Source organism: Rana temporaria, chromosome 9 (assembly GCF_905171775.1).
Source record: "Rana temporaria chromosome 9, aRanTem1.1, whole genome shotgun sequence".
In the NCBI taxonomy this organism is placed as follows: domain Eukaryota; kingdom Metazoa; phylum Chordata; class Amphibia; order Anura; family Ranidae; genus Rana; species Rana temporaria.
Genome location: NC_053497.1, coordinates 66,472,207 through 66,544,295, shown reverse-complemented (window position 1 = coordinate 66,544,295; position 72,089 = coordinate 66,472,207). Strand labels below are relative to the sequence as shown.

Below are 72,089 nucleotides of genomic sequence, written 5' to 3'. Positions count from 1 at the left end.
TACTTCATTATCTGTACTCAGAGAGTTATCACTGTTTTATCTGTGGTCAGCCCTGTCGTATTTCAAGGTAACAGTTTAGGGCCACATATGGGGTATCTCCGTACACAGGAGAAAGTGTTACAAACTTTGGGGGCATTTTCTCCTTTTACCCCTTATGAAAAGGTAAAGTTGGGGAAACATTTTTGCAAGGGAGGTGGGTGGCCGTTGGGGGGGGGGCGCCAAAATGGAGCTTCGCTTGTGTAGGCAGAAATCCTTGCACCGGCCCTGCTCCTATGGCAACATCAAATGCTCCAACAACCTACAAGGCTGATGGGTTTCTTGGGCGCACCCCTTCCTCAGAGCTGCTTAGAATTTTAACTTTGCACCATATGGCATCTTCTGGATTACATGTTGTTTTACACTGCACTTTTGTGACTATGCATACTATTGGTTTTACAAAATAAGTGTACTGAAGGCCTACAGAACACCTCCCAGCGCCAAAACCGGATATAAGCTGATTGCAATAAGCTGATAACTGAAAGAACGTAGATGACAGAAAATCTGTATACTACGATAATGGGAGCAGCCGTTTAAAACAATAAAGACATGATAAAAAATGATCACAATCAAAAGAGCATAAATGCACAATTAAAACAATCACAAACAGCGCTAAAAGTGATAATTCTGGTGTAAATGCTCAAGGCACCACTATTACACTATAAAACAATATTGTATGAAGGAAAACAGTCAGTAAAAGTAAAGTCCCATATAAAGGTGTGGTTCACTTTAAGAAAGGACAGACAGCGTAGCACCTTCCACCCGAACTCCTTAAAAGACACCGCGTGGGACAAAACGAGCCCCCTCTGGGGTACACACTTACCAAAAAGTAAGTTAAAACTGGCGTTGTATATAAAGCTCCAGACTGGTATAAATCCTTCAAACAGGGTAATCAAATGAATCTGTATGGAGGCTCCCAATTAATCCAAAAAAAGACAAAAACAGTGCCATAGCATAATTCCGTTTTTAATGGGTTAAAAATAAAGATAGCCCACAGATAAGATAAACCCTTCAAACATTACACGTACAATATAAAAGATAAACAAGCGCATAGTCACCAACTCCTGTAAGCAAGGTAGAGCGTCGTGCTGGTCCTATTACAGTCTCAAAGAGCCTAGCAAACATTGGTTCCAGCCGAGGCCCTGGTGGAGCGCAAGCGTCACTTCCTGAGCGTCGTGAGTAGCCACGCCCTGACGCGTTTCGTCATAGGACTTCGACAGAGGGCGTGGCCTCACGACGCAATCCACCAAGTTAAATACATATTGCTCTCACAGGCACACCTATCGCCGCAGAGCTGAGGGCGGGCAAAGGTGCTGAACCCGCCCCCTAACTCATAGACCCACGGCGTACAGGGGCAAATGAGAGATATCACAAAACTACAACATCCGTCATGCACTGCCACACACAGGAGCCATAATAAATAATGACACCGGAAATATAAGTGATAGACAGCCACGGAGGTAAACATGTAATTTGTACATAATAGTGACCTCATAACGCTATTACGAGCACTGAGATGTCATATAGTGATATATAATCAACAACATAAAACGAATATCATATAATCATGAAATGTGAGAGCTTCACTGAATAAATAATCAGTTGAAATTCATTACGTTTTAGCTATAACAATATCTATATATATTACATATTAAAAATGTGCATTAATACCATTAAAAAATACATTAATAACTGTAAAAATTTAATAAATATATTTAAAATTTAAAAATACCTCATTGGTAAAAAAAAAAAAAAAAAAAAAATCTCAATAATAAAGAGTGATCCCATTTCATATAATATAGAGCATATTGTGCAATGATAGATAGACTACAAAGTGTAGCACCATCTTGTGGTAAGAAGATATATGGTCAAAATTTCAACCTTACACTCAAAGCTCAGCGAAAAGTAACCATCATTTGCTATTTAACCTGTGTCAAAAGAATTCGGTGTCCTTTCAAGAAAAACACAACTAAAACAAGAAAGAGAGAGCCGAACTGAAAAAGACCAGGCAAATGATAAAACAAAAATGACACTTAACCACTTAATATAAGAACATAAAAGGGAATGAAATAAGTCAACAGCCTCAACTCAAAATTGCCCAATTAAGACATACTATCAGAAATCACTAATAAAACAATTAATGTCTAGCTCGACATTCAAGCCCCTAGGGGCAAGAGTGTCGGCCGAAAAGATCCATTGGGTTTCTCTCTTTGATAGATCCCTGACCAGATTGCTTCCTCTCCATGTCGGTTTCAAATGGTCCACACCCCAGAACTTTAGACCACTCGGATCTTGATTATGGAACAACTTAAAATGAAGCGAAACATTATGGTCTTTAAAACCCAATAAAATATTAGCGATATGCTCTCCAATGCGCACCTTAAGTTGGCGTTTTGTCCGCCCTATATAGAGGAGCCCACAGGGGCACTGGAGAGCGTACACCACATGTGTGGTGTTGCATGTAATAAATTCGCCAATAATGAATTCTTTGTTATTGGCACTTGAGGTAAATTTCTTTACTGCTTCCTTAGGCCGATTGGCCTCCCGGCAGGCTCTGCATTTGCGACATGCAAAAAAACCATCGCAATCCCAAAAACTCGATGGCCTGATAGGGGGATCGAGTACCTTACGAACCAGCTTATCAGCAAAACTCTGGGCTTTTCTATAAATGAAGCCGGGTTTCTCTGGTAGGACAGCCATTAACACCTTATCCATAAGCAATACATGCCAATGTTTAGAGAAAATTGCCTCAACTTCTCTATATTGAGCATGAAACCCCGATATAAAATTCCACTCATGGTTATTCAGTGGCCTACTCAAAGTTCTATCTGCGAGGAACACCTCTCTAGGTTGTGCTGCTAATTCACATATAGTAGTATCAAGCCCATTTTTCTTATACCCCTTCTCTAGGAACTTTCCCTTTATAATTTCTGCCTGATCTAAAAAATCTGTGGTGTCAGTGCAGTTCCTCCTTATACGGGTTAGTTGTCCTTTTGGAATATTTTTGAGCCACATCGGGTGATGTCCACTGCACATAGGGAGGTAGCTATTTGAATCTGTAGCTTTAAAATAGGCCTTTGTAGATAATCCTGAGCCGGTCCTAGTAATTTCCAAATCCAAAAAATTCACTCTATCCTTACTGATAGTGCTAGTAAGCACAATATTATTGGTGTTAGAGTTTAGCTCATCCAAAAAAGCATGCAGCGTAATAAGAGGGCCATCCCAGATAAGCAGAAGATCGTCAATATATCTCCTGTAGAATAGGAGAGAGGGACGTACAACTGAAAAGATAACTTTATCCTCCCATTCACTCATGAACATATTAGCTATGCTCGGGGCAAATCGAGCCCCCATAGCTACTCCCCGGCATTGGGAATAAAACTTGCCTCCAAACCAAAAAAAGTTATGTCCTAAACAAAAGTCCAGTGCATTTCTCAAAAACACCTTTTTATTATGGGAGATATCTTCACGTTGGCTCAAGCTCCAATTAAGTGCCAGGAGGGCATCATCGTGCTGAATCACGGTATAAAGTGATGTGACATCTGATGTAACAAGGTATACTTCCTCCCTGTTGGTCAAATTAATTCCCTGGAGTAATTGTAGAAGACTTTTAGTATCCTTCAGATAAGCTCTCGTATGTATAACACTTGTCTGCAGATAGAGGTCCAGGTATTGCCCTAACCGGGATGTAAGCGAACCTATCCCATTGACGATAGGTCGACCTGGGGGGCATTGGGTACTTTTATGAATCTTTGGGAGAGTATAGATCGTGGGAATTCTGTTAGAACTTGGTAACAGATATTTTTTCTCACGATTATTCAACACTCCAGATTTAAAACCCATATTAATGAGTTTATTCAAATCAGTCTCATATTGAGATGATGGATCTTTATCAAGTAAAACATAAGTACCTGTATCGCTCAGCATTTCAGCCAGCTGGTTATCATAAAATGCTTTATCTAAGATGACAACTCCACCTCCTTTGTCTGCAGGACGTATTATCAAATCCTTTTTTTCTTCCAATGATTTGATACCATCTAGAATATACTGAGGATTGACATTTTTTTGGGGTGCCAGTTGACGTAAGTCCCTCAAAACTAATCCTTTAAAAACTTCTATCTGATGGTTACCTTTATTTAAAGGATTAAAGAGGGACTTATTCCGTAAGCCACTATCAAGTGCTATTGAGGAAGTCCCGGATAGAGAATTAGAGTTTTTATTAATAAAATACTTTTTCATGTTTATTCTGCGTACGTATTTATGCAAATCTATAAATACGTCGAATTTATTGATAGGTCTTTTAAGTCCACACTTTAGGCCTAAATGCAAAATATTTGTCTCTTTGGAGGTTAATTCGGTATTACTTAAATTGAAAATACCACCTCTACTTAAACCCTCCTTCTTTTTTTGGACTTTCTGTCCCGATCTACACCCTCTTGTTCTTCTGACCTTGTATTGGGGTAATACACATGGTCCTGTTCCCGATGTGGGGGCGGTTCCCTCCATTGCTGTTCTGCATAGCCCATTGCTTGTTGCTGGTATGCCGGGGGACGCCCCCTCCAATAAGGGGCACCCCGGCCTCGTCCATGTCCTCCCCTCCCTCTCCCTAAAAAAGGTTTCGGGGATTGCGGACGGCTTCTTTCATCCCATAAGGGTTCAAATCGATTCTGAACTGGGATGTGATATTGTCTATCACTAGATGTACTTGGGTATACAGGGTTCTGTGACACCCTTGTAGTATTATTTTTTGCCTGATTCCCATTAGGCTGAGTAGGGATAGATTGATTTCTAGATGGTTTAGGTGCAAGGGCAGCTTTTTGAATGGAGTTGCGGATGGGTGTGACCCCAACCGTATTTTCTGTAGAAACTTCCATAAGAGCTGCATCCTCAATTTCATTCTGTCCCACTTGTTGCCAAGTATAAACTTTACTAGACTGAAAGTCACCCAAATCCCTATGGAACTTTTTAGTTTTTTTCCTTTGTGTTTCCTTGTCAACTTTTTCAAGTTTCTTCACAATACGGGTATTAAAATCTATAAGTTGTTGAGTGTCATTAATTGGTTCAAGTTGTGTTTTTAATTCATTGATTTTTGCTACCAAAATAGCCATTTTCCTTCTCTTCCGTTTGAGAACCAATTCCTGTAATTTAGCACCCATACCATCAAAAAAGTTATACCATTCGTTTACAGAATCAATGTCATCAAGACCATCTTGTGGTGCGACATCCCAACGTAAACTTCTGGTAATAATCTTTTCTTTTGTATATTTTTCAAAAGTGCATATGTCCCACCACGTACGGACCTGCTTTTCCAGCACATGGCCTAAGGTGGTCAGCATAGCATTGAAATTAACTTGTGTGAGGGTGTAGATCGGGACAGAAAGTCCAAAAAAAGAAGGAGGGTTTAAGTAGAGGTGGTATTTTCAATTTAAGTAATACCGAATTAACCTCCAAAGAGACAAATATTTTGCATTTAGGCCTAAAGTGTGGACTTAAAAGACCTATCAATAAATTCGACGTATTTATAGATTTGCATAAATACGTACGCAGAATAAACATGAAAAAGTATTTTATTAATAAAAACTCTAATTCTCTATCCGGGACTTCCTCAATAGCACTTGATAGTGGCTTACGGAATAAGTCCCTCTTTAATCCTTTAAATAAAGGTAACCATCAGATAGAAGTTTTTAAAGGATTAGTTTTGAGGGACTTACGTCAACTGGCACCCCAAAAAAATGTCAATCCTCAGTATATTCTAGATGGTATCAAATCATTGGAAGAAAAAAAGGATTTGATAATACGTCCTGCAGACAAAGGAGGTGGAGTTGTCATCTTAGATAAAGCATTTTATGATAACCAGCTGGCTGAAATGCTGAGCGATACAGGTACTTATGTTTTACTTGATAAAGATCCATCATCTCAATATGAGACTGATTTGAATAAACTCATTAATATGGGTTTTAAATCTGGAGTGTTGAATAATCGTGAGAAAAAATATCTGTTACCAAGTTCTAACAGAATTCCCACGATCTATACTCTCCCAAAGATTCATAAAAGTACCCAATGCCCCCCAGGTCGACCTATCGTCAATGGGATAGGTTCGCTTACATCCCGGTTAGGGCAATACCTGGACCTCTATCTGCAGACAAGTGTTATACATACGAGAGCTTATCTGAAGGATACTAAAAGTCTTCTACAATTACTCCAGGGAATTAATTTGACCAACAGGGAGGAAGTATACCTTGTTACATCAGATGTCACATCACTTTATACCGTGATTCAGCACGATGATGCCCTCCTGGCACTTAATTGGAGCTTGAGCCAACGTGAAGATATCTCCCATAATAAAAAGGTGTTTTTGAGAAATGCACTGGACTTTTGTTTAGGACATAACTTTTTTTGGTTTGGAGGCAAGTTTTATTCCCAATGCCGGGGAGTAGCTATGGGGGCTCGATTTGCCCCGAGCATAGCTAATATGTTCATGAGTGAATGGGAGGATAAAGTTATCTTTTCAGTTGTACGTCCCTCTCTCCTATTCTACAGGAGATATATTGACGATCTTCTGCTTATCTGGGATGGCCCTCTTATTACGCTGCATGCTTTTTTGGATGAGCTAAACTCTAACACCAATAATATTGTGCTTACTAGCACTATCAGTAAGGATAGAGTGAATTTTTTGGATTTGGAAATTACTAGGACCGGCTCAGGATTATCTACAAAGGCCTATTTTAAAGCTACAGATTCAAATAGCTACCTCCCTATGTGCAGTGGACATCACCCGATGTGGCTCAAAAATATTCCAAAAGGACAACTAACCCGTATAAGGAGGAACTGCACTGACACCACAGATTTTTTAGATCAGGCAGAAATTATAAAGGGAAAGTTCCTAGAGAAGGGGTATAAGAAAAATGGGCTTGATACTACTATATGTGAATTAGCAGCACAACCTAGAGAGGTGTTCCTCGCAGATAGAACTTTGAGTAGGCCACTGAATAACCATGAGTGGAATTTTATATCGGGGTTTCATGCTCAATATAGAGAAGTTGAGGCAATTTTCTCTAAACATTGGCATGTATTGCTTATGGATAAGGTGTTAATGGCTGTCCTACCAGAGAAACCCGGCTTCATTTATAGAAAAGCCCAGAGTTTTGCTGATAAGCTGGTTCGTAAGGTACTCGATCCCCCTATCAGGCCATCGAGTTTTTGGGATTGCGATGGTTTTTTTTGCATGTCGCAAATGCAGAGCCTGCCGGGAGGCCAATCGGCCTAAGGAAGCAGTAAAGAAATTTACCTCAAGTGCCAATAACAAAGAATTCATTATTGGCGAATTTATTACATGCAACACCACACATGTGGTGTACGCTCTCCAGTGCCCCTGTGGGCTCCTCTATATAGGGCGGACAAAACGCCAACTTAAGGTGCGCATTGGAGAGCATATCGCTAATATTTTATTGGGTTTTAAAGACCATAATGTTTCGCTTCATTTTAAGTTGTTCCATAATCAAGATCCGAGTGGTCTAAAGTTCTGGGGTGTGGACCATTTGAAACCGACATGGAGAGGAAGCAATCTGGTCAGGGATCTATCAAAGAGAGAAACCCAATGGATCTTTTCGGCCGACACTCTTGCCCCTAGGGGCTTGAATGTCGAGCTAGACATTAATTGTTTTATTAGTGATTTCTGATAGTATGTCTTAATTGGGCAATTTTGAGTTGAGGCTGTTGACTTATTTCATTCCCTTTTATGTTCTTATATTAAGTGGTTAAGTGTCATTTTTGTTTTATCATTTGCCTGGTCTTTTTCAGTTCGGCTCTCTCTTTCTTGTTTTAGTTGTGTTTTTCTTGAAAGGACACCGAATTCTTTTGACACAGGTTAAATAGCAAATGATGGTTACTTTTCGCTGAGCTTTGAGTGTAAGGTTGGAATTTTGACCATATATCTTCTTACCACAAGATGGTGCTACACTTTGTAGTCTATCTATCATTGCACAATATGCTCTATATTATATGAAATGGGATCACTCTTTATTATTGAGATTTTTTTTTTTTTTTTTTTTTTTACCAATGAGGTATTTTTAAATTTTAAATATATTTATTAAATTTTTACAGTTATTAATGTATTTTTTAATGGTATTAATGCACATTTTTAATATGTAATATATATAGATATTGTTATAGCTAAAACGTAATGAATTTCAACTGATTATTTATTCAGTGAAGCTCTCACATTTCATGATTATATGATATTCGTTTTATGTTGTTGATTATATATCACTATATGACATCTCAGTGCTCGTAATAGCGTTATGAGGTCACTATTATGTACAAATTACATGTTTACCTCCGTGGCTGTCTATCACTTATATTTCCGGTGTCATTATTTATTATGGCTCCTGTGTGTGGCAGTGCATGACGGATGTTGTAGTTTTGTGATATCTCTCATTTGCCCCTGTACGCCGTGGGTCTATGAGTTAGGGGGCGGGTTCAGCACCTTTGCCCGCCCTCAGCTCTGCGGCGATAGGTGTGCCTGTGAGAGCAATATGTATTTAACTTGGTGGATTGCGTCGTGAGGCCACGCCCTCTGTCGAAGTCCTATGACGAAACGCGTCAGGGCGTGGCTACTCACGACGCTCAGGAAGTGACGCTTGCGCTCCACCAGGGCCTCGGCTGGAACCAATGTTTGCTAGGCTCTTTGAGACTGTAATAGGACCAGCACGACGCTCTACCTTGCTTACAGGAGTTGGTGACTATGCGCTTGTTTATCTTTTATATTGTACGTGTAATGTTTGAAGGGTTTATCTTATCTGTGGGCTATCTTTATTTTTAACCCATTAAAAACGGAATTATGCTATGGCACTGTTTTTGTCTTTTTTTGGATTAATTGGGAGCCTCCATACAGATTCATTTGATTACCCTGTTTGAAGGATTTATACCAGTCTGGAGCTTTATATACAACGCCAGTTTTAACTTACTTTTTGGTAAGTGTGTACCCCAGAGGGGGCTCGTTTTGTCCCACGCGGTGTCTTTTAAGGAGTTCGGGTGGAAGGTGCTACGCTGTCTGTCCTTTCTTAAAGTGAACCACACCTTTATATGGGACTTTACTTTTACTGACTGTTTTCCTTCATACAATATTGTTTTATAGTGTAATAGTGGTGCCTTGAGCATTTACACCAGAATTATCACTTTTAGCGCTGTTTGTGATTGTTTTAATTGTGCATTTATGCTCTTTTGATTGTGATCATTTTTTATCATACTATTGGTTTTATTGTCTCTAAATAAAATATTTGTTGGGTAATACACTAGGCGTTTGCGCCTTTCCTGTTTGTTGTCTTTGTGTGTGGACGTGTCACCTTTGTAACCATTTCTATCTGTGGAGGACCTCTGAACGCTGGGAGTGATTGTTTTTCTTTTCTTACTAATTCTAGTAACTGAAGTTGTTTCTGAAAACTAAAATATTTATTGACACCATATAAATTACGGCTTTGGAAATGTTTTGAAGAAAAATAATTTTCGTAGTATTCCTTCCAGTCAGCCAAAGCCGAGAGATTGTGTGTTACACATCCTACACTGACATCTGCTGACAAGATGTGATGCTGTGAAAGGAGTACTTCATTTCTACGCTACCCTGAAGATCCTGATACTAGAAAGACGAATTAGATGTAATGTTATTTCTACAAATAAAGAACTCTCTTCCTTAATTAAATTTTAGCTCTAGTGGACAATTCCTTGCGTTACTCTCTGCTTCTATTGAGTGATGTACGAGAAGCAGACTTCGGACTACGATCAATATGTTATTTTGCCGCTCATTATTACAGAAAAACCTTCGCCAAAAAAGAAGAATTAACTGAAATTGATTTTGTGCAGTCAATTAGCAGATTAAATATTCATTACCATTAGCAAAGCTACCCTGCATTTAGCACTATAAATCCTTCCATGTAATTCTGCTGGCAGTAAACAGTGAAGCTGACTGGGATTCGTAATACTATTTACAGTTTCAGCTTCAGGTATATAGAAGTACCAGTCTATTTAAAAATAATATATACAGCCAATTACCACTTTTACCTACCTTCTTTGGAATAGGTACAAATATGCCTCCAATAGAATATTGTGAAATACAGTGAAACCTTGGTTTACGAGTACCATATTTTCCAGCGTATAAGACGACTGGGCGTATAAGACGACCCCCTAATTTTCCAGGAAAAATGTGGTTTTGGGATATACTCGCCATATAAGACTACCCCCTTCCTACTAGTCTTTCTGGAAGCTGAGGGATAGCCAGAACCGCTGACAGAAACAGGCTTTTTCAAATCTCACTGTGCCATTACATTACATTACATGCCTCACTGTGCCATTTTCATTACATGCCCCCACTGTGCCATCACTTGCCCCCACTATGCCTTCACTTGCCCCCACTGTGCTATCACTTTCCCCTCACTGTGCCATCACTTGCCCCCACTGTGCCATCACTTGCCCCCACTGTGCCATCACTTGCCCCCACTGTGCCATCACTTGCCCCTCACTGTGCCATCACTTGCCCCCACTGTGCCTGAACTTGCCCCTCACTGTGCCATCACTTGCCCCTCACTGTGCCATCACTTGCCCCTCACTGTGCCATCACTTTCCCCCCACTGTGCCATCACTTGCCCCCCCACTGTGCCTGAACTTGCCCCCCACTGTGCGAACAGTGCAATCACTCCCGTTTTTCTGAATCGAATACCAGACCGTGACAGTCTCCGTGCTGCGAGCGTCAATGATTTGAAAGCCACGCCTTCTCCTCAGACTGTCCTGTGATAGGCGGAACACAAATCTTCCCAGCAGCGCCTCTGTTCTGTGTTCCGGCCTATCACGGACGTCTTCTCATCTCGTCTGAGGATGAGAAGGCATCTGTGATAGGAGGAACACAGAACAGAGGCGCTGCTGGGAAGATTTGTGTTCCGCCTATCACAGGACACTCCGAGGAGAAGGAACGGCTTTTAAATCATTGACGCTCGCAGCACGGAGACTGTCCCCGGCGTATAAGACGACCCCCGACTTTGGATGCATTTTTTTGCACCCAGAAAGTCGTCCTATACGCCGGAAAATACGGTAACATGGTTTATGAGCATTTTGAAAGACGAGCAACTTTTTTTTTGCCTTCATATACGAGCGCTGTCTTGATATACGAGCGTTTTTTTATGTAAAAAAAAAAAGAATTACATTTACTTTGTGAATGAGTCTGCTGCTCATCCATGTAAAGCCACTGTGTATATGTACAGTGAAGCCACTGGTGTACAGTATACAGTACAACTTTGTAAGTGGCCAGAGATTTACGGGCAATGGTGGCTCCCAGCGCTTCCTGGAGACACTCATAGACACTCCCAACAGGGGTGGGCATACCCAGAAGTGATGTGAACAGTTTCCAAGTTGTCTAGGAAGTGCTGTGAGCTGTGGCCACATACAGTGTTGTACTGTACACCAGCGGCTTTACTGAACATACATTACTGTATACAGAGCGGCTTTAAATAGATAAGCATCAACCTCTGGCCACATACAGAGCTGTATACTGTACACCAGCGGCTTTACTTTACACACAGTATACACATCAGTTTTTCTGTACATATACACAGCTGCTTTAAATAGGTGATCACCAGACTCCTTAACATTGTGAGTGTGCACATTCTTTTTCTTTACCTTAAAATGTTTGCAACACAAAGGTACAGTATTTTAAAGTGCAATTTAATTTGTTTTATCTTTACAGTACACTTTTTATACTGTATTTTGTTTTGCCGTAATAATTTTTATATGAATAAATGGTTGTGGAACGAATCATCTGAGTTTCCATTATTTCCTATGGGGAAACTCGCTTTGATATAAGAGTGTTTTGGATTACAAGCATTCTCCTGGAACAGTTTATGCTCGTAATCCAAGGTTCCACTGTAGTTTATTTGCATACAAGCTGAAATTAAACCTGGGATAAACTTGGCCAAGTCAACCTGAGCATATGTGAGAAAAAGTATCAGCAGAGGCTATTTTCAATGTCAAAATGTTTAGTTGATGTTACTGTATATGCAAATCATGACTTTTTCTATGTAAGGCTGGGTTCACACTATTGCGAATTGGGAGCGGGTTTCCCTGCATCCAATTTGCATAGCAGGAGATTGTGACTGGTTCTCTATGGAGCCGGAGCGGCACCGATATGAATTGCACGCGATTCCTTTGCGTCTTTTGCTCTGTTTCAGGTCTGAATTCAGCCAAAAAACTGTAAATTCCTTGGTAGGTTTTCAGCTGTGCAATTTTCGGATGATGGATGGAACAGTGCTCCATGAGATGTTCAAAGCTTGGAGGCAAGAAAGTCCGCACCCGCACATACCGGTTCAGGGCCTTGAGGTCCAGAATCGGCCGTACCGTACCCTCTTTTTTGGGGATTGTAAACAAGTTTGAATAAAAGCCCTGGAAACATTCTAACACTGGAAACCAAGATAATCACCCCAACAGGCCTTGCCCCATGCCCCAGAGGGCTAACAAGTGGTCAGACAGATACAGATTGGACGGAAAAACTCTGCTTGGGGGACAAGTCTGGATCTCGATCTTGTAACCAGACAGATTTACTTTGTGGACCCACTTGTCGTTTATCAGAGAGGTCTACGGGCCCGGAAACCAGCAAAGACGTTCCCCCAACCGGAACTGTGGGTGAGGGCACCTTTTAATGCCGAAGGAGCCTTATCTGGGAGTCTGGAGAAACCCGTTCTCAGTTTGCCCGACCAGAGCCGGTTGGAGCCTCCTGAGGGGGCTTGAAAGACTTTGAGCCTTTGTCAGTGGACCTTGAGGGATGAAAAAACTTCCTGTGTGCCGAGAAGGAAGAGCCACGCTTGCGACTTGGCACCTTCTTTGACTGTGGAAGGAAAGTACTCCTCCCTCCGTGACACTCTTAATGATATCCAGTGTGGCCCCAAACAAATGATCGCCTTGAAACGGCAGATCAACTAAGGCCTTTTTAGAGGCCTGGTCCGCAGTCCAATACTTCAGCCACAATATCTGTCGAAAGCACTACTGCTGAAACAGACAGCTTAGAAAGCAAGGGAGCTGCGTCCAAAGAGGCAGACAAACTGCCAGCCCCTGGACCAGTTGGTCTACTAATTCAGTTAAGGCAGGAGGAAACTGGTCACCCTCCAGGTTATGGCGCAACAGCTTCGCCCACTCTGTCAGCGTTTGCACCACCAGAGCAATAGCCAAAACCGTCCGATAGAGAACATAGTGCGGCTCGGAGACTCTGCCTATTTGTCAGCTGGGTCTTTTGTTCAACCGAGAAACTGGGGAATCCACCACAGGTGGAGTCATCCATTTTTTGAGCAGACTCTCCTTAAAGGGATAACGCATAACGAAACACTTTGGGGCCACAAAGGGGCGTTTTGGATGCTCTCATTCTTTATAGGCAAACTTGTCAAAAAAGGAGGGATAAGTGAACACTTTTGGGGGGCAATATAACCCTATGGTTCTGAATAAAGAAGGCTGTGTCTGTCAATGAATGAATGAGAAATGTTTTTATATAGATCAGTTTTGTCTTACTGCACTGTTCAGTGAACTGAGGTAATTTTTTTAGGAAAATGGTAAAACATAGGCCAAAAAAAATGAACTAAAAATATTTCAATGAGAGCTTTTTTTTATTTCTTTTCTACTTCAGCCACTTTGGCTTAGATTTTTCTGACAATTCACCTCTCTTTACTTATTAGTGAATAACCCCTAATAAAAACGGACACTTGGGCAAACAACAAGAAAAACTAGTGCCAAATATATCAATGGAAGATTGAGGGATTAAATAAGATTGCTGCTACCTAAGTACCGGTGAATCCCCATAGGTATGTGTAGTCTATTGCATTTGGGTGTGCCACCTGAAAGATCAAACACACATGCGTGTGCGTGATATATATATATATATATATATATATATATATATACACAGTACAGACCAAAAGTTTGGACACACCTTCTCATTCAAAGAGTTTTCTTTATTTTCATGACTATGAAAATTGTAGATTCACACTGAAGGCATCAAAACTAAATATAAAAATAAATAAAATATATTTCATATTCTAGGTTCTTCAAAGTAGCCACCTTTAGCTTTGATTACTGCTTGGCACACTCTTGGCATTCTCTTGATGAGCTTCAAGAGGTAGTCACCTAGCGCAGCACCCCATCACTCTGCTTCTTGGTCAAATAGCCCTTACACAGCCTGAAGGTGTGTTTGGGGTCATTGTCCTGTTGAAAAATAAATGATGGTCCAATTAAACGCAAACTGGATGGAATAGCATGCCGCTGCAAGATGCTGTGGTAGCAATGCTGGTTCAGTATGCCTTCAATTTTGATTAAATCCCCAACAGTGTCACCAGCAAAGCACCCCCACACCATCACACCTCCTCCTCCATGCTTCACGGTGGGAACCCGGCATGTAGAGTCCATCCGTTCACCTTTTCTGCGTCGCACAAAGACACGGGGGTTGTAACCAAAGATCTCAAGTTTGGACTCATCAGACCAAAGCACAGATTTCCACTGGTCTAACGTCCATTCCTTGTGTGGGCGGCATCTTTTGATTTCTCCCATGGACTTTTAAAGGGTGTTCCGCGGCTTTCGAATTTGCCGCGAACGCCCCAAATTGTTTGCTATTTGGCGAACGCGCGAACAGCCAAAGTTCGAGTCAAACTCATATTCAGCCCGAACATAAAGCTCATCCCTAGTGTACGGTAAGGGATTAGGTTAATAGCAGTTGGTTCACTATCACCAGATTGTGGGATTATAGATTTGCACTGCTTGCTTCTTTTTTCTTGCCAAAAATGGAGACTTACAAAACTCTGATTATAGACTTGCAGGGCTCTTGCTGTAGACTTGCAGGGCTCATGCTGTAGACTTGCGGGGCTCATGCTGTAGACTTGCGGGGCTAGTGCTGTAGACTTGCAGGGCTCTTGCTATAAACTTGCAGGAATCTTGCTGAGACTTACCACTGCAACTTTGCTCTTGCTAGAGACTTGCCACGCAAATTTGCTACAAATTGGAAAAGTGTCGACCAGAACTTGTGCTTCAAGTGCTCGGCAAGTGTACAACTTGACAGGGAATATGTGCAGCAAGTCCATAAGACTTACAATTCAATACTGCCACAAATGTTAGGCAAGTTATCCTTGCTATATGGGTAACTTCCTCCTCCTCCATGCTTAGTAGTTAGCTCCACCCACTATGGGTAACTTCCTCCTCCTCCATGCTTAGTAGTTAGCTCCACTCACCTCCTCCCTGTATCTTCTCCAGCAGCATGGATGCCGATTTAAACTGTTGCTGCAGCGCTCTGCTCCCTCCCTCTCTCCTCCTCCGCTGTGTGTCATGGAGCTGGGTCTGTGTGTGTTCAGCGGCGCTGTAACAAGGTCCCGCCTCCTACACCTGCTCGTGTTATAGTCTATGGAACACTGATTCGATCACATGAGCCGGTGTAAGAGGCGCGACCTTGTTACAGCGCCGCCGAACACACACAGACCCAGCTCCATGACACACGGCGGGAGATGCCTGCTGTGTGTGTGATCTAGGCAAAGGCGCGCATTCAAAATTTGACGCGGGAATGACGACCATACTTTAACATGGCAAGTCTATCTATACGCCACGAAATAGCAGCTTTAACTATACGGCGGGAAAAGCCAACTAGTGACGACGTAAGAGAATGCGACGGCCTCGTGTACCTTCGTGGATCGCCGGAAAAAGCTAATTAGCATACCCAACGCGGGAAAACGACACAAACTCCACCCAGCGGGCGCCGAAGTATTGCACCTACGTTTCGAAGGCGTACAAAGCCGTACGCCTGTCGGATCGAAGCCAGAAGCCGTTGTATCTTGGTTTGAGGATTCAAACGAAAGATACGACGCGGCAAATTTGAAAGTACGCCGGTGTATCAGTAGATACGCCGGCGTACTCTCACTGTGAATCTGGCCCTTTGGCATTAACTCAACCCTCTAAACAGCCTAACCTCCCAACTTATTGAGATGGGAACAAGGGACACCTATTAGAAAAAATATGTAGGCATAAGACACACACCCCTGCCATGCCTACCTAACCAGTTCAATACCCCTTCCTGCCCAAGCCAATTTTCAGCTTTCAGCGCTGTCGCTGTTTAAATGACAATTGCGCGGTCATGCTACACTATACCGATCGTTTTTTTATCATTTTGTTCCCACAAATAGAGATTATTTTTGGTGGTATTTGATCACCTCTTCGGTTTTAATTTTTTGCTAAACAAATAAAAAAGACTGAAAATTTTGTAAAAACTAAAAAGATTTTCTTTTGTTTCTGTTATAAAATTTTGTAAATAAGCAATTTTGATCCTTCACTGATGGGCACTGATAAGGCGGCACTGACGGGCACCGATGAGGTGGCACTGATGATGGGCACCGCCGTGGTGAGACAGAAACCGGAGGTGACGTGACTGGGATGTGCCTCGATTTATGTATGTTTTGTCTTCACGTCATCAGGATGATGTTGTGAAGACGAAGCGTATGTCGAGACGCATCCTGGTCACGTCACTTCTGGCTTCTGTCTCACCACGGAAGTGGCGTGACTGGGATGCGCCTCGACGAACGTTTCGTCTTTACAACGTCATCAGGATGACTAATTAAAGCAGTCATTTGGCGCATGTTTTATAACTTTTTTTAAATTAAACAGTATTACGTTCTGGTCCTGTTTTTTCATTTTGCAACTGTCATTGCGGTGGAGTATTAGCAAGATCCCAGCCACATCTCCTCTGATATACCAGCAAGACCACAGACCCACACTAACAAGCCTGATCTGACCTTCTTTTTAGTTAAAGAGGTCACCGTGGTCTGGTGAGTAGGAATTTCACTCACATCCACCGGGTGTTTTTTTTTAAGTTTGCCACTGGTGATGGTGTAAGGATTGAAATTGCATCACAAAAGATTTATGGACTTTGATTAAATATTTCAATCACTGTCATTTCAGCACTGGGTTATTAATTAATCATGAATTGTTATAGCATTTAAATTAGCACTATGCACTTTGGTTTGTATATGCACATGCTTTAGTTTAACCTATTAAAGCGGTTGTATACCCGCAATCATTTTTTTATTTTTATTTTTTTACACCTGAAAGGCAAAAGGCATAATGAGCTAGTATGCACGCATACTAGCTAATTATGAAATACTTACCTCGGAACGAGGTGTAGAGAACTTACCTGGTCCACGCCGAGCGTGTCTTCCGGGTATCGCCGCTCCAGCGCTGTGATTGGCCGGAGTGGCGATGTCGTCACTCCCGCGTATGCGTGCAGGAGACTTCATTCCGGCTGCCGGGCCTTTAGCCGAGGATCCCCGCTGCACATGCGCCGCTGCAATCAGCGGCGCATTGCGAGGGGAATATCTCCTAAACCATACAGGTTTAGGAGATATTCTTTATACCTACAGGTAAGCCTTATTATAGACTTACCTGTAGGTAAAAGTGGAAGTAAAGACTTTACTACCACTTTAAGTTACACTATTCACAGCGCCCCCTGGGCCAGATTCAGGTACATTTGCGGCGGTCTAACGTATCCCATTTACGTTACACCGCAGTTTTAAGCGCAAGTGCTTGATTCACAGCGTAAATGCGTCCGGCGAAAGCCCGCCTAATTCAAATGGGGCGTGTATCATTTAAATTAGGCGCCGAACGTACTGCGCAGGCTCCGTTTTTAAATTTCCCGCCGTGCATTGCGCGAAATGACGTTGCACCGACGTAATCTTTTGAATGGCGACGTGCGTTACGTCCTTTCCTATTCACGGATGACTTACGCAAAAAAAAAAAAAAATTTAAAATTCAATGCGGGAACGATGGCCATACTTTAACATGGGCAGTCTAAATATAAGCCATGAAATAGCAGCCGTAACTATACGCCGGGAAAAGCCGACTAGCAACGACGTAAGAGAATGCGACGAATGCGCGTACCTTCGTGGATCACTGTAAACAGCTAATTAGCATACCCGACTCAAAAAAAGGCGCGAACTCCACACAGCGGGCGCCGAAGTATTGCACCTACGATCCGAAGGCGTACAAAGCCGTACGCCTGTCGGATCGAAGCCTAAAGCCGTCGTATCTTGGTTTGAGAATTCAAACTAAAGATACGACGCGGCAAATTTGAAAATACGCCGGCGTATCAGTAGATACGCCGGCGTATTTCTACTGTGAATCTGGCCCCCTATCATTACACATCCCAAAAAAAAGACAACGCTATTGCACTTTGAGGGGAGCAGCTTATATGTTTAAGAACTAGTTCATTTAGCCATCCCATAGCGCAAGGTTCTCTTATTTTTTCAATAGCATTATTTTTACCAAAGAAATATAGCAGAATACATTTTTAACTAAATTTATGAAGAAAGAATATATGCAAAACAAACACTAAAAAAATAAATGTTTTCTTTAAAATTGTCTGTATTTTTTATTTATGTAGCCAAAAATAAAATACCTATAATGCGCAGCATAGGGAGAACATGTCTATTTAACCGGTTCCTGACTGGCGCACGACGATGTACGTCGACAGAATGAAACGGCTGCACAAATGGGCGTACAGATACGTCCCCTTTAATTTGCGAGCTGTGTGGTCGCGCACGCACTGCTGGCGGCACACTCGCGACTCTGCCGTGAGCTCCGTGACCGCGGGACCCGATCGCCGCTGGTGTCCCGCGATCGGGTCACAGAGCTGAAGAACGGGGAGATGTCAGTGTAAACACAACATCTCCCCGTTCTGCCTAGGTGACACTGTCACTGATCGTGTTCCCTGTCATCGGGGACAGCGATCAGTGACGTGTCACGGCAAGCCACGCCCCATAACAGTTACAAGCACTCCCTAGGACACACTTAACCCCTTCAGCGCCCCCTACAGGTTAACCCCTTCACTTCCAGTGTCATTTTCACAGTAAACAGTGTATTTTTATAGCATTGGTGCTATAAAATGGTGTCAAAAGTGTCCGATGTGTCTGCTATAATGTCGCAGTCACGATAAAAATCGCTGATCGCCGCCATTACTAGTAAAAAAAAATTATTAATAAAAATGCCATAAAACTATCCCCTATTTTGTAGCCGCTATAACTTTTGCGCAAACCAATCAATAAATGATTATTGCGATTTTTTTTACCAAAAATATGTAGAAGAATACGTATTGGCCTAAACTGAGGAAAAAAATATATATATATTTTAGTTAAAAATATTGCATTTTTTTCAAAATTGTGGCTCTATTTTTGTTTATAGCGCAAAAAATAAAAACCGCAGAGGTGATCAAATACCACCAAAAGAAAGCTCTATTTGTGGGGAAAAAAGGACGTCAATTTTGTTTGGGAGTCACGTCGCACGACCGCGCAATTGTCAGTTAAAGCAACGCAGTGCCGCATTGAAAAAAGTGGCCTGGTCTTTAACCAGCCAAATGGTCCGGGGCTTAAGTGGTTAAACATCAATTGAGCCTCATATGGTTGGTATGTTGTAAAAGTCAGAGTGACAGTAATAATTCTAGAGCCATAGTTGGTTTTTAAAGTATTGATTTGCGCCAAAAGTAGAACATGCAACACTTTATAAAACGCAGCAACCGCATTGCATGGTACTACTGTACAATGCGATCTGGTGCAGGCAAATGCTCTGCACTTGCGACCTGCATTTAGCTTGCAAACTGACACCCGCTGCAAATCGCAAGGGGCAGTGCATTTTGATAGTGGTTCAAGAAACGCGCATTGGAATGTAGGTTTCCCCACACCACGTTCTGGTGTGAATTGGCCCTTAAGGGCTCATTCAGGGCACGATCACACTGGATCACAGCGTGGGAAACCTGCGTTTTGTGCGTTCCCTGTACCACGTTCCAAACGCATTGGGTGTACTATCTGCTGCAGGAGTCAACAGATTACTAATGACACCCCAAAAGCAGTGTGTTTGCCTACACTGGATCGCATACCACAGCACCATACATTCCGGTTGCAGTGTGATTGCCTACACTGGATCGCATACCACAGCACCATACATTCCGGTTGCAGTGTGATTGCCTACACTGGATCGCATACCACAGCACCATACATTCCGGTTGCAGTGTGTTTGCCTACACTGGATCGCATACACAGCACCATACATTCCGGTTGCAGTGTGTTTACCTACACTGGATCACATACCACAGCACCATACATTCCGGTTGCAGTGTGTTTGCCTACACTGGATCGCATACCACAGCACCATACATTCCGGTTGCAGTGTGTTTGCCTACACTGGATCGCATACCACAGCACCATACATTCCGGTTGCAGTGTGTTTGCCTACACTGGATCGCATACACAGCACCATACATTCCGGTTGCAGTGTGTTTACCAACACTGGATCACATACCACAGCACCATACATTCCGGTTGCAGTGTGTTTGCCTAAACTGGATCACATACCACAGCACCATACATTCCGGTTGCAGCGTGTTTGCCTACACTGGATCGCATACCACAGCACCATACATTCTGGTTGCAGTGTGTTTGCCTACACTGGATCGCATACACAGCACCATACATTCCGGTTGCAGTGTGTTTACCAACACTGGATCACATACCACAGCACCATACATTCCGGTTGCAGCGTGTTTGCCTACACTGGATCGCATACCACAGCACCATACATTCCGGTTGCAGTGTGATTGCCTACACTGGATCGCATACCACAGCACCATACATTCCGGTTGCAGTGTGATTGCCTACACTGGATCGCATACCACAGCACCATACATTCCGGTTGCAGTGTGTTTGCCTACACTGGATCGCATACCACAGCACCATACATTCCGGTTGCAGTGTGTTTGCCTACACTGGATCGCATACACAGCACCATACATTCCGTTTGCAGTGTGTTTACCAACACTGGATCACATACCACAGCACCATACATTCCGGTTGCAGTGTGTTTGCCTAAACTGGATCACATACCACAGCACCATACATTCCGGTTGCAGTGTGTTTGCCTACACTGGATCGCATACCACAGCACCATACATTCCGGTTGCAGTGTGTTTGCCTACACTGGATCGCATACACAGCACCATACATTCCGGTTGCAGTGTGTTTACCAACACTGGATCACATACCACAGCACCATACATTCCGGTTGCAGTGTGTTTGCCTAAACTGGATCACATACCACAGCACCATACATTCCGGTTGCAGCGTGTTTGCCTACACTGGATCGCATACCACAGCACCATACATTCTGGTTGCAGTGTGTTTGCCTACACTGGATCGCATACACAGCACCATACATTCCGGTTGCAGTGTGTTTACCAACACTGGATCACATACCACAGCACCATACATTCCGGTTGCAGCGTGTTTGCCTACACTGGATCGCATACCACAGCACCATACATTCCGGTTGCAGTGTGATTGCCTACACTGGATCGCATACCACAGCACCATACATTCCGGTTGCAGTGTGATTGCCTACACTGGATCGCATACCACAGCACCATACATTCCGGTTGCAGTGTGTTTGCCTACACTGGATCGCATACCACAGCACCATACATTCCGGTTGCAGTGTGTTTGCCTACACTGGATCGCATACACAGCACCATACATTCCGTTTGCAGTGTGTTTACCAACACTGGATCACATACCACAGCACCATACATTCCGGTTGCAGTGTGTTTGCCTAAACTGGATCACATACCACAGCACCATACATTCCGGTTGCAGCGTGTTTGCCTACACTGGATCGCATACCACAGCACCATACATTCTGGTTGCAGTGTGTTTGCCTACACTGGATCGCATACACAGCACCATACATTCCGGTTGCAGTGTGTTTACCAACACTGGATCACATACCACAGCACCATACATTCCGGTTGCAGCGTGTTTGCCTACACTGGATCGCATACCACAGCACCATACATTCCGGTTGCAGTGTGATTGCCTACACTGGATCGCATACCACAGCACCATACATTCCGGTTGCAGTGTGATTGCCTACACTGGATCGCATACCACAGCACCATACATTCTGGTTGCAGTGTGTTTGCCTACACTGGATCGCATACACAGCACCATACATTCTGGTTGCAGTGTGTTTGCCTACACTGGATCGCATACCACAGCACCATACATTCCGGTTGCAGTGTGTTTGCCTACACTGGATCGCATACCACAGCACCATACATTCCGGTTGCAGTGTGATTGCCTACACTGGATCGCATACCACAGCACCATACATTCTGGTTGCAGTGTGTTTGCCTACACTGGATCGCATACACAGCACCATACATTCTGGTTGCAGTGTGTTTGCCTACACTGGATCGCATACCACAGCACCATACATTCCGGTTGCAGTGTGTTTGCCTACACTGGATCGCATACCACAGCACCATACATTCCGGTTGCAGTGTGTTTACCAACACTGGATCACATACCACAGCACCATACATTCCGGTTGCAGCGTGTTTGCCTACACTGGATCGCATACCACAGCACCATACATTCCGGTTGCAGTGTGATTGCCTACACTGGATCGCATACCACAGCACCATACATTCCGGTTGCAGTGTGATTGCCTACACTGGATCGCATACCACAGCACCATACATTCTGGTTGCAGTGTGTTTGCCTACACTGGATCGCATACACAGCACCATACATTCTGGTTGCAGTGTGTTTGCCTACACTGGATCGCATACCACAGCACCATACATTCCGGTTGCAGTGTGTTTGCCTACACTGGATCGCATACCACAGCACCATACATTCCGGTTGCAGTGTGATTGCCTACACTGGATCGCATACACAGCACCATACATTCCGGTTGCAGCGTGTTTGTCTACACTGGATCGCATACACAGCACCATACATTCCGGTTGCAGTGTGTTTACCAACACTGGATCACATACCACAGCACCATACATTCCGGTTGCAGCGTGTTTGCCTACACTGGATCGCATACCACAGCACCATACATTCCGGTTGCAGTGTGTTTGCCTACACTGGATCGCATACCACAGCACCATACATTCTGGTTGCAGTGTGTTTGCCTACACTGGATCGCATACCACAGCACCATACATTCTGGTTGCAGTGTGTTTGCCTACACTGGATCGCATACCACAGCACCATACATTCTGGTTGCAGTGTGTTTGCCTACACTGGATCGCATACCACAGCACCATACATTCTGGTTGCAGTGTGTTTGCCTACACTGGATCGCATACCACAGCACCATACATTCTGGTTGCAGTGTGTTTGCCTACACTGGATCGCATACCACAACACCATACATTCCGGTTGCAGCGTGTTTGCCTACACTGGATCGCATAACACAGCACCATACATTCCGGTTGCAGTGTGTTTGTCTACACTGGATCGCATACACAGCACCATACATTCTGGTTGCAGTGTGTTTGCCTACACTGGATCGCATACCACAGCACCATACATTCCGGTTGCAGTGTGTTTGCCTACACTGGATCGCATAACACAGCACCATACATTCCGGTTGCAGTGTGTTTGTCTACACTGGATCGCATACCACAGCACCATACATTCTGGTTGCAGTGTGTTTGTCTACACTGGATCGCATACCACAGCACCATACATTCTGGTTGCAGCGTGTTTGCCTACACTGGATCGCATACACAGCACCATACATTCCGGTTGCAGTGTGTTTGCCTACACTGGATCGCATACCACAGCACCATACATTCCGGTTGCAGTGTGTTTGCCTACACTGGATCGCATACACAGCACCATACATTCTGGTTGCAGTGTGTTTGCCTACACTGGATCGCATACCACAGCACCATACATTCCGGTTGCAGTGTGTTTGCCTACACTGGATCGCATACACAGCACCATACATTCCGGTTGCAGTGTGTTTTTGAAAGTATTGCATGCACTACTTTTGCTGCGATACAGTGTGGCAAATGCATGGGCTGAAATCGCATCGCACATGGAATGTGGAGCAGGTTCCTGTGTGAACTGGAGCTCACACCATGTTCCAAGCGCAGTGGGTGTGCGATCTAAAGCAGGTGTCAATATATTCCTAATGACAGATTGCAAACAAAGTGAGTTTGTCTGCACCGAATCGCATGGTACCAAAGTTCCAATGCGATTTTTGTGCAATGTTTTTGAAAAGTAGGGCATGCCCATTTTTTTGACGATCTAGTACAATCTCAGCCCATTCAAATGAATTGGCAGAAAATCGCATCGCACTGAGTCGCACAAGAACATACCCTGCATTCTTGTGCGAATTCAGGAGTGAACTGGTACTAAAAGCCAGCACCATATCTATAAATCTTGCAATGGAGATGCGTGTTTCCGGTGACAACTGTCTGATATGGGATTTCCCTCACATTGCAAAGATGTCTTCTCACTTCCTGCTGAGTGTACAGGACAGGAAGTGAAGGGAAATATCCTTAAATGAGACAAAGATAGGAAAAATAAAATACAAATACTTTTGCTCTACTTTATTTAGAGCAAAGAGTTACATCTATTGACACACATTGATGATTGTCTGTAGTCACGTGTATATTACAGCCCCTTCTCCATAAATGTGATCACTTTACTAAATGAATCTTCTGTATAAAGATGTGTGGATCTGGGGGGAAAGTTGTGTGAATCCTTAGTAAAATCACTGCTCAGCATCCCCAATACAATAACACGGACCATTTGTCTCCTGCACAGGGTGTCACACCGCTATGTGGCAGCAGCAGTCACCCACGGCAACCAATCACAGCGCTCCACTCTACCGCACACTGAGGTTGTCATTGGTGATCTCTCCCCCGCCTAGAGAACCCCATGAAGCCTCCCCCTCCCGGCTTCTACACCCCGCCTCCGGCCTCCCTGACCCGGGCGTGCTTGTCACTTCCGCCCGAGCCTGCCACTTCTACTTCCTTCCGGAGCTCCGGACTCGGCGGAGGATCCGGGACCCACCCTGAGAGGAGAGGTGAGCTGTACGGGGCCCTGGGAACGGCATAGACATGGTGTGTGCAAGGCAGGAGACCGGTCCGTGCCCTCTGTGTAGAGGAGAGGGGAGCCCTCTATTTGTACTGTATAGAGGGGAGCCCATATCTGTACTGTCTGTATAGAGGGGGAGCCCCCCTGTCTGTATAGAGGGAGAGCCCCCCCTGTCTGTATAGAGGGAGGGAGAGCCCCCCCTGTCTGTATAGAGGGAGGGAGAGGGGGAGCCCCCCTGTCTGTATAGAGGGAGGGAGAGGGGGAGCCCCCCCTGTCTGTATAGAGGGAGGGAGAGGGGGAGCCCCCCTGTCTGTATAGAGGGGGAGCCCCCCTGTCTGTATAGAGGGGGAGCCCCCCTGTCTGTATAGAGGGAGAGCCCCCCCTGTCTGTATAGAGGGAGGGAGAGGGGGAGCCCCCCCTGTCTGTATAGAGGGAGGGAGAGGGGGAGCCCCCCCTGTCTGTATAGAGGGAGGGAGAGGGGGAGCCCCCCTGTCTGTATAGAGGGGGAGCCCCCCTGTCTGTATAGAGGGGGAGCCCCCCTGTCTGTATAGAGGGAGAGCCCCCCCTGTCTGTATAGAGGGAGGGAGAGGGGGAGCCCCCCCTGTCTGTATAGAGGGAGGGAGAGGGGGAGCCCCCCCCTGTCTGTATAGAGGGAGGGAGAGGGGGAGCCCCCCCTGTCTGTAGGGAGGGAGGGAGAGGGGGAGCCCCCCCTGTCTGTAGGGAGAGGGGGAGCCCCCCCTGTCTGTAGGGAGGGAGAGGGGGAGCCCCCCCTGTCTGTATAGAGGGAGAGGGGGAGCCCCCCCTGTCTGTATAGAGGGAGAGGGGGAGCCCCCCCTGTCTGTATAGAGGGAGAGGGGGAGCCCCCCCTGTCTGTATAGAGGAAGGGAGGGAGAGGGGGAGCCCCCCCTGTCTGTATAGAGGAAGGGAGGGAGAGGGGGAGCCCCCCCCTGTCTGTATAGAGGGAGGGAGGGAGAGGGGGAGCCCCCCCCTGTCTGTATAGAGGGAGAGGGGGAGCCCCCCCCTGTCTGTATGGAGAGAGGGGGAGCCCCCCCTGTCTGTATAGAGGGAGGGAGGGAGAGGGGGAGCCCCCCCTGTCTGTATAGAGGGAGGGAGGGAGAGGGGGAGCCCCCCCCTGTCTGTATAGAGGGAGGGAGAGGGGGAGCCCCCTAGCTGAACTGTCTAGAGGGAGCCCCCTATCTATACTGTATAGAGGGAACGGGGGAGCCCCCTGTCTGTATAGAGGGAGAGCCCCCTGTCTGTATAGAGGGGGAGCCCCCCTGTCTGTATAGAGGGAGAGGGGGAGCCCCCTATCTGTACTGTCTGTATGGAGGGAGAGGGGGACCTCCCTATCTGTACTGTCTGTATAGAGGTACTATTCCACACGGGCAGTCCTGTCATTGATATGACTGTATGTCACTGTACTCCACACATATAGCAATGCTAGTGTAAGCACAAGTACAGTGTACAAGCATATGCAAAAAAAGAACATTTTCTTTGTCTTGCGTACACCTGTAAACTGTACTACTGTGTGTGTGTGTGTGTGTGTGTGTGTGTGTATATATATATATATATATATATATATATATATATATATATATATATATATAATGTATGCAGTTTTTAGAAGGGGCATCAGTGTTTAGAAGAGTGTAGCCTGGAATTATATCAGCTTTTTACTGTTTGTAAGCATAAGGTCTAAAAAGGAGCTTCACTTGTTCCTGTAAGAAGAAGCAGCAGCAGTGCAGGCATGGCATGTGTGCCCCTGGTCCCTTGCTGTGCAGGCATGGCATGTGTGCCCCTGGTCCCTTGCTGTGCAGGCATGGCATGTGTGCCCCTGGTCCCTTGCTGTGCAGGCATGGCATGTGTGCCCCTGGTCCCTTGCTGTGCAGGCAGGGCATGTATGCCCCTGCCATAAGAAAGCTTTTTTTTTCTCTCTCGTTATTTTGTGTGCAGGCGTAGTAAAACTTAATTTCAGCAGGGGTGAGATCTTCATGCAGGATGTTCTGTGAGATCCACCAACCCTTTGCTGCACCCGCTGGGGGGGGGGGCGGGGGGTGGGGGGTACTACGCAATTTGGAAAATGCCCATCTTTGCTCCTTTTCCTTGTTGTGCACTATATAAGCATCTTCTTTTTGGAGAGCTGTAGTTATTCATGAGTGATATGTAGTGTGTGTTGGTGGCTGTGGTTTGATAGGGTGTGGTGACAGTTTAGTTAGTGTTGAGATGACTCTACTATTTATGTGTACTATTAAAGATGGACTAGATAAAAATGATGTGGTGTGCAACCAAGGAAGCAGATACAACCCAAAATACAATGTGTACTACTCACTATAATTATCCTCTTATAGATATCTCTGCCCAGAACCACACTACAATTCAGAGCAATAAGTGGTTTGTATTCAGTGTGCAGTCTACTGCAGCTTGCATGTTATTGAAAGCAGTTCAGGTGAAGTTACCGTAGATACTTCAAGCCCGGGCCAATTCTGGCACTATATGTAAAGATCATCATTTATTTTTTTTGCTAGAAAATTATTTAGAACCCTCAAAAATAATATATATGTTTTTAAAGCAGAGGCCCTAAAATGGTGGCGTTGCAAACTTTTTTTTTTTTATGTCTCATGGCATTTCCGCAGTGATTTTTTTCAAACACAATTTTTGGGGAAAAGATACACTAATAAATTATAATGCCAAAAAACAATCGTAAAGATCCCTTGTGATATAAATAAGGCATGACAGGTCTTCTTTACGGAGACATCTGGGGTCGACAAGACCCCAGATATCTGCTTTTCTCCTCTACCCTGGAAATCGTGAGATAAAAAAATAAAAAATAAAATAAAAACATTGATCTCTGACGTTGCTTCAGGCCTCCCAGGACCATAGAGATGTAATGGCCAGCTCTTTGGTAACCCTGTGGCACCTCCAGATTATATACTGGGCTCCCCGATCACACAGAAAGGTGGTGGTGGGAGGTTGGGGGATGTCTCCGCACACTGCCTGTAAAAGAAATCCAGTGGCTAATCTGCTGTTAGGATGGCTTTTACGAAACAGGCAATTGCTGGCTGAAAAAATAAGATGCCAGGATGATGCCTGCAGCCACAGGCAGATGCAAGTCATGGATGTCCACCCTTCAGGAAGTGGTTATTTTGGATAGCGTAAGGGAAGGTTTTTGCCTTCAGTGTCCCATTGGGGAGTGACCGCTTTATCTCTACACATCCTCATTGTAGATGTAGCCACCCTTCTTGGTGTGCTCTCTATGTGTCCTATGCACCCGGCCCCACCGTGTATATCTTCTTTAGGCTGAAAAAAACAGCCAATTCCTTCAACAACCCATCCCTGGCCTAATTGACTGACGGCATGTCCAGGATACAGCTACCAAGTTGCTGGCTGTCCCTTTCACTTGCAGAAGGTACCAGAAAATGTGTTCTGGTGTGCGTGAATTGGCGAATGGGCACAAGTAATCCTGGGAGATGTAGTACGAGGTGAGAAGTGCATATTCCTGTGATTATATAGTACATGCTCAGACTGGATGGTCAAACCAGCGCTCTGGAGTTTTGCCGGTAAGCTGAAAATTAGGATAATGGAGACAGTAATGAGGGCCCATTGACACTAAAGTATTCCACGGGGTGCGTTAATGTACATGTGTCGACCAACATTATGGCGCACATTAACATAGCCCGGTCATTATGATTCGCCGCAAGATCACTTTTATCGGCAGCGGGAGAGGGGGCCTCCGCCGCCGCTTACTGGAGCTGTCGGTGGAGGTGATCGGGTCCTCTCCCTGGCTTCATGAGGGGAAGATGGCCCCCACTCGTGTCCATACCATTGCAGGGCGGAAGGGACGTCCAAACGTCCCTTCCGCCCATAGTTTTTAAAGAGACATTATTTTTTTATTAGTGCATTTTAGTGTAAATGAGGTCTGAGGTCCTGTCATGCTTTTTTTCTATTACAAGGGATGTTTACATTCCTTTGTAATAGGAATAAAAGTGACACACTTATTTTTTTTTAAGTCTAAAAATAAAAGGTAAAATAAGGAAAAAAAAAATTTTTTAGCGCGCCTCGTCCTGCCGAGCTTGCATGCAGAAGCGAACGCATACATGAGCAGCGCCTGCATATGGAAACGGTGTTCAAACCACACGTGAGGTATCGCCATGATTGGTAGAGCGAGAACAATAATATAGGAACAATGGTTCTCGCCCTAGACCTCCTCTGTATCTCAAAACATGCAACCCGTATAATTTTTTAAATGTCGCATATGGAGATTTTTAAGGGTAAAAGTTTGTTGCCATTCTATGAGCGTGTGCAATTTTGAAGCGTGACATGTTGGGTATCAATTTACTCGGCGTAACAATATCTTTCATAATATAATATAAAAAAATGGGCTAACTTTACTGTTCCTATTTTTATTTTTTCTAATAAAAAAAAAAAGTGCGCTTGTAACACCGCTGCGCAAATACAGTGACAAGTATTGCAATGACCGCTATTTTATTCTCTCTTATATATATATATATATATATATATATATATATATATATATATATATATATATATATATATATATATATATATATATATATATATATATATATATAAAATTTGGTGGGTTCCAAGTAATTTTTCTAGCAAAAAAAAAAGTTTTTAACTTGTAAATACCAAATCTCAGAAAGAGGCTTGGTCCTTAAGTGGTTAAATTACAAATGCACCTTTTATAGTAAATGTAACACTGACCCACCATCTCTGGCCCTCTTAAAGTAGAATCGAAGCCAAAACTTTTTTTATCTTTATTTTGGATAATGTAAGGGAGGGTAACCTCTCAGATTTTTTTTTTTTTTTTGCCATCTGCATCATCACAGGGAGATTTCCTTTAACTTCCTGTCCCATATCCACAAAAGAAAGATAGCGGGACAAATACAGAGGTGGAATCATCCCAATGCTAACACGGACAGCAACCAAAACCGGGTGCTGCAATTCCTCTCTACTTAAACAAAAACTCAAGAAAAAGTTTTGCCTTTGCTTCTACTTTAAACAAATCTATACTGAAAATATCACCACCTCAACTGCTTGGTTCTCGAGTAGGACAGCTGAGGCCCATTCCAGATCTTCACATTGAGCCCTCCTAGATTTCTCCACGATGGCTAATGACTCTAAAGCCAACAATCGTATCATGTGTAACAAGGCTTTAGGCAAGGCAATAGACGATGCACGTTCTAGATTCCCATATCCACACAGACAGTGCCAACTGGAATCTCTCCTGCTGTGAGAAGACATGGAATATTGCCAGCAGCTGCTAGCGATAATCGCAAGTAAATCTGACAGGCTGGTTGTACCCAAGTTAATTGATCTATCAACTAGGATACATGCCCATACCTGGTTCAAATTTTGGCTGGTTCCTGCTGATCTGGTTGAAATTTGAACTGTCTGTGGGCAGTCTAAAGGTGCATCCGGCAGTAAAGAGGGTTCAGTCTGGACAGGATGCAGGCAAGAAATAGCCTTTCTCTGTCCTACCAAGGTAAATAAAGGAGTGGATGAAGGTGTTGGTTTTTTTTTTTTTTTTGTCCTCCAGTCAAGGCGATCAACTTATGAATTTTCTGAGGGTCAGCGTTCTGTGGAACATTGACTACAAACTTTCCAGCATGGTGAAAATATTTTATTTCTGTCTTGCTGTAGTGCATTTGGAATCGCTGTACCAAACAAGCAATTGAAGTCAGAACCCCTGATCCACATATATGTTTCACTCAATGACTGTTTTTAAACCCATACAGCTGACATAACTGGTTATTATAGGATCATATTGCAAGAAAAAAAGACAATGTAGCCACCAATATGTTTTGTTGTTGGGAATGAATATAACAATTCTGCTGTTGTCCTATTTGCCTTCTTTGGGAATAACCTTTTGTTAAATATTCACAGGGGTCTGGAGAGATAGAGAAGGTGTCGCTGTCCTTGTGTTGCTGCGGAAGGCCTCCTCTACGAAACAGTGGGACGTTGCGTTCTCTAAAGACACGACCTCCGGTGGACACTTCCTATTGACAGAGGATATGACCTCCTTGGAACTCCATCCATCACATTAACACCTCTCCTCCTGCTGTCGTGTTGCAGTGCATGTACAGGTTGACTCTTCCTCTCTGGGTCCATGAGGGAGTACAAAGTGGTGGTGTTGGGCAGCGGAGGTGTTGGGAAGTCAGCCCTGACTGTACAGTTTGTTACAGGAACTTTTATTGAGAAGTATGACCCCACCATTGAGGATTTCTACCGGAAGGAGATTGAGGTGGACTCTTCACCGTCTGTACTGGAGATCCTGGATACAGCTGGCACAGAGCAGTTTGCCTCCATGAGGGATTTATACATTAAGAACGGGCAGGGCTTTATCTTAGTGTATAGCTTGGTGAATCAGCAGTCATTCCAGGTGAGCAGGATTTCAGCTGCAGACAAATTTCCTTCTAAAATGGGTTGTGTACTACACCAGCCTTATCGCGTGCCACCAGGTTTACAGCTGCGTTATGTTGTGTAATGACACAGTAAGCGGGCACCTTAAAGCAAATTCTATTTGGTCAGTTCTTTTGAAATCACTAGGTGGCAATGATACTCCATTTGGGTATATATGGTAGTGATCATGGCAAAATTGTTCTGGACAGCCCCCATCCTTCATTTCTCCGCATTTAGAATTAACCAGAATGGCAAATGCATTAAAATGTTGCCATTTTCAATAAGAAACCAAACCGTTGCTTAGACGTGGATCGGTACAGACTAGGGTGTTGGCAACTTCTCTATAAAGGCCATGCAGCTGCTGTTTCATGTTGTAAAACAGTCTCCATCTATTCTACATTTATCAGATGTCAAGGGATTTTCTATATTATTGCGATGACCTCTTTAAATAGAATGTTAAGATTATGGACATCTTCATTCATATTCTTTTCACGCTGTTACAGCCAATAAGCACACAGAACATTTACTTGTCTTGTATTTTATGTACTGTGGCCATAACATGTTCTACTTCCCTGCTCTGTGCTGGGTTTTGCACAGAGCAGCCCGGATTCTCTTCTTCTCGGGTCCTTCTTTGGCACTCCTGGCCCCTCCCTCCTGTTGAGTGCTCCCACAGCAAGCAGCTTGCTATGTGGACACTAGAGCTGTCCATTCAGATACAGGACCGCGGCCCAGCCCTGCCCCCTTTTCTCTCCTCGTTGACTCACTGGCTTCGACAGTAGCCGGAGCCAATGGCACCACTGTCTCAGCTGAGTCTCTCATGCGGCATCGCTGGATCTAGATGGACCTTAGTTAAGTATGGGGGGGGGGGGCGCTGCACACAGAAGTTTTTTGTTTTTTATCTTGATGCATTAAGGTAAAAAAACAAACAAACAAAAAAAACCTTCTGCTCTTAAAACCACTTTAAGACCTGTCCCCTTTCACCACCTATACTAGTAACACTTGAGTAGATTAGGCTTAATGTATAATGTAAAGTGTAATGGTAGTAGAGCTGTACGAGTCTGACAAAAAATGGTAATATTGATTTATTTTATTTATTTTTTTGTTTAGAATAAAGATCACGATTCTCGGGGCGTAACATCTTTCACAATATACAAAAAAAGGTTTAGTCTTTAAAGCGGGGGTTCACCCTAATTTTTTTTTTTTTAACATTAGATTGAGGCTAATTGTGGGAAGCACAATCGGGTGTTTTTTTTTTTAAATCAATGCAGTACATACCGTTTTAGAGATGGATGTTCTCCGCGGCTTCCGGGTATGGTCTGCGACTGTGCGTTCCTATTTGATTGACAGCCTTCCGATCGGCGCATACAGCGCGTCACGAGTTGCCGAAAGTAGCCGAACGTCGGTGCGCAGGCGCCGTATAGAGCCGCACCGACGTTTAGCTTCTTTCGGCAACTCTTGACGCGCTGTATGCGACGGTCGGAAGCCTGTCAATCAAATAGGAACGCCCAGTCCCGCAGACCATACCCGGAAGCCGCGGAGAACATCTATCTCTAAAACAGTATGTACTGCGTTGATTTAAAAATAAGTGATTAAACGTTCCTCGTTTACAGGCCTAAGTTAATTCTTTTGATCTAAAAGGAGGAAGTGTTACAATGTTTCTCCTTTTTCCTACATCTCTAAGGAATGCTGTCATAAATAATTGACGTAGAAATACAATCAGTGCACCCTCAATAAAAATACATAGGATAAGACAATGCCAGCTGAACACCAGGGTAATTCTGAAGCCCAATAGCGCAATGTAGTAAAAACGGTGCACGCATACAATAGGTAATGATAGTCCGTGTACTAAATAATATATATAAAAGTCCACAGCCAAAAAGAGATCAGATGAGTAACCCTAGGTGCAGAAACAATAATCCAATCGTGTGAATACAATCCACCACCACCATAAGGGTTGCTTCGCTCACCTCAGGATCTCACCCCTGTACAGCAGAAGGTCAGATAATGCCTTTCTCTCACTAACCCAGGGAATTGGGTATGAATGGCAGAGACTTGTCTCAGCTGTTAGGGGACTTTGCCGATATCCCAATATCAATAAAATATGAAAAAGAAGGATCTAAGGGCCAGATTCTCGTACCTGTGGCGCAGCGTAACGTAACCCGTTTACGTTACACCGCCGCAAGTTTTCAGTCTAAGTGCTCGATCCACAAAGCACTTACCTGGAAACTTGCGGCGGTGTATCGTAAACACGTCCGGCGCAAGGCGGCCCAATTCAAATGGGGCGGGTACCATTTAAATTGGGCGCGCTCCCGTGCCGGACGTACTGCGCATGCTCCGGTCACAAGTTTCCTGACGTGCTTTGCGCAAAATTACGATGCGCCGACGTGTTGAGAATCGCGACGTGCGTAACGTACTTACGCCGGGAAAACAAAAAAATTCAAAAGCGACGCGGGAAAGACGGGCATACTTTTAACATGGTGGAGTAATTTTACACCATGTTAATAGCAGCCCTATCTTTGCGACAGGAATCTTAAGCTTGCGATGACGCAACGATGGGAAAAACCTTTGTGGATCGCCGTAACTGCTAATTTGCATACCCGACGCTGGTTTACGACGCAAACTCCCCCCAGCGGCGGCCGAAGTATTGCATCCTAGGATCCGACGGTGTAATTCAATTACACCTGTCGGATCTTAGGGCTAGCTATGCGTAACTGATTCTATGAATCAGTCGCATAGTTAGAACGGCCCTAAAACAGAGATACGACGGCGTATCAGAAGATACGCCGTCGTATCTCTTTTGTGAATCTGGCCCACAGTGCTCACTGTGTATTGGCAATAATCACACTTTGAGTAAAACTTAGAGGAATCCTCATCTTGTAACGGCTCATAAATGGCATAAGATCTGCAGGCAGCAGTCTGAAGGAACACATGTTCCACTCCAATGGCAGCGGGTGACATCAGAACGTGTGGCTCCCCCGTATGCGTTACATCCGGGACTTCATCAGCGGGGAGGAGCCACGATGTCACCCAAGAATATTTAAAAGAAAACGTTGCTATGCCAGCACTGACGCCCTGTTGACAGCGAGTGCACAGCTTACGTGGAAGCCAGACCGGTAACCCGGAATTAATCTCTCCACAGAGCGGCAAGGGGGTCACTCGTCACAGAGACACAAGGCAGTAAGTGTAGCATAAGAAATGTCAATACAGAACTATATCCTTCATTAAAAAAAAAAAACAGTGTCGGCACAGCTGTAACGCTGCTAAATGTATATTTTAACATACAGATCTAATTTTTTAAATTTGATTCAAAATAAAAACTTCATATATCATGTCACCCGTGGCCATCCAATGCAGTAATAATAAACCTATGCACAAATTCATAGCATACGTAAAAAAAAAAAATACATTACAAATCCATGTAAAAAAACATAAAAAGCATAAAAATCTAAAACAACCAGAGGGGAAAATAATTTACCTATCAGAAATAAAACAATTGAGGTCAAACTCCACATTTAATCCTGAAGGCCGAAGTACCTTTGTCTGAAATATCCAGAAGGCTTTCCTTTGGCTCAAAGGTCTCACAAAATTCCCCCTCCCCTCCAATGTTTACCAAACTTTTCTGTTCCCCAAAACTTAAGACGCCTAGGGTCTCTATCATAATGGTGATGAAGGTGTTTAGACACCTTATGGAACCTGAGGCCTTTTTTGATGTTACTAACATGTTCGCCTATGCGTGCACTTAAAGACCTTAAACTTGGCAGGCTGTCTGGGTGTGTTTTTTTATTTTTTTAGACCGCTGTCAGCAGAGAACTCTGCATAGAATCAGGAAAATGCTTTGTTAAGATCGCAAGGGGGGGGAGAATCGTGATCTGATTCTTTAACGATTTGTGCAGCTCTAAGTGGTAGCATGACCTATTAATCACTGGACACTGCTCTATGAATGACTTTTATCTACAGTTGTCTATTGTGCAACATCTTATCATGCTAACACATCTGCTGTTACGTGTTGCTTCTTCTTGGATTGTACTAAAGTTCATCTTGTTAATACAGGACTTGTATGTGGGAACTCCTATATAAAACTCTAGTTCGTGCCACTACCTAAACGGGTGTGAAGGAAGGCACTAGACAGATTTTAAAGTGTAAAGCTGGGTACACATGCAGTTCAGAAGGAAGAGGCCACATTTTCTATCAGTGTGTGACCTGTTATGTAAAGCAGTCCTGCTGAGAAAACCAGCCAGTGACTGCAGCACTGATCGGTTATTGTGGTTGCACCAATGCCGAGCATTTGCATGAGCACTTGTACTCGTGCAAATGCTCCGATACTTGGGCAGCCTCACAGATGATCAGTGTGGCGGTGGGGGGGGGCAGTTACAAGCACCGATCTCCCTGTATAGCTTTTCTGACAGCCGCTTCTCATCCTCCCTCACGCAGCTGTCAGGGAGATCGGTAGTTTTAAATACAAAAATACTGCGCATGTGAAAAGATCATTCAGTGTGAAAGAAAAGAAGCACCACAAATGTGAGATAATACCACAAGAAACAAGATAAAGGTGTGTTATGCTACAGTGATTATACTTTATTTTTTTTCCCCCAATATTTTTAATATCAATCAAATACCAGTCTCTTAAATGGGCCATATGGTCAAATGGCAAGCTCCAACTGTGGATAAGCTTGTCCAATCCCTTCACTAAGGCCCCTTGCACACTGGGGCGGGAGCCGCGGTGGCGGTATAGCGCCGCTAAAAATAGCGACGCTATACTGTCGGATTTGGCCACTAGCGGTATGGTATTAACCCCCGCTAGCGGCCGATAAAGGGTTAATACCGCCTGCAATGTGCCTCTGCAGAGGCGCATTGCGGGCGGTATTGCCGCGGTTTACCATTGTTTTAAATGGGAAGGAGCAGTATACATACCGCTCCAAAGATGCTGCTAGCAGGAGATTTTTCTCAAATCGCCTTTCAGGACAACCTTGGAGAGAGCGCAGCTCCGCCTCTTCTGTAGGAAACACCCACAGGCTTTAAATCCCTCCTCTTCCACCATGGCTTCAGTTATTGTGTTTCCTCCGCCATGGTGGAAGCATCAGGTTGGAGCCAGGGAGCTGCGTTCTCTTCAAGGCTGGAGACAGGCTTTTCCCTCATTTGTTTTTCCTTTTTTTTTAAAGGCTGTGACTAACCATCCCAGCTCCCCCACTGTACCTTTTAGGGGGGATGCTCCGGAGTCCTCTGGTCTCGCCTGCTCACGGGAGCTTTGGGATCCATGGGGGATGCTGCGTCTGGTGCCCGGAGTCCGCAGGTTTTGGCCCCGGTGGTCGGGCAGGTACCGTTTCTTTCAAAGAAACATGTCCTGCATGTCGGTTCCGGGTCCCGGTCTGGCGGGTGACGTCACGCCGGCGACGCGGCGTTTCCTGTGGAGGCGTGGCGCTTGTGGCTCCTGGCGCCTGGAACGCAGGGACTAGAGGGCGGGTTCTCTGACCGGCGCTTCCGTTTCCGGCTCCTATTGATGACGCGGAGCCCGGGAAACTCAAAAACCCAGCGTTTTCCTCTACAGCTGTCTCTCTGCAATGGAGGAAAGAGTTACAGCGATGGCGGATGCAGGCGCCGTCAGCACCGGTCAGGCCCAGGTAAGAGGGGTACAATGGTGCCTTTATTCTGATCCTTATGGGCTTACTATTGTTGTGTTTTTGTTGTTTCCTCCCTATGGGAGCCTGCTCTGCTCTGATGGAAGCTTGTGCTGGGCCATCTAGCAGAAACTCTGGTGGTTGCTATGTTCTATCTTTCTTCTTAAAGGGGACATTTTTCACTCTGGTGGTGGTATTAGCACGGTGGTGGTTTCCCTTGCTTAGCTAATAGAGCTTTGATTTAAATCAGTTTAATTTCTCGTTTCAGGAGAAAACTGCTAGTAAAACTAAACCAGCAAATCCACCAAGCCAAAGGAAATGTCCTTCCTGTAAAAACCCTCTGAGAGACTCTTGGCAGAAAGCCATGTGTAGATCGTGTATTAAAGAACTAGTTGAAGAGGAATCTTCTCAACAAATTAAAGAATTATTTTCATCAGTCAGGGAACTTTCGGACTCACTTAGTTCAGTTAAATCCATGCTAGTACAGAGTTCGGTCCATACTGAGCCCCAGCAACCACCAGCAAGCCCACGAGCTTCCACCTCCAGGCCAGTAGTGGTGGACTCTGGGGATGAGGGGACAAGTACTCTTCCCTCACTTGTAGACTCTGAGGAAGAGGAAGAAGAGGATGCAAGCAGAACCTCTAAATATAAATTATCCCTGGAGGATGTGGATGAACTTTTAGGTGCAATCTACACTACCCTTGATATTCAGGAGGAAAGAGTACAACTATCAGTCCATGATAAAATGTACCAGGGTATGGATGACTCCAAACATAGAGTCTTTCCTGTTCATGAAGTGTTATCTGACACAGTTAAGAAAGAATGGAAAGATCCGGAAAAAGGTCCCTTCCTACCTAAATCTCTTAAGAGAAGATTTCCCTTTGAAAATAAAGAAACCGAGGTTTGGAATAAGAAACCCAGAGTGGATGCTGCCTTTTCACAGGTTTCTAGAAGGACAGATCTGGCCTTTGAAGACATGGGGGTCTTGAAAGATGCGATGGACAAAAGAGCAGATGCTGTCCTTAAAAAAGCTTGGGACTCCGCATCCGCCAGCCTTAAACCAGCCATGGCTTCCACGGTGGTAGCTAGAAACCTGGAATGCTGGGTAGAGAAACTGAAGGGCCACATTGAAGCAGGCACCCATAGGAAAGACCTTTTAGACTCCTTTCCTCTAATCCTTAATGCAATTAAGTACATGGCTGATGCATCAGCCGAATCAATTAAAATGGCAGCCAGATCCTCAGCACTTGTCAATTCAGCTAGGCGCGCAGTCTGGCTAAAAACGTGGTCAGGGGATACAGCCTCAAAGATTAAACTTTGTGGCATCCCTTTTTCAGGGGATTTTCTTTTTGGGCCAGACCTGGAAACAGTCTTAGATAGAACGGCCGATAAAAAGAAGGCTTTCCCAGCCAAGAAGAAACAGACGTTTAAAAAGAATTTTCGTGCTGTTCAACAACCCTACAAAAATAGAGAAGATGTCAACAAAAAACGTTGGATTCCTCAAAAGGGTAGGGGAAGAGGTGGGGTTCTCTTCAGATCTCCTCCAGATCAAACCCCTAAAGACAAATGACAAAACTACTCCAGTAGGGGGAAGATTGTCATCCTTTCTCCCTCAGTGGAGTCAAATATCCACAAGCCCTTTCGTAAAGAACATCATTTTACAAGGTTACAAGCTGGAATTCTCGGAGTGTCCGCCAAGCAGGTTTTACATTACAGCCCTTCCAAGAGACCAGGAAAAGGCTTCAGCCATGACGAACCTTTTACAGGATCTGATTCAACAAGAAGTCATTGTCCAGGTCCCGAAACAGCAGGAGGGTCGGGGGTTTTATTCCCATATATTTCTTGTAAAAAAACCTTCAGGCAAATACCGGTTGATTCTGAATCTAAAGATCCTGAACAGATCAATACGGTACAAACACTTCCATATGGACACAATTTACTCCATCACAAAACTGCTGTCTCCAGGCTGCTTCATGGCATCCCTGGACCTAAGGGATGCCTATTTACATGTGCCAATAGCACCAGCTTCCCAAAAATTCCTTCGCCTAGCCATCAATCTGGGAACATCAGTATGGCACCTCCAATTCAGGGCCCTTCCATTTGGCCTGTCATCTTCCCCCAGAGTTTTCACAAAGATTATGGCGGAAGCCCTGGAGCCCCTAAAACTGAGAGAGGGATCTCGGTCGTGCCATACCTGGACGACCTATTATTTTTCGCAGATTCCAGGGATCAGCTTGTGACGAACCTCCAAACGTCACAGACTCATCTCAAAAATCTAGGTTGGATTTTGAATTTAGAAAAATCGCATCTAGATCCCTCTCAGGAGATGAGGTTTCTAGGCTACACCCTAAACTCAGTAGTGCAAAAGGTGTTCCTGCCTCAGGAAAAGATAGACAAAATCTTTTCAGCAGTGGGTCAGATCCAGACGAACCTTTCAGTACCAGTCAGAACAGTTATGTCAGTTCTGGGCCTCCTTACAGCTACAATTCCAGCAGTCCAGTGGGCAAGACTGCACTCCAGACCACTCCAGAAAAACATCTTGCAGGTCTGGTCACACCAGGTGCCGTTCGAAAAAACGTTTCAAACTATCTGCGAAAGTGAAACGAGCACTATGGTGGTGGAGGGACCCTTCCAATCTAACGAAGGGTCTCCCATGGATTTTTCCCCTGGACAAGCGTCTAACAACCGACGCAAGCTCCTGGGGTTGGGGAGCCCATCTGGAGGGTCAAACCGCTCAAGGCACGTGGTCAAAAATAGAGGCAAAAAAATCGTCAAATTGGCGAGAATTGAAAGCCATTCATTTGGGTCTGATAGCTTTTCAACAGGAGGTCAAAGGACATCATGTACAGATTCTGTCAGACAATACGACAGCAGTGATCTATGTGTTAAAACAAGGGGGAACCAGGAGCAAAGGGCTCATGGACTTAGCCAATCAACTTCTGTCTTGGGCGGAAATAAATGTGGCCTCCCTATCGGCAGTCCATCTGAAGGGATCACAAAATCTCCTAGCAGATCTGCTAAGCAGAAAAAGAGTGGTGGAAGCAGAATGGAGTCTGAACCAGGAGGTGTTCGATATGATATCGGAGGAATGGGGACATCCCCAAGTGGACCTGTTTTCAAGTCAGCAAAATACGAAGGTCCAGGAATTCTTTTCTATTCACAGAATGGATCAGGCAGTGGGGATAGACGCCCTAGCACACCCATGGAATTACCGGCTGTGTTACGCCTTTCCCCCTTTTCCACTAATTCCTCTGGTCCTAAGGAAATTCAGGGAGGAAAACACCAACTTGCTCCTGATCGCTCCTTTTTGGCCAAAAAGGCCTTGGTTTGCAACACTTTTGAACCTGGCCTCAAAACCTCCCTGGAGATTACCATACAGGAAGGATCTATTGACACAGGGCTCTGTGTGCCATCCGGAAGCAAGCAGGCTACATCTAAGTGCTTGGTTTCTGAAGAAGACCTTCTAAAATCTAAAGGACTTTCTGATAAAGTAGTTAAAACTCTACTATCAAGTAGAAAAGAGGTAACTAGGTCCATCTACCTCAAAGTATGGAAGAAATTTAACTCTTGGTGTTCTTCCAAACATTTCGAAATCAAGAGTACTATTTCAGTTCTGGAATTTCTCCATGAAGGAATGGAGAAAGGTCTAGCCGCCAGCACCCTGAAAACACAGATAGTGGCTCTCTGTTTATCTTGAAAGATCTTTATCCAAAGAGACTTTAATTTCTAGATTTTTTAGGGCTCTGGCTCGAAATAGACCGATAGCCCTCAAAGTTTTCCCTTGTTGGGACTTATCTATTGTTTTGCAAGGTCTCACGGGAGCTCCGTTTGAACCTTTACAGAGTGCATCGTTAAAAAGTTTAGTTCTCAAAACAATTTTTTTAGTTGCCATTACATCAGCAAGGAGAATCAGTGAGCTCCAAGCTCTAGCAATTAAGGAACCCTTCCTTAGAGTTTTGCCAGACCGAGTGGTCCTTCAAACGGATCCAGCCTTCCTACCGAAAGTGGCCTCAACTTTCCATCGGTCGCAAGAAATAATTCTACCAACATTTTCCTCAGTTCCGGCTAATGCAGGAGAAGAAGCTTTCCATACACTGGATGTAAGGAGATGTCTGTTACAGTTCCTTTCCGTCACCAAGGAGTTCAGGAAATCAAACGCTCTTTTTGTGGTATTCTCCGGTTCCCGAAAAGGGGAAAAAGCTTCTAAGAGTACGCTCGGTAGGTGGCTTAGACAAGCAATTTCTGAAGCCTATCAAGCAAAAGGAGAAGTTCCTCCTTCTGGGATCGCTGCTCACTCTACAAGGTCAACCGCAGTTTCCTGGGCCGAAAGGGCCGGTGCTACGCCTGATCAGATCTGTAAGGCTGCTACTTGGTCCAGTTTTTCAACTTTTATTCGGCACTACAGGTTGGACTTGCTGTCGGCCGCAGATCAAGCCTTCGGCAGGAAGGTACTGCAGGCAGTAGTCCCACCCTAGGGTAAGTTACTTGGTTATCCTCTCCAAGGTTGTCCTGAAAGGCGATTTGAGAAAGGCCTAGTTAGACTTACCGGTGACGGTATTTCTAAGAGCCTTTCAGGACAACCGCTATTTCCCTCCCTAAAATGTATATAAAAAAGTAAAGTATGTATCTATCATGGTGTTGTGGTTCTCTGTGCTTTGTTTTCCAGTGCCGGAGGCCACACAATAACTGAAGCCATGGTGGAAGAGGAGGGATTTAAAGCCTGTGGGTGTTTCCTACAGAAGAGGCGGAGCTGCGCTCTCTCCAAGGTTGTCCTGAAAGGCTCTTAGAAATACCGTCACCGGTAAGTCTAACTAGGCCTTTTTCTCTCCTGCCAGCGCATCGCCTCAGTGTGAAAGCCCTCCGGCTTTCACATTGGGGTTGCTGGGCAGGAGATTTTCAGGTGGTATAGCAGCACTGTACCGCCTGAAAAACTCCTCGGTGTGAAAGGGGTCTAAGTGAATACGCCACCACCACAATAGGTTGGACTCTTACCTGAGAGCCTGGTCTCCTTATTACGAAGGGTCAAACAGGTAGAGGTCATCAGCAGGGGAAGGAATTGCGTAAAGAATCACTCCAGAGCATCCAGGAGACTCCACACAAATGACGATCTTGTAGTCAGATCCAAATAAAATGCTGGATAGTGTAAAACCTCTAGAATGGGGAAAAGTGTGTGTGTGTGTGTGTGTGTGTGTGTGTGTACCCATCTTTACTGTATTGAAGATATAATTGCTACCTGTCGCTCACTTTGATGCATTAGTAGACAATTTCAGGTATGTAAACATTTGGGGCTTTGTGAAGCTTTGTAATGGAAATCTAGACTTCAGCTAGGAGGTTAGTGCTTGACTCTCCACTCGCCCTCCCATCTTCTGTGACAAATGTAAAACATTGCTATGCCTTTGTGAAATTTGCTGATCTATTATTTTAAGCCATGCCTGGCAAATTCTCAAATTCTGAAAAACATTCAGTGATGATTCTCCAAGCAATTGTAGGTTTATATACCAATCTGAACAAACCTGTTTCTTCCCACTTTAAAGGTCTACAGAGCATTCATGTGCATTTTAGTATACCTACATTTTATATGGATCTGAACACAGGAATTTTATGGTGGACACATATAAACATGTGTGCATTAGATGGGGCCCACTGGAAAGCTAGTCTTTTGTCATTTCCTGGATTGAACACCATTGCATTTCATGAACTCTGCCTCCTGTACCACAGTTCTTCCTTTTTTTTTCTCTCACAGGGCAGATGTGGTTAGGTATTGACATTAATTTTGCATTAGGACTGTCATCCACTGTACTTTTTAACTTTAATGATAATGCTCTGAGCATTGTTCAAGCTAATGTTTCTTCTGAACCAGTCAGATCTCTTAGCAGTGTGGTTTGTCTCTCCTATCTTAATAGTCTTGTAACCTGCCCTTCTCCCTTAATGCTGTGGGTTTGGCAGAAACGCCTTTGAAGCATGCCTCATCCCTAAATTAGATCTAGCTATTTTGTAGAATTGGCAAACATCGTCATCATTTTGCAACCGTTTTGTGTACAGTTTAATTTTTACATTTCTGAAGCGCAGTGCTACAATGATCAGAAGGAATTTTTGTCTGATCCTCTTTACAGAATTGCTTCAGCTCAGATACATTTGTAGGATGTTTGGTGTGAATGGCTCTCATTCCACAGCATCTCTATGGGGTTTAAGGTCTGGGATCTGACTGGGCCACTCCAAAAGGTGCATTTTCTTTTTCTGAAGCCAGTCTGGTGGATTTTCTTCACTGCTTGGCGTCGCTGTCCTGCTGCATCATCCAACTTCTACTAAGCCTCAACTGGTGGACAGCCAACCTGACATTCCTGTACGATGTAAACTTGGTAATTTTCCCCTCGAAGATGGCAAGTGGTCCAGGCCCTAAGACAGCGAAGCAAGCCAACGTCATGATGTTCCCTCCACTATATTTCACCATTGGGATGATATTTTGATGCTGGTAATCTGTGGCCTTTTTGTGCCATACGCATAAACACAGTGCTGATTACTTTTCCTGAACAGTTTAACTTTTGTTTCGTCAGTCCACAAAACACTTTCTCAGTAGCATTGCTGTTTGCTAAACTTCAAGAGCATAGCAATGTTTTGGAAAGTAGTGGCTTCTTCTATGGTGTTCTGTCACAGACACCCTGCCTGTTCAAGGACTTGCGAAAGGTAGACTTGTGAACAAGGGGGATGGTTGCCAGTTCCAGTGATGTCTTCAAGCCTTTAGCATTGTTTTGTGGATTCTACGTTGTACCTTGAGTCATCTTGGCTGGGTGCCCACTTCTAGGTAGAGTAGCCACACTATCTCCATTTATATATATATTTTGTTTAAAGCGGTTATAAACCGTTGGACTTTTTTGTGCCTGCAAGGTAAAGGCATAATGTGCTAGTATGCATCGCTGGCGTAATGTCACATCGCTTTATCGTCAATTTTGCAGCGCTTTTAACCCCCCCCCCCCCCCCCGCTTTGCCAGCGGTATAGCCATGGTGCCGCTCCAAAGATGCTACTAGCAGCAGGACTTGTTTTACCGTCCTGCTAGCGCACTGCTCCAGTGTGAAAGCCCTCAGGGTTTAGGCGCTTTGGGCATGTATTTTTTTTTCTTCTCCAAAGCTCCCAAACTCTACTCCATAAAAGCCAAACCCATGTACACATAGGTTTTAGGATCATTTAGGAGATGCTCAGTTTAGAGGAGGTTCAACCTCCCTCTCCTGAAATCGGAAGCATCGCGTTCAGCAAAGGAACGTTTTGACCGCTGGCCGCAAAACACGGCACAATTTTGCCACGTTTTGTGGTTTCCCGCAGCCAAAGTAGTTCAAATGCACATGAAGCCTTAAATGTTTTTTTTTCTCAGTGTTTTTTTTTTTTTTTTCACCTTAACCACTTAAGGACATTGGGTGTTTTTCAGATTTGGTGCTTACAAGACTAAAACTGTTTTTTTTTTTTGCTAGAAAATTACTTAAAACCCCCAAACATTATATATATAATATAAAAAAAAATTTTCTAACACCCTAGAGCAGGGGTCTTCAAACTACGGCCCTCCAGGTGTTCAGGAACTACAATTCCCATCATGCCTAGTCATGTCTGTGAATGTCAGAGTTTTGCGATGCCTCATGAGATTTGTAGTTCTGCAACAGCTGGAGGGCCGTAGTTTGAGGATCCCTGCCCTAGAGAATAAAATGGCGGTCATTGCAATACTTTTGGTCACACCGTATTTGCACAGCGGTCTTGTAAGTGCACTTTTTTTGGAAAAAATTCACTTTTTTTAAATTAAAAAATAAGACGGCAATAAATTTGGCCCAATTTTTTGAGAGATATATATATATATATATATATATATATATATATATATATATATATATATATATATATATATATATATATATATATATATATATAATTTGAAAAAATGACAACAAAAAAATGTGTCTTTAAGACGCATGGGCGGGACTGACGTTTTGACGTCACTTCCGCCCTGCTATGGGGACGGGTGGGGGCCATCTTGCCCTCACTTGCAACCCCACACAGCAGGCTGAAGGACCCGATCGCCTCCGCCGCTACCGACGGCTCTCCCGCTGCCGATAACGGTGATCTCGCTGCGAATCCACCGCAGAGACCACCGTTCTCTTTTACAGGACCGCTCACACTTAAGATGGATATATCGGTTGTGGCAGCAGCTGCTGCCGTTACCGAGATATACATCTTTAAAGTACCAACGTAAATGTACCGGTGGTTAATGTATCCTATGCATTAAGGTTCCATGCACACTGGGCTTAAAAAAACATCTGTTCTTTTTGGAGTAAAAAACGTCCATATAGAGCTTTTTTTGTACAAAGTTTAGACGAGTTTAGGAGAGTTTTTTAATTATTTTTTTTCTGCCAGTGAGCTCCAATCAGAAACGCGAATGAGAAGGTTTTTTTTTCTTTCCTGTCTCTAAATGTTCTCAAAAATATGCCTGTAAACGTCCTAATGTGTATGGACACAAAGGATAACATTGAGTTGAGGCAGAACACAAAACTCCTGTAGAAGCAACGTTTTTTTATGCCAATATGCATGGAGCCTAAGGTAAAAAAAAAAACTGGCAATGACACCCCCCCCCCCCCCCCAAATGTGCCCGTTCACCTGCTGCGTTCGCCCCATGACGTCCTCTTCTCCACTCAGTCTGGCCGTTGATTGGATGAATTGATGGCAGCTCAGCCATTGGCTTGCGCTGCTGTCAATCATATCCAATGATACGGCGCGCCAGGGGCGGGGCCGAGTAATGAAGTCTGCGGCTATAGCTGCCGGCTTTTTCACGAGAGCATGCCCGCAAGAACTAACCGCCCATGGGAAAGAGCTCCCATGAATGGGGTTAGTTCTTGCGGGAAGCAGCCGAGACAGCCACCGAGGGACCCCAGAAGACCAGGATTGGGGTCACTGTGTGCAAAACGAGCTGCACAGTGGAGGTAAGAGCCGGTTCACACTGGGGCGACTTGGGATCCGACTTGAAGTCGCCTCAAGTCGTCCCAAGTCGCGCTGTTGAGAAAAACAATGCAAGTGAATGGGAGCGGTGTTAATACACACGACTCGAGTCGCTCCGACTTCAAAAGAAGTTCCTGTACTACTTCAATCTGACTTGTAGGCGATTTGTACCCATTGATTTCAATGGAAGTCGCCTCCAAGTCTGATCACTGTCTTAACTGAAGCGACTTTCCAGGAAGATAACATACATTTCTCAGGCAAACATCTCCCTCCCCTAGAGCTGATTGTTGTTTGGCCACTGGAAAGTCTCCTGTCCTGGAGACGACTTCAAGTCGTGTTGTAAATCGCCACCAGATCGCCCTGTGGTTCATGCTCAAGTCGTGTCGGAGTCGCTTCTGGAAGTCGTGTTGCCCTAGTGTGAACCGACTCTTAATTATATAGATGTATCTATCTGAGTAAAGCATTTTTTCGTTTTTCAAAATATTTAATTTTATTATACAAGAGGGCCATCTATAACTAGTGGGCTATTTGACACTAAGGCTGCATTCACACCTAAGCGACAGCCGCGTACGCGTGTAGCGGCAGATTTGCCGCGATTACAAATGTATCTTTTTTTTTTTTTTTTTTCTAAAGTATTCCCATTGCTGTCTATGGGAAAACGCGCCTGTCGCGTGGAAAAAAAGGGTCCGGGACTTTTTTTCAGGCGACAGGCGTTGCGCGTCTATGAGATGTGAACCATCTCCATAGACGGCAATGGGAATTCTCCCCTCTAGCGACAGAAGCGTCCCGCGTCGGGCGTTTTGTCGCTTAGGTGTGAATGCAGCCTTATTCTGATTAACTAAAACATCAAGACCTGATTTTTTGCATGTAGTAGCGATTCTCAATGAATTTTGTATGCACATCGGATATTTTGGTTGTGATTTTGCCCTGTGTATAGTTTAACCTTGAAAATAGTTTCTCACAAATATAGATGCTGCCAAAAACTCAAGACCTGAATAAGACATGATTGTAAAGGGTGGGGTATTTTTCTTTTGGGAAAATAAAACTTCTAAAAGTCCAGTAAAGAGACGCTGTCAGATTTTTCTCAACCACACGTGTTCGCTAAGTGTAAATGCATTTTTAACCCCAATTATTTTTAAGTAAGTTTACGATTTTGTGTTGGCTCACATTCATAGCGGTCTTGGGCCACATGCGGCCCTTGGACTGCAGGTTGGACACCCCTGGCTTACTGCAAGGTTACAGAGGAAGGGCTATAGGAGGTTATTATGAAGATGTTTCCTTAATATTTAAATGAATCCCTTCACAGAGGAAGTCTCTGGGAGGGTGCTATCTGGGAGGGTGGGACTCTCCTTGTTCACGCAGGTCAGCATATTTAATTGGGCAGGATTGAATTCTGATTGTGATCCTGCCCAGCCACTCCATCCTGCCCTGCCACAGCACAGCTAGCTGTCGGCACAGGCTGTATGAAGGGGTTTCCCCTCGTGAATAATGCTGCGAACTGTGAGGTGGGACTTGGAAGGTTTGGAATCTTCCAGTAGGTGTGACAGGGTGGGATTAAATGCTAATTCGGATGTATTCAATCCCATCGACCATCATAGCTGTGAAGGAACTTGCATCATTTGTGGAGTCTGAAAGACTACAAAGGGGAGTGTTGGATGCTTTAGCTGTTGCAGGAAGTGGCTGTAGAAGGAACAGAGTCTATCAGCAGGCTATACAGAGTGTCACATGATACAAAGCCACAGCTAAACCCAGAATAGAGGGGAAATGCAGACAACAGAGCAACATTGGTATGAGGTATGATCTAGGCAGGGAGTTCAGCTTTAAAAAAAGGTCTACAATTAAACTCAATAGAAACCATTTTTGATCGTAAACTACATTGTATGAGCTATTTTAACTTGGTTGTTTTTTGTTTTTATCCAGGATATCAAGCCAATGCGGGACCAAATAGTCAGAGTAAAGAGATATGAGAAGGTACCTCTTATTCTGGTCGGTAACAAGGTTGACCTGGAGTCTGAGCGAGAAGTCATGTCTACAGAAGGCCGCTCTCTAGCTCAGGAATGGGGCTGCCCTTTTATGGAGACATCGGCCAAGAGCAAGACTATGGTGGATGAACTGTTTGCGGAGATCGTCAGGCAAATGAACTATGCATCTCTGCCTGAGAAGCAGGATCAGTGTTGTACAACATGCACCGTTCAATGAGACACTCGGAGGGACCTCAAACGTGGCCATAAAGAGCAGGTCAGTGTCCTGCCTTTCTGCACATTTCTGTGGTTTTAGGAATGCCTTTAATATTTCTCTCTACACGGTTTGAATCTGTTTGCTTTTGCTGTAGAGATGGGGAGTGAATAATGAATGGGAGTGTTTGCTGGATGAAGCCCACCTTTTTGATCATCATTTGCAGTATGCTGTTCCTAAATGGGATTTTAGGGGTTTGGTTAACTTTTAGGTCTTGTTTATATCGGAGGCAACATTTTGTACTACTACCTGACCACCTAGCCATGTTCTTCATTGATTTTAAAATGATCATATAGAGCTGTGAACCTGCATGTGTTATAGTTGTCTTGTGTCATGGCGAGGCAAAAATTATGCAGCTGCTGCAGCGTGAAGCTTTGCAACTGTCTCTTGACTTCTGTTGTAGTGTACCTTTAAAAGCTATAGGTGTGTTTCAGATGCAAAGTTGCAAAGTGATAAGAGTGCTTAGGCATGGAGAGCATTTGAGGTGCATTGCTTGTCACGTTGTGAAATTATGTTTAACGCATCTGTAATGTGTATTAATGCTCTAGGCCCCATTAATACCAGTTTAAAGCAGCATTCTAATTGTGTATCGGTATGAACCTAGCCTTAAAGTGGCATTAAAGCGGTGGTTCACCCTAATAAAACATATTTTTTATAGCATTAAATTAGGCATAGTAGCGCGAGCTACAGTATGCCTGTATTGTTTTTTTTTAGCCCCGTACTCACTGTGCAATGCTATATAGAAGATTCCGACCCCCCTGCGTGGAATGGGCGTTCCTATCAAGAGGGAGGATGATTGACGGCCGGCTATGGCACGTCACGCTTCTCCGGGAATAGCCGAAATAGGACTTGGCGCTTCACGGCGCCTGCGCCGTGAAGAGCCGAGACCTGTTCCGGCTATCTTCGGGGAGCGTGACGTCAGAATCTTCTATACAGGATTGCACAGTGAGTACCGGGCTAAAAAAATCAATACAGGCATACTGTAGCTCGCGCTACTATGCCTAATTTAATGGTAAAATGTTGTTAGTGTGGGTGAACCACCGCTTTAAAGGTTCAGCTTTCAAAAAAAAAAAACCTGTTATACTTGCCTTCTCTATGCAGTGGTTTTGCACAGAGCAGCCCAGATCCCCCTTTTTTTGGGTCCCCTGGCGGTGCTCCTGCCCCCCCCCCGAACAATGCCTCCAATAGCAAGCGGCTTGCTATGGGGGCACTGGTGCGTGCTCGCTCCTGAGCCCTGCTCTGTGCCTCTTTTAAGACACACACCGCCGTGGCTCGGCCCCACCCTCGCTCTCTCCTCATTGGCTCACTGATGTGATTGACAGTGGTGACAGCTAATGGCTCATGTTTCTATCTCAGCCAATGACGAGAGGGAGAGAATTGGGACAGCGGAGGCTCTCGTGCACATCGCTGGATTGAGAGGAGCTCAGGTGAATATTGGGGGGGACACGCTGTTTTTTTATGGCGGCTCTCGTGTGTGTGTGTGTGTGTGTGTGTGTGTGTGTGTGTGTGTGTGTGCTCACTTCCAAGCCCCACTCTGTCCATAAGACACACAGAACAAGGCTTTGTCCCCGCTCCCACCTCCAATGCTTGTGAGCTACGTTTGACAGCAGTGGGAGCCATGCATGAAGGGGCAGCACTGTAAGCCAATTGGGCCTTAAAGCAGAGGTTCACCCAAAATAACATCTATATTGGAGCACAGAAAAAAGTAGTGATTGTCACCGGCGCCAACGAATATATTATAAATTATATTGACCTGCTGCAGTACTGTGTAAACCTTCAAAGAGGTTTAAGTATGGAAGCAGAAAAGTATTGTTACTGCGCTGGTCTAAATATGCGATGACACAAAATAATTAACCCCTTAAACTCAGTTAAAAAATATACTTATATGTGATACAGTAAAATGTATTTATATTTATAACTACACTTTTATATTTATATCTGTTTGCTGGCAAAATAGTTGCTTATAGCACCACGCACAATTTACATGCTCAAGAGAGCTGGACATTGATTTTTATTTATTCACATTCTTGAGAGATTTTGATATTGTCATTTATTTATTTGAATTTTGTTTGTTGGCACAGTAGATGTACATAGCATTACGCAATTGTACATGCTCACGAGAGCTGGATATTGCTATTTATTTATTTAGTTATTTATAGTGTTTTTTCACGTATATCACTGTATTGGATTCAGCACTTTACTGTATCGCATATAGGTATATTTTTTAACTGAGTTTAAGGGTTAATTATTTTGTGTCATCGCATATTTAGACCAGCGCAGTAACAATACTTTTCTGCTATGTTGGAGCACACTTCTTACACTACCAACATGTACAGTAGCCATTTATTTTTTTATGCACATACCGTGTTTTGCCTGGTTCAGATTTGGGGTTCCAGGGTACTCACTCCCGCGGGAGTAGGCGTTTCTAGCCTGAGGCGCAATGTAATCTGGGAGTTCGCCCAGATGTGTCATGTCCTTCCGAAAAAGGCACCACCGGCGGATAAGGAACCCCCCCCCCCCCGTACTGTGCAGGCGCGTCACAAACCTCAACGGAGTTTCCGAAAGTAGCCGAACATGTAGAGCTGTTAGTCAGCTCTACATGGCGCCTGCGCAGTCAGCTCTACACGGCTCCTAGTCGTTGCGCAGGCGCCGTTTAGAGCTAACTCTACATGTTTGGCTACTTTCGGAAACTCCGTTGAGGTTCGTGACGTGCCTGCGCAGTACAGGGGGGGTCCTTATCCGCCGGGGGTGCCTTTTTTAGCAGGACACCGTCCGCAGCTTCCAGGAAGTCAGTGCTTGTGGGCTTCACAATGCCCACAAGCAAAATGGAAACTTGGAAGAGCTGATTTTTAAAAGTTCATCTTTTGCCGGAAAACAGACTAGGGAGGTTTGAAGTCACCAAACACGTGAGTACTAATTGGTGATCTACAAACACATTGAACCCCCCCCCAAAAAAAACGATCTGCTGTGGAACCCCCCCCCCCCTTTAAGGCATTGCATTATGCTTTTGAATCTAACAAAAGTCGTGTGCTGCTAATCCATCACTACCTAAGCACAGCCTTCACCAAGCAACTATTCCTATGAATACTGTGCAGAAAGTGAATGTCCAGAGCACTCTGGATCAAAAAACTGGGTGTTCAGAATTAGGGCTGCAACTAATTTAACCGATTTTTATTGTTTTGATTAATCGGATAATAGCCTTAAAAAAAACAAAAAAAAAAACACATTACATGCTTTTCTGCAGCTTCTCCATTGAAGTATATTAAACAAAACAAAAAAAAAAACAAAAATAGCACCGTTCTGCGTTAAGTCCTTGCCCTTTCCAAATACGCAGCAGCTGAAAAAAAATCATGGATGTGAACGTGTCCCATAGGAAAACATGTAAATGAACTGTAGATGTTTCTGCAAAAAACAGAGGTGTGACCCAGGCCTGAGATGTTTAGTAACATAATGTGGTTAAAAAAAAAAAAAAAAGTAGAAAAAGAGCAAATAATCGCTACTGTAAGGGGTTCATTTTTTTTACCGTGGGACAGTGAAAGTAATATTTACAGTAGAGATTTGCTTTTTTGTACTATAAAGGGCTAATTTTAGTTTTTTTAACCCCATTATGTTACTGGCCGATCGATTTATGAAAATTGTAATCGATTAGTTGTCGATTAATCGATTAGTTGTTTCGGCCTTATTCAGAATCTTTTGCCAGGTAAAGCAGTTAACACGGATTTGTTTGTACTGTGTATTTAGCGGTTTGCCTAAAATCGCACCTAAAACCCCCAACTCTTGGAAAATGTAAACGTATCCCTTGCAGGGGGGGCTGCACCCGCGCTGCAAAACTTAATGGCTTTTATTGTCTAGGAGGGAGGAACAACATTTTTATTTAACTGATCCTCCGTTCCCTCAGTAGATGGTGTTCTCCCACGCTTCCGCGGTGGACTGTCACTTGTAATCAAGTCCAGCGCAAGGCTATGGACCTTACTTTGGTCTTGATGACTTCAGGACTCTAAGCTGCTAAAAGGTGGAGAAAAACCAGTCTAGCTACGGAAGGCAGCAGAGGATCAGGTAAGTAAAACCAGCAAATGATCCTTTCAGTGCAGGGTACAGCCCCACTGCAAGGAATAACTTTTTAGCAGCTCAGCGTTGGGCTTTAAGGGTTTATTTTTTTAATTTTAGGGGTTGATTGTCTTAATGTAGGTGTTGATAGTAAGGGCTAATTTAACTTGGTAGAAAGTTCGATAGAAGGAAAGTACACGTACATGTGTCAAGGATAATTGAAGCTGTAGGTGTGCCCAAAATGTGCCGTGCTGAGTAAAGGCTCATTTCATGCAACGGTTGCCAACAACCTGTTAAATAACAGGAGTGGCTGTAAAGATCTTCCCGCGCATCTGAACGTTTACATCTGTACAGGGATACACGCACTGCCCTGGACGCAGACAGACTGCCCTCTCCCTGTAATACATGCACTGCCCTGGACGCAGACAGAATGCCCTCTCCCGGTACAGATGTAAATACTTGACTGTGAAGGGATATCTGTACAGTCGCCCTTCCATAGATTTTTAACAGGCTGCTGGCTGTGTCTGTATCTGCCACACCAGAAATGCATCCGAAACGCAGAAATTGTGGTTTGAAGTAGCCTTTAACCCAGATTTGTATTCAGTGTGACCTTTCCTGTTACAGCAGGATAGTGTAAGTGTGTGTGTGTATATATAATATAAATATTACGCGCTCAGCATGTGCTTGTTTTTAGGAGTAATGTCGGTTTAAAAAAAAAAAAAAAAAAAAACAGTTTTAAACATCTGTCCTCTGAGTTGATTTTGTACATTTCTTGCAGTTTCAGGAAGTATATAGTTTGGGGGGGCTTTGGTGAGGGGGCGTAATGTTCTTGATGGCAATTCAGTAGGCAGACACAACATGGTTAAAGTATATACTAATTTTGTATAAGTAATCGATTATAATAGAAATATGGAGCAGCATGTATATTGCAATGTAAAGTCAAAAATACATTTTAAAGTGGAGGTTCACCCAAAAAATAAAATTTTAACATTACATTCAGCCGAGTTGTCCTAATGACAATCAGCATTTTTTTTTTATTTTATCCCCGTACATACCGTATTTTCACTGCCGCTTCCGGGTATGTCTTCTGCGGGACTGGGCGTTCCTAATTGATTGACAGGCTTCCGACCGTCGCATACTGCGCGTCACGAGTTGCGGAAAGAAGCCAAACGTTGGTGCGCAGGCGCTGTATAGAGCCCCTCTTTAAAGCAGTGGTTCACCCTCATTACCAACATTCTAGCATTAAATTAAGCATAGTAGCGCGAGCTACAGTATGCCTGTATTTATTTTTTTAGCCCCGTACTCACTGTGCAATCGTATAGATAAGATTCCGACTCCCCGCGGGGAATGGGCGTTCCTATCCAGAGGGAGGATGATTGACGGCCGGCTATGGCACGTCACGCTCCCCGAAGATAGCCGGAGTAGGTCTCGGCTCTTCACGGCGCTATACGGCGCCTGCGCACAGACTATGCGCAGGTGCAGTGAAGAGCCAAGTCCTATTTCGGCTATTTCCGGAGAAGCGTGATGTGCCAGAGCCAGCCGTCAATCATCTTCCCTCTGGATAGGAACGCCCATTCCCCGCGGGGAGTCGGAATCTTCTATATAGGATTGCACAGTGAGTACGGGGCAAAAAAAATAAATACAGGCATACTGTAGCTCGCGCTACTATGCTTAATTTTATGCTAGAAGAAAAAAATATATATTTTCTTTTTTTTATAGGGTGAACCCCCGCTTTAAGTAGATCTTGCAGATTTAAAAAATTGCAAACCCAAATCAATATGAAAAGGGGACTTCTAGAAGTGACTGTGCAAGCTTTTAAGGAAACCTATACTGAGGAAAATAAAATGCCTTACCTGACCTCTGTCCTGAAAATACAAATTCTCTGGCTGTCGTATGGATCCAGTGACTACCATACATATAATACATATAATAATCTGAATTTCTGATGGAATTTTCTGTCGGAATTCTGATGAAGCTGACTTTCATCAGTCTTGCATACACCTTGTCAGACTGAATTTCGACCGTCCAAAACGCGGTGACGTAAAACACTACGACGAGCCAAGAAAAATAAAGTTCAATGCTTCCGAGCATACGTCGACTTGATTCTGAGCATGCGTGGGTTTTTTCTCCGTCGGAGTTGCACACAGACGATAGAAATTTCTGATCGTTTTTTTTTTCCATTGGAATTTTTGTGTATTTCTAGACACCAATGGACTTTTTTCATCAAATTCCGATCGTGTGTACGCGGCATAAGTCGCTTACTTGTGAGAAGTATGTAGATCACATGTTCTGACTTTCCTGATCCACATGCTTGTTCCAGGCCAGTGTCTCGAGCACCCAGCTTTTCTGGGAGGCATGCTGACATCACTTGTTCCTCCCATGGAAACGTTGAAAACCACGGCTCAGACGAGTATTTTTTCTGTAATAGCTTAATGCCTTTGTGGGTTTGCCTGACTTTTGAGGCTTTCAGTGAAAGGAAATCTTCCATTTTCATGGAAGGCCCCACTAATGTCGAATAATAATTTGACACATTTAAAAAAATAAAAAATCACTTACCGGCAGACAGTTACTGAACTGCAGGATGAATTATGAGAACGCCCACCAGTAGAGGGGTACCAAAAATTACAGTTTCAAAATTCATATAGAATTGTATTCGACTTTTTAATATCGTGAATTTCAATGAACATGAATTTCTGCTATTATCAGCACCTTTAGTGCAAGAAAAGCTCAAGAGAAATGCATCCCTTTCAATTCTATGTGTGTCTTCACACTGGTCCCTTGCGCTTCCGTTTATGGTGTTAAAAATCCTGCTTGCTGCATTTTCGGTCAGTTAAATGCATTGAAAACACATCAATAACGCACCCATGTTGTGTTTTTTTTATGCTGTTTTTGAGTCACATGACCTATGAAAAACACACTATAAGCACAGTAAAATCGTGGTAGAATTTGTGGCAAAATCGCTTGCATTTTCTGGTGGCATTTATAGGCATCTTTTTCTCCATTGTCAAAATGCCGTAAACACCAATTTTGCCCGATTTTTATTTTTCGGCCACCAAAATTCCAGGCCATCTACTACAAGATGACATGGATGGGTGGGTGTTTTCAATATGTGACAGCGGCTGCAGGGAGAAGATCCCCCGCCCACTGTCACAGAGCCGGGAGCATGGGAGGTGGGTGTATAGGAGCAGGTTGCACCCTAAATATGGATGCATGCATGCACCTAAATGAACTTGGCCTTTAATTCTAAAATTTATAATCTGAAACGTTTTTTTTTTTTTTTTTTGCGTCCTCTATAAAAAAAATGTAGGTACCAAAGTTTGTCGTCATTTTACAGACGCAAGCAATTTGGGGTTTTGACATGTTGGGGATTACCTAAAGTAACCCCCTCTTTTGTAATTCACCCAAAAAGTGGGTATTATATTGTGCTTGTGTGCACACAAATTTGTTTTCCCTGAAAATTTGCATTTAAATGCCACAATTTAATTTCCAATGCCTGTGCTTTCATAAAATATATAATGTTTGGGGTTTCTAAGTAATTTTCCAGCAAGTATGAAAATTGAAAAATTGCTTCTGGACAGGAAGTGGTTAAAGGCAGGAAAGTCAGGTTTCATTCAGTTTTCTTTTCTAATTCTGCATACACACGATCGGAAATTCCGACAACAAAAGTCCGATGTGAGCTTTTGGTCAGAAATTCCGAACGTGTGTAGGCTCCATCTGACATTTGCTGTCGGAATTCCACCACGATTTTACTGTGCTTATAGTGTGTTTTTTCATAGGTCATGCGACTCAAAAACCGCATCAAAAACACAACATGGGTGCGTTATTGATGTGTTTTCAATGCATTACAAAGGGGAGGTGCATTTTTTTTAAACTGACCGAAAATGCAGTAAGCAGGACGGAAGCACAAGGGACCAGTGTGAAGACACACATTTTAAAGGGATGCATTTCTTTTGAGTTTTTCTTGCGCTAAAGGTGCCGATAATAGCAGAAAAAATCATGTTCATTGAAATTCATGATATTAAAAAGTCAAATACAATTCTATATGAATTTATTTGTAAACTGACATTTTCAGTACCCCTCTACTGGTGGGCGTTCTCGTAATTCATTCTGCTATTCAGTAACTGTCTGCCGGTAAGTGCAGCCTCATCAGTGCCCATCAGTGAAGGAGAAAACGTACTTATTTACAACATTTTAAAAACAAAAACTCAGCCCCCTCCCCCAAGGCTCTTTTGCTAAACAAATAAAAACCCAGTGGTGATCAAGTTCCACCAAAAGAAAGCTCTATGGGAACTAAATTATAAAAATGTTGTTTTGGGTACAGTGTAGCATGACCGCGACAGTGCTGAAAGATGTAAATTGTCCTGGGCAGGAAGCGGGGAAAGTGCCCAGTAGGCATGTGTTTAAAGTGTGTGTGTGTGTGTGTGTGTGTGTGTGTGTGTGTGTGTGTGTGTGTGTGTGTGTGTGTGTTTTTTTCTTTTTTTTTTTTTTCATTATTTTTTTTTTTTTTTTGCTTCTGTAAATTTTAAAAAAAGTAGGGGATTTTATAATCTATACCTTACCAGCAGGTGGTGACCCTCCCCCCCAAAAAAGCAGCAGTGGTGACTCCCAATCCTGAATGTCCCCATCACCTCTCCAGTCTTACACATTTACACTCTAGTCAATATTCTAATCGCACACAGACCTGGATTAATGGCTCGTAGAAAGAATTTGGGTGCTGAAACGATCTCCAGCTGGGCACTGGAACCATCAAACAGTAAAAAAATATTCGCCAGCACACCACGGATCGCAGACGGCGTCCAAAAATGCAATACAAATAAGGCATTACAAAAAAGTGCAACGTTTCGATGCCACGCAGGACCTCTTCGTCAGGCAAGTAATCGATTACTTGCCTGACAAAGAGGTCCTGCGTGGCCTCGAAACTTTTCACTTATTAGTAATACATTTTTGGACGCTGTCTGCGATCCGTGGTGTGCTGGCGAATATTTTTTTACACTTCTGCTGCTTGTCCCACAAGTCGCAAAGTAAATGGCAGACATGTTTGCAGCACTTTCAAACGCTTAGCAAAGTATTTCCCTTTTTTATGAGAACTAAATGTCGCTTTCAGCGTCTGCTCGCTGTGAGCATTATTGCATAACCTTCAGGTGCACTGTGAGGCCCTTCAATATCTTAAGTCTTTTTGGATGGAGAGAAAAATAACATTTCATTTTAAATTATTTAAAAGAATATCTAAACACAAGAACAAAGCTGTAAAGATAGCTGAGAAAGCTGAAAACATGGTCAGAAATTTCAGTTACCTTCTTAACCACTTGCTGACCAGCTCACGCACTTCTTATTGCGGCTCTCGGTCCGTGCATGTGAGATTGCCGGCCGCCCACGATTGTTATGCACATAGGCAGAACAGGGATCTGCCTTTGTAAACGAGGCGATTGCCTGTTATGCCAGATGACATGACAGAGATCTACTGTACCCAGTGATCGTAACAGTGATTTCTGTCATGTCCCAGTAAGCCCCCCCCCCACAGTTGGAACACACTCAGGGAGCACAGCTAACCCCTTGATCGCCCCCTAGTGTTAACCCCTTCCCTGCCAGTGTAATTTCTACATTGATCATATTTTTTTTTTTTTTTTTTTTTTTTTTAGCACTGATCAATGTAATATCACTGGTCTCCAAAAAGTGTAATTTGAGGTCGGATTTGTCCGCCGCAAAGTCCATAAACCTACCCTGTAGTTTGTAGACAAGATCATTCTGTGCGCAAACCAATCAATATACGCTTATTGCAATTTTTTTTTCTGTTTTGACCAAAAATATGTAGAATACATATTTGCCTAAATTTATGAAGATTTTTTTTTTTTATTATTCTAGAGCAAAAAAAAAAAAAAACGCAGAGGTGATCAAGTACCACCAAAAGAAAGCTGCTGTTTGTGGGGAAAAAATACATACATTTTGTTTGGGTACAAAGTCGCATGACCGCGCAATTGTCAGTTAAAGCAACGCAGTGCTGTATTGTAATAAATGGCCTGGTCATTATGGAGGCCAATTCTTCTGGGGGTGAAGTGGTTAAAGCGGAGCTCCACACTAAAGTGGAACTCACGCTGATTGGAACCCGCCCCCCCTCCGGTGTCACATTTGACACCTTTCAGGGGGGTGCAGATACCTGTCTAAAGACAGGTATTTGCACCCACTTCCGGCCACACGTCTCGGGCAAAAGATGGGTTTTTCCCGACTTCCCGTCTGTCCCCCGTTGTGTGCTGGGAACACTTGGCTCCCAGCACACAGCGTGTGAGCCAATCGGCGGGCGCAGCGCGACTCGCGCATGCGCCGTAGGGAGCCGGGTAGTGAAGCCGGAGCACTTCACTTCCTGGTTCCCTCACTGAGGATGGCGGGGGGAGCATCAGAGTGACGAGCGATCGCTCATCCTCTGCTGCGGACGGCGCTGGACTCCAGGACAGGTAAGTGTCCTAATATTAAAAGTCAGCAGCTGCAGTATTTGTAGCTGCTGGCTTTTAATATTTTTTTTTAATGGCACATCCGCTTTAAGGACCGCCCCTTAGAGATATACGGTGGCAGGGCGGCCCTCCTGTGTGAAGTCACATACCTGCACATAATTTCGTGCACAGGGTGCGCGCTGATTCCAACCCGGTTCCAGCTGTGATTGGACACAGCGGGAGCCAATCGGCAGGTGCGGCGGACACGATAATCACTCTGACGAGAGGCAGAACGGTGCTCTGCCTATGTAAACGAGGCAGACCGCCGTTCTGCCGGAGGGTAAGATGGCGATCTTGTGTTTCTGCCAAGAAACACGGATCTCTTTTCCCCCAGTCAAATCACCTGCCCCCTAGGGACACACTTAACCCTTTGATTGCCCCTGATGTTAATCCCTTTCCTGCCAGTGTCATTGGTTCAGTGACGGTGCACTAATCCAGGGCTCGACAATTCCCGGGCGCCAGGTCGCCATGGCGACTAGAAATAGGGTCCTGGCGACTTGGCTTGTGAGCTGGCGCCATCTGGTGGTGATCCGTTGGTATTACAAGTTAAGCATTACAAGTTAAACAGCAATTCTAATGTAATTTTTCACTGCCATCTTCTTCCCTCTAATTAGAACCCCCAAACATTATATATATTTTTTATCCTAACACCCTAGAGAATAAAATGGCGATCGTTGCAATACTTTCTGTCACGCCGTATTTGCGCAACGGTCTTGCAAGCGCACTTTTTTTTGGGACAAAATTACACTTTTTTAAATAAAAAAATAAGACAACAGTAAAGTTATCCCCATTTTTTTTAATATTATGAAAGATATTGTTACGCTGAGTAAATTGATACCCAACATGTCACGCTTCAAAATTACGTCCGCTCGTGGAATGGCGTCAAACTTTTACCCTTTAAAATCTCCATAGGCGACGTTTAAAAAACTCTACAGGTTGCATATTTTGAGATACAGAGGAGGTCTAGAGCTATAATTATTGCTCTCGCTCTACCAATCGCAGCGATACCTCACATGTGTGGTTTGAACACCATTTACATATGCGGTCACTGCTCACGTATGTGTTCGCTTCTGCGCGCAAGCTCGTCGGGACGGGGCGTGTTTTCTGGCTCCTAACTTTTTTAGCTGGCTCCTAGATTCCAAGCAAATTTGTCAACCCCTGCACTAATCTCTGTATTGGTGTCCGATTTGTCTGCAGCAATGTCGCAGTCCTGCTAGGAATTGCTGACGGCCGCCTTTACTAGTAAAAAAAAAATATATAATTCCATAGTTTGTAGATGCTATAACTTTATGCTTATTGGGATTACATTTTTTTTCTTCTTTTTTGGGGGGTATGTTTTTATAGCAGAAAGTAAAGGGGTGTGTGTGTGTGTGTGTGTGTGTGTGTGTGTGTGTGTGTGTGTGTGTGTGTGTGTATAGTGTGTATTTTTTTTTATAGTGCAAAAAATAGAAAAATTATGAAATACCACCAACAGACCGTTCTATTTGTGGGGGAAAAAGTAACGCAGTGCTGTATCGCAAAAATTTCCTGTCCTGAATGGCTGAAGTGGTTAAACGCCACTTTTGTTGCAAATACAGAAATATGGCGTATACAATTGTGACACAAGTGATTAATGTTATTTAAAATTACCTTTTCCTTTTCAATCTGCAGCTCTGTAATTTTCTGAAAACGCAATGCAATATGGCTTCCTGGAGGTCTTCTATACACAGATGACAGATGGTGTACAGAACGCGCCCCCAGAAACATAATTTCCTGTTTGTGTGATTGGCTCACCAATTTTTCCAGAAGTCTGCCTAAGATACAAGTCAGATTTCAGGCATCCCCTGCAACACAAATGTCATTTCTGGTGAGCTACTCCCATTAGGAAATCATGTCTAAAGGGATGCAGACCCTGCAATTTTCCTCATTACATTTCTATAGGTGCACAGCTGATTGATAATTTAAGAGACCACTCCCATTAGACTCACTTTCCCACATGGATACAGATAAATGGAGATTTCTTCAGAATAACAAAAAGTAGGCATCTGCAACAACGTTTTTTTTAAAATCCTTGTACATAGATCACCCAGAGGGGAAGGTTGTTTTTTTTTTCTCAACAAAAGTGGAGTTGCACTTTAAGTGCACAGGCTGTTAAAGGACATAAGATTTCTAACAGGATCAACAGTTGTATTTAGGGGTGCAACGGATCACAGTTGATCCGTGATCCGAACGGGTCGGATCGGAACACACTTTGATCCGCGGATTGCCACGGCTCCGGAGCTAGGCCGAAGCCGCGGCCTTTCCTAATGTTACGGCGGCGGCTCCGGAGCTAGGCCGAGGCCGCAGCCTTTCCTAATGTTATGGCCGCGGCTTCAGCCTACCTCCGGAGCCGCGACCATAACGCTAGGAAAGGCCGCGGCTTCGGCCTAACTCCGGAGCCGCTGCCGTAACATTAGGAAAGGCCGCGGCTTCGGCCTAGCTCCGGAGCCGCGGCCATCTTGGTACACCCGGCGGCGGCCCTCCTCTGTTTACACCCACAGCGGTGGAGCCCACGCTCGGGGAGTGTCTGTCGGTACAAGCTGGGGGGGGGGGTCAGTCACTGTATTGAGAGCAGAGGGGGTCACTGTACTAAAAGAAGGGGGCCCGGGTCACTACTCCAAGAGGGGGGGGGTCACTGTACTCCAAGAGGGGGGGGGTCACTGTACTCCAAGAGGGGGGGGGTCACTGTACTCCAAGAGGGGGGGGGTCACTGTACTCCAAGAAGGGGGGGGTCACTGTACCGAGAGGAGGGGGAGGGTCACTGTACCGAGAGGAGGGGGAGGGTCACTGTACCGAGAGGAGGGGGAGGGTCACTGTACCGAGAGGAGGGGGAGGGTCACTGTACCGAGAGGAGGGGGGAGGGTCACTGTACCGAGAGGAGGGGGGAGGGTCACTGTACCGAGAGGAGGGGGGAGGGTCACTGTACCGAGAGGAGGGGGGAGGGTCACTGTACCGAGAGGAGGGGGGAGGGTCACTGTACTGAGAGGAGGGGGGGTCACTGTACCGAGGGGGTACTATAGTTGGTGGGGGAATGTTGATATTACAGTGGGGGAGATTTTCTTTTTTTGCGATCCGAAAAATTATCCGATCCGTGACTCCTGATCCGAGGAACGATCCGAACCGTGAGTTTTTTGATCCGTTGCACCCCTAGTTGTATTTCTATATTTGCAGAATATATACCTAGCCTAAATGAATGAAGCAAGTAATTCTAAGGCTTTGTAAGCTTTAATACTTTAACGTTTTTTGTTCTTTGGCTTGTCGTCGCCGACTGCAGGCAGAACAATGGGAGCATCGGGAATGTGACCCTACTTCCCCCAGCTGCTTTTATCTTCAGAGCAGGGGGGGGGGGGGGGGGGAACTCTGATATGAGGGAGGGGGGCAGCAGAGAACACTACTGTGGAGGAGGGGGGAGATATGATGGGGGGGGGGGGCATAGGACACTACAGTGGGGGAGGGTGATGTAAGGGGGGCAGAGGATACTACTGTGGGTAAAGGAGTAATGTAAAGGGGGGGGGGGCACTGCTGGGAGCTTGATGGGGTGTTTGTTTTTTTGAAAGGGCACCCAACCCCCACCCCATCCACTTTGCTTTTTTTTTATTTTTTTTATGCATTTTCTGCATTAAAAAAAAAAAACTTTTACTGCCTGTTCCCCCTCCCCTTTCACCTCCCTAAGTATAGATCCAGCGCTGTGCCCATCTGCAGTTATGCTTTCCCCTCACCCTTCTCTCACAGGCTGCACTGATAGTAGCAGGAGCTCCTGCTACTATCAGTGCAGCCTGTGAGAACACACGCAGTGGGGTCACACGCCGTAGAGGAGGATCAGAAAGTGCCAGCGGGGGACCCCAAAAGAGGAGAAATGGTGCTGCTCTGTGCAATACAATTGCACGCAGCAGGTAAATATAGCATTTTTTTTTATTTTACGAAAAAAACGAAGCTTTATAATTTACTTTAGGGATGTTGTTAGCCTTATATTATTAAAATTTACATGACCCTTTTTTTTTTTTCTGTTCACAGATAACTCAGAGGAAATTTGCACAGCTTCGGCTTTGAAGAATTTACAGCGCAGGTTGCAGATCTGAGCCGTGATAAACTTGTCTGCACAACAGCACATTTGCCATACATGTCATTGAATGCTCGGAGATGGCGGGCCGCGTTCACTCGCCATCAACAGCTGTGCATAGCACGTTTTACCATAAGTTAAAAAAAAAATATATATATATTCATTTTTTATTTGTTTCCCCTTTTTTTTTTCTAGTCTAAGTTACTATTAACAGCTAATATGCAACAGTTCAGTCTTGTGTTTTTTATTTTTTTTTAATTGATATAATTTTTTTTTCTGAAACTTGTATTTATTAAATACTTAAACTCAGTATTACCTACTTAATGCCTTTTTTAAAAGACGGTTTTAACAGAGGATAATTTGAGCCTTAATCGCATGGTTTATTTTCTATACATTACCTCGAATCTGCTCTTAACTCCTTCACTGCCAGCGGGCCAACAAAGCGGGATCTTACACTGCCTCGCCTGCCTCTCTCGCATTGAAGGTGTTTTGTACACTTGATTTTTTTTTTTATTTCCTAAAACTTAGCACATGCTTTGAGACTATGTTTACGTTCTTGCGGTATCAAGTGAATCTGCTTGAAGTTACGTTGGACCTGCCTGTTGGGTTTGTTTTTTCAGCAGTGGCACCTCAGCTGCAGAAGAGGACTGTTGGGTCCAAAAATAAATGTAGTGGCCAAGCAAGTGGACTCATGGATGTCTAGACGACTGTAATCCTTGATCATGTTATACAGTTAGGGGTGATTCCGGAAGAAAGTGTTGAAATCCTCCTGGAGAATCAATTGCAACCTCAGTGCTTAACTTGTTTGAACATATGAGAGAAAAAAACTCTGAATTGAAGACTCTGGTGCATCAGAGCTGGTTGCCTGGGTAGTTATTAGGCTTGTGCAGGAACCCAGTGGTTAGAATACAAGTATATACTGTTTGTTTAATTTTTGCCTGTATCTTTTTTTTTTTTTTTTTTTTTTTATGTGTTTCTTCCAACTCCATTGACCACCTGCTTTTTATTCTTTCGGTAAGGGTTCTGACCTCATTTGTTTATAATAATCTTCAGATGATTTTTTTCCCCCTTCCTTCCACATGTGCACATATAAGTCTAATGCAAATAAAATGATTTTACGTTTTCTAGTTTAAATGTAGTGTGTGTTTTTTGTATTTTTTTTTTTTTTGTTGTTAAATCATAACTAAACTCTTATACTTTTCAGCCAAGGAAGCTGCCATCTTGGCCTCTGTTTGATCTGCGACTACCATGGTGCTGCACATGTAATCAGTTATGACACCAGCCATTTGATGAATATACAGTTTGGCTGACGGCACAAGCAAATGCGACAGTTGGCATTTTTTTTTTTTAAACTGTTAAATTAAAGGGTTTAATTTTGCTTTAACAACATTTTCTTCTTGTCACACTGTTTTGCACCTATCAGTCCATTGATATAGGCTTAGCTATACAACCTGAGACTTAAGCAAGTAGGGGTAAGCCCACCCAAAATATTTTATTTTTTACCAAATGCAGATAGAAGAACCACCGAGTTTATAGGGGACCCCAACTGAATAAATCGCCCTGATTTCCCTTACTGGATTGTTCAGAATTTTAAAGCAGATGTACAAGCATACATCTATATACATGGGTATTATACATATTCAGTTTAGGAACTCAGAGATTTGTAATCTTGCTTAAAGTGTCATTAAACCCAGACTATGAAAAACTCTCATTACATACTATATAGCAGAATGTGCATACTCGCAAACCCACTAAAGCATTCGTTTTTGTGGTTGTCCCTCCCATCTTCTCTGTGTCCCCCATTGCAGGCTGCTATTGTGTAGACCAGCTGGTGTCCTCTGAGCATGCCCTTTGAAGCACTTAATTTCCTCCTTTTTCTTATAGTATAGAGTCACAATTTTGGGCATATACAGTGAGGGGGGGGGGGAGATTATTTGATCGCCTGCGGATTTTGTATGTTTGCCCACTGACAAATGACCAGTCTAATTTTAATGGTAGTTTTTTTTCCAGGGGTGCCATACAATTACTGTGAGTGAGGGTCACTTTGATTTATGGCACCACGGTCACTGCGCCATATACTTGCTTTTGTAGCACCTGCCTCCTGGGCCGGGCCTAGCGTACCATAGTTTGTAGCTATAACTTTCTTGAACGATGAACGTTTTGAACATTTAATCACATTTATTCAATTTATTTTTATGTGTATTTTTATACAGTGCCTTGCGAAAGTATTCGGCCCCCTTGAACTTGGCGACCTTTTGCCACATTTCAGGCTTCAAACATAAAGATATAAAACTATTTTTTTTTTGAAGAATCAACAAGTGGGACATAATCATGAAGTGGTACGAAATTTATTGGATATTTCAAACTTTTTTAACAAATAAAAAACTGAAAAATTGGGCGTGCAAAATTATTCAGCCCCTTTACTTTCAGTGCAGCAAACTCTCTCCAGAAGTTCAGTGAGGATCTCTGAATGATCCAATGTTGACCTAAATGACTAATGATGATAAATAGAATCCACCTGTGTGTAATCAAGTCTCTGTATAAATGCACCTGCACTGTGATAGTCTCAGAGGTCTGTTTAAAGCACAGAGAGCATCATGAAGAACAAGGAACACACCAGGCAGGTCCGAGATACTGTTGTGGAGAAGTTTTAAAGCCGGATTTGGATACAAAAAGATTTCCCAAGCTTTAAACATCCCAAGGAGCACTGTGCAAGCGATAATATTGAAATGGAAGGAGTATCAGATCACTGCAAATCTACGAAGACCTGTCCGTCCCTCTAAACTTTCAGCTCATACAAGGAGTAGACTGATCAGAGATGCAGCCAAGAGGCCCATGATCACTCTGGATGAACTGCAGAGATCTACTGCTGAGGTGGGAGACTCTGTCCATAGGACAACAATCAGTCGTATACTGCACAAATCTGGCCTTTATGGAAGAGTGGCAAGAAGAAAGCCATTTCCTAAAGATATCCATAAAAAGTGTCGTTTAAAGTTTGCCACAAGCCACCTGGGAGACACACCAAACATGTGGAAGAAGGTGCTCTGGTCAGATGAACCAAAATCGAACTTTTTGGCAACAATGCAAAACATTATGTTTGGCGTAAAAGCAACGCAGCTCATCACCCTGAACACACCATCCCCACTGTCAAACATGGTGGTGGCAGCATCATGGTTTGGGCCAGGGACAGGGAAGATGGTTAAAATTGATGGGAAGATGGATGGAGCCAAATACAGGACCATTCTGGAAGAAAACCTGATGGAGTCTGCAAAAGACCTGAGACTGGGATGGAGATTTGTCTTCCAACAAGACAATGATCCAAAACATAAAGCAAAATCTACAATGGAATGGTTCACAAATAAACATATCCAGGTGTTAGAATGGCCAAGTCAAAGTCCAGACCTGAATCCAATTGAGAATCTGTGGAAAGAACTGAAAACTACTGTTCACAAACGCTCTCCATCCAACCTCACTGAGCTCGAGCTGTTTTGCAAGGAGGAATTTCAGTCTCTCAATGTGCAAAACTGATAGAGACATACCCCAAGCGACTTACAGCTGTAATCGCAGCAAAAGGTGGCGCTACAAAGTATTAACTTAAGGGGGCTGAATAATTTTGCACGCCCAATTTTTCAATTTTTTTATTTGTTAAAGTTTGAAATATCCAATAAATTTCGTTCCACTTCATGATTGTGTCCCACTTGTTGTGTCCCACATTGTTTGAAGCCTGAAATGTGGCAAAAGGTCGCAAAGTTGAAGGGGGCCGAATACTTTCGCAAGGCACTGTGTGTGTGTGTGTGTGTGTGTGTGTGTGTGTATATAATATATATATTGTGTGTGTGTGTGTGTGTGTGTGTGTGTGTATATGTATATAATATATATATTGTGTGTGTGTAATTATACTTTTTTTTTTTTTTTGTATATGTATGATACACTCTTTCACAGGGGTATATTTATTTACTTTTGTTCAGTCACTGAACTTAGCGCTGCTATTTCATATCGCTATAACTTTCTTGCAAACCAAATAAGTTAGTTATTGGGATTATTTTATTTATTTTTAACTGAAGACATAGCAGAATAAATTTTGCCCTACATTCATGAAGAAATTATATATATTTTTTAGATATAAATGTATTTACGTACAGTGTTGGTCGCACAATTGTCCATTAAAGTAGCAGTGCTGAATAGCAAAAAATTGCCTGGTCATGAATGTTCCAGAGGGCAAGTGGTTAATCGTGAGACTGGCACAGCACCAATCGGGGTTGGTACATCAGCAGAGTAATAAAAGCCCCTCCTACAGATCTCACCCTGTGAATGCCAAAGAACAGGGGAAGATCATGTGACACAATAGCACTGCAGCAATAAGGTACTTGGAGGATTAAAAAGAAAAAAAAATACAGTGGCCTGATATAGGATTCATGTGAATGAATGATGACAATTAACACTTCTCTCTGTTTTACTATCACTAACCATCTTTGTTATACAGGAAGAAGGTGGCACAGTCAGGTCAGTATGCACTTTCTACCTAACTCTTTCTTGAAATTGGCAATAAATCCACTAATTTACCTTTTTCACAAACTAGAAATATTCCATTAATGTTAACCAATTCTTAAACATACCTAAGTTCTTCCTGCAGTGCTTCTATTTACATTCTGTTTGCTACAGCATATGCTATGTTTAACCACCTCAGTACCAGACACCTCTGCCCCCATCCTGCCCAGACCAATTTTCAGATTTCAACACTGTCACAATTACTCAGTCAAGCAACGCTACCCAAACAAAACTTTTAATCATTTTTTTTTTTTAGGCAGATCTTTCTTTTTGTGGTATTTAATCACCACCGAGTTTTTTTGCTGTATGAGCGGAAAAATACCCCAAATTTTACAACACAATGCGATTTTTCTTAGTTTGCTATAAAGAATTTATAGCGAGTAACAGACAATAAGAAATACATCCATAAATAATCCGTAATGAGTTGACAAAGGGGTAAAACTTGCATAGACAGAATATACAGTGTTCTTGGTAAAAACATATATACATTCTCTGAGTATCCAATAATGTAGTTCAAAGCCACATATGTAAACCTGGTAGGGGGGGGACCATCCACCCCCAACCAGGAAACATGGAACAATGTAATAAATCCTCAGTGTAGGGAGATCATAACTGTTTGGTCCAGGGCAACCAGATCTGGTCATATTTCTAGGGGCAGCCTCTGTTAGTGTAAGTCAGCTTATACAGGGGTAACACCGCATTTATGGATGATTCCCAGGACTCTACCCTGGGGGGAGAGGAGGGAGCCCATTTCAGCAGGATTTCCTTTTTGGCATAGAACAATAAAAAGGAGACAAGCAGCTTAGTGTACTGGGGTCTCTGATCATCTTGAATATCTAACAAGGCTAATTCAGGCAACATCGGAAGTGACGGCTGTAGGCGGATAACATTTTATACGTTTAGGCCAAAATGTATTCTGCTACATTTCTTAAGAAAAAAATAACCCAAATCCGTGTATATTTAACCCGTGGAAAAATTAGTCTACAAACGATGGTATTTACCTTTTGAAAATAGTCCTGATGTACTGACTGCCTGTCATTTCTTGAGAGCCTAAAAGACCGGGACCGTAAAAATATCTCCCAAATTACCCCTTTTTGGAAAGCAGACAGTCCAAGGTATTTAGTAAGTGGCTTGGTGAGATTTTTAAGTTGTATTTTTTTTTTTTGTCACTTTGTACAGTTTTCGTTTTAAGCAAGTTATTTCTCACACATCGTGTAGACATACTGATAATTATACCACAAAACACATTCTGCTATGCCTCCTAAGTATGGGGATGCCATGTGAGAATTTTTCACAGCATAAATGGATAGAGGGGCCCGAACTCTAAGGAGCACCTTTGGTCTTTCTAGGAGCATACAGTAAATTATGTATAAATTATTTATCAATTTTTTTGGACTGCCTGTCACATTTTTTTGAGGCCCTGACTAACTAGGACAGTGGAGGAACCCACAAAATTAGCTCATTTTGGAAAGCACACGCTCTAAAGTATTGTCTGACAGGTATAGTCTTTTGAAAATGTAATTTTTCACCACGTTTTTGGAAAATGCTGGAAATGAAAATGTAGGTTGTTTACACAATGCTATTTCTAACACACATCATGGGCATACTTTGATTCGCAGCCTAGCAAAAAAAATTCAAGGAGGCACCTTCAGGCATTCTAGGGACATGCATTGTCTTGGAAAAAGTATTCATGCCCCTTTTAAATTTTCCACATTTTGTCACATTTACATTTTTGGTTGTAACATATTTTATTGTGGATTTTAAGTGCTATACTAGCACAAAGTGGCACATAGTAGTGTGGCACACGTTGTGTGCATTAGTATTCAGCCCCCTACTCCTAACTGAAATCTAGTGAAACCATCTGCCTACAGAAGTCACCTAATTAGTAAATAGAGTCCACCTGTGTGTAATTGAATCTCAGTATAAATTCAGCTGTTCTATGAAGCCCTCGTTTTTTTTTAAGAGAACCTTAGTGAACAAACAGCATTGTGAAGGCCAATGAACACACCAGACAGGTCAGGGATAAAGTTGTGGAGCAGGGTTAGGTTATAAAAAAAAGAAAAAAAAAAAAGCTTTATAAACATATTAAGGAGCACTGTTCAATCCATCATCCGACAATGGAAAGAGTATGGCACAACTGCAAACCTACATGGCTGTCCAAACCTAAACTGACAGGCTGTGCAGGGAGAGCATTAATCTGAGAAACAGCCAATGGTAAGCCATAAGAAGTCCCATTTGTAGTTTGCGAGAAGCCATGTGGGGGACACGGCAAACATGTGGAAGAATGTGATCTGGTCAGATGAGACCAAAATGTAACTTTTTGGCCTAAAAGCAAAACGCTATGTGTGGCGGAAAACTAAAACTGCACATCACACCATCAGCAGCGACAGGGAAGCTGGTTTGAGTTGATGGGAAATGGATGAAGCCACATACAGGGCAATCTTAGAAGAAAACCTGTTAGAGCCTGCAAAAGACAAAAGACTTGAGACTGGGGCAAAGGTTCACCTTCCAGCAAGACGACACTAAACATACAGCCAGAGCTACAGTGGAATGGGTTGGATCAAAGCATATTCATATGTTAGAATGGCCTAGTCAAATTCCAGACCTAAATCCAATAGAGAATCTGTGGCAAGGCTTTAAAATTGCTGTTCACGGATGCTTTCCATCCAATCTGACAGCGCTTGAGATATTTTGCAAAGAAGAATGGGCACAAATTTCACTCTTGATGTGCACATCTGGTAGAGACATTGCCAAAAAGACTTGCAGCTCTAATTGCAGCCAAAGGTGGTTCCACAAAGTATTGACTCGGGGTGGCTGAATACAAATGCACGCCACACCTTGGAGACAGTGCAGGCAGCCTCTGAACAAGTAAGTACAGAATAGAGAACTCCACATACTTTGCAGAGGTCATCTTTACACCTTCAGGGACCCTAAAGGGGCCGACCAGCTCTCTTCCCATGATTCCGGCCCAAAACATGACTCCACCACTGCCTTCCTGACGTCGCTGCTTTGTTGGGTGGCCATCTACCAACCATCTACTACTCCATCCATCTGGACCATTTAGGGTTGCACGGCACTCATCAGTGAACAGGACTGTTTGAAAATTAGTCTTCATGTATTTTTCTGCCCAATGCAGCTGTTTCTGCGTGTGAGCATTGGTTAGTGGTGGCCAAATGGAAGGTTTATGCACAGTTGCAAGACTCTGGAGGACTCTACACCTTGATGTCTGTGGGACTCCAGAGACACCAGCAGATTCAAATATGTGTTTGCTGCTATGTAATGGTGTTTTAGCAGCTGCTCTCTTGATCCGATGCATGGGTCTGGCAGAAATCTTCCTCAATGTGCCTTTATCTGCATAAACCCCATCTGTGCTCTGAATCGGCCACAAATCTCTTAATAGTGCGATGATCACGCTTACGTTTTCGTAAAATATCTAATGTTTTCATACCTCGCCCAAGCCATTGAACTATTTCACTCTTTTTGGCAGCAGAGCGATCCTTTTTCTACCCCATATTGCTTGAAAATGTTACTCTGCTTAATAATGTGGAACACCCTCCTTTAGTAGTTTTTTCCTTTTAATTGGGCTCATCTGGCAATCTAATTATCACAGGTGTCTGAGATTGTTTTCAGTGAATTTGCATAATAATTTGGAACAGGGTGTAGTATTTTTTCTTACAACTATATGGTTTGTGATAACCGAAATCGAATACTTTCTGTAGATCCTGATCCTGATCGAATCTTTGATGACTTAAATTTGCCACATACCTGTATTCACAACTATTATAGTTCCTGTTTACAGTATTGTTAGTTATGATCCCTGAAGGGTCCACTGGAAAAGATTACAGTGCCTTGCGAAAGTATTCGGCCCCCTTGAACTTTGCGACCTTTTGCCACATTTCAGGCTTCAAACATAAAGATATAAAACTAATTTTTTTTTTTTTTTTGAAGAATCAACAACAAGTGGGACACAATCATGAAGTGGAACAAAATGTATTGGATATTTCAAACTTTTTTAACAAATAAAAAATTGAAAAATTGGGCGTGCAATATTATTCAGCCCCTTTACTTTCAGTGCAGCAAACTCTCTCCAGAAGTTCAGTGAGGATCTCTGAATGATCCAATGTTGACCTAAATGACTAATGATGATAAATAGAATCCACCTGTGTGTAATCAAGTCTCCGTATAAATGCATCTGCACTGTGATAAGTCTCAGAGGTCCGTTTTTAAAGCGCAGAGAGCATCATGAAGAACAAGAAACACACCGGGCAGGTCCGATATACTGTTGTGGAGAAGTTTAAACCTGGATTTGGATACAAAAAGATTTCCCAAGCTTTAAACCTCCCAAGGAGCACTGTGCAAGCGATAATATTGAAATGGAAGGAGTATCAGACCACTGCAAATCTACGAAGACCTGGCCGTCCCTCTAAACTTTCAGCTCATACAAGGAGAAGACTGATCAGAGATGCAGCCAAGAGGCCCATGATCACTCTGGATGAACTGCAGAGATCTACAGCTGAGGTGGGAGACTCTGTCCATAGGACAACAATCAGTACCTGTATACTGCACACATCTGGCCTTTATGGAAGTGTGGCAAGAAGAAAGCCATTTCTTAAAGATATCCATAAAAAGTGTCGTTTAAAGTTTGCCACAAGCCACCTGGGAGACACACCAAACATGTGGAAGAAGGTGCTCTGGTCAGATGAAACC

The 72,089-nt window shown here is 43.7% G+C and overlaps 1 protein-coding gene across 2 annotated transcripts; it reads left to right on the top strand.

The window, feature by feature from the left end:
* Positions 1 to 24,861: 24,861 nt before the first annotated feature.
* On the top strand, positions 24,862 to 63,968 carry RAP2C (RAP2C, member of RAS oncogene family). Of its 2 annotated transcripts, none has more exons than XM_040323698.1 (4): positions 24,862 to 24,966; positions 30,885 to 31,380; positions 47,910 to 48,227; positions 60,407 to 60,527. In XM_040323698.1, exons 2-3 carry the CDS (start codon positions 31,108 to 31,110, stop codon positions 48,186 to 48,188), a joined length of 552 nt encoding a protein of 183 aa, XP_040179632.1. In that variant the 5' UTR covers positions 24,862 to 24,966; positions 30,885 to 31,107; the 3' UTR covers positions 48,189 to 48,227; positions 60,407 to 60,527. The 2 variants fall into 2 exon arrangements, with proteins under 2 accessions (XP_040179632.1, XP_040179631.1); XM_040323697.1 differs by lacking the exon at positions 60,407 to 60,527 and adding an exon at positions 62,789 to 63,968 and having other exon boundaries at positions 24,863 to 24,966.
* Positions 63,969 to 72,089: the final 8,121 nt, after the last annotated feature.

Bases quoted from the DNA above. Each gene is read 5' to 3' on its own strand.
- RAP2C (XM_040323697.1), top strand. From the start codon at position 31,108: ATGAGGGAGTACAAAGTGGTGGTGTTGGGCAGCGGAGGTGTTGGGAAG. The intron at 31,381-47,909 runs GTGAGCAGGATT...GTTTTTATCCAG, and splicing joins TGAATCAGCAGTCATTCCAG to GATATCAAGCCAATGCGGGA.